This window comes from Pezoporus occidentalis, unplaced genomic scaffold, assembly GCF_034315485.1.
Source record: "Pezoporus occidentalis ecotype Australia unplaced genomic scaffold, CSIRO_AGI_Poc_V1 ctg18, whole genome shotgun sequence".
Classification (NCBI taxonomy): domain Eukaryota; kingdom Metazoa; phylum Chordata; class Aves; order Psittaciformes; family Psittacidae; genus Pezoporus; species Pezoporus occidentalis.
In genome coordinates, this window is record NW_026913640.1 from 10,046,387 (window position 1) to 10,118,103 (window position 71,717).

The 71,717-nt window shown below is 41.5% G+C and overlaps 2 protein-coding genes across 7 annotated transcripts; both read left to right on the plus strand.

Moving 5' to 3' along the window:
* Positions 1-627: 627 nt before the first annotated feature.
* On the plus strand, positions 628-37,730 carry EXPH5 (exophilin 5). Of its 4 annotated transcripts, XM_062615307.1 has the most exons (6): positions 628-945; positions 17,510-17,667; positions 20,631-20,775; positions 26,283-26,331; positions 27,901-28,027; positions 29,902-37,730. In XM_062615307.1, the coding sequence occupies exons 1-6, from the start codon at positions 827-829 to the stop codon at positions 35,211-35,213; spliced, it is 5,910 nt and encodes a 1,969-aa protein (XP_062471291.1). In that variant the 5' UTR covers positions 628-826; the 3' UTR covers positions 35,214-37,730. The 4 variants fall into 4 exon arrangements, 3 of the variants coding, with proteins under 3 accessions (XP_062471291.1, XP_062471292.1, XP_062471293.1); XM_062615308.1 differs by lacking the exons at positions 628-945; positions 17,510-17,667 and adding an exon at positions 19,169-19,838; XM_062615309.1 differs by lacking the exons at positions 628-945; positions 17,510-17,667; positions 20,631-20,775 and adding an exon at positions 23,229-23,655.
* Positions 37,731-43,180: 5,450 nt separating this feature from the next.
* Positions 43,181-54,617, plus strand: POGLUT3 (protein O-glucosyltransferase 3). 3 transcript variants are annotated; one of them, XM_062615313.1, is made up of 9 exons: positions 43,272-43,407; positions 46,336-46,434; positions 46,821-47,014; positions 48,422-48,708; positions 49,116-49,332; positions 50,708-50,904; positions 51,851-52,045; positions 53,059-53,163; positions 53,992-54,617. In XM_062615313.1, exons 3-9 carry the CDS (start codon positions 46,918-46,920, stop codon positions 54,115-54,117), a joined length of 1,224 nt encoding a protein of 407 aa, XP_062471297.1. In that variant the 5' UTR covers positions 43,272-43,407; positions 46,336-46,434; positions 46,821-46,917; the 3' UTR covers positions 54,118-54,617. The 3 variants fall into 3 exon arrangements, with proteins under 3 accessions (XP_062471294.1, XP_062471297.1, XP_062471295.1); XM_062615311.1 differs by having other exon boundaries at positions 43,289-43,407; positions 46,333-46,434; XM_062615310.1 differs by lacking the exon at positions 46,336-46,434 and having other exon boundaries at positions 43,181-43,407; positions 46,817-47,014.
* The last annotated feature ends 17,100 nt before the right edge of the window (positions 54,618-71,717 follow it).

Sequence of the window (71,717 nt, forward strand, 5' to 3'; positions counted from 1 at the left end):
GCCCTTCTTTGGCGGAAAACTCTCAAAGGTGACTTTACTGCCTATACAACCAATACAGCATACTCGACAGACACCTACTTTAGAGAGACACATGTTGGTGCAGCACAGAGCTGAGCTGCCTTAGAGCCGTTAGAATGAAATGAGGATGAAATTACTTCCGAACTGCAGTTATAGCATCCAAGTCAAGGACTTCCATTCTCTACTATTTCTTCTTTAAGGGAAAACCTTGAAGGATAGCAAAGATAACGCACTGCCCCGTTCTTCCAGCGTGGAAAAGTTACCACCTTGCCTCCACTCCGCAGGACTATCGGCATGTCCCCCTGCCGTGGCTGCGGGACTCACGGGGGCGGAGGAGGACGCTCCGGCGGAGCGGCGGGGGCCGCGCTCCTGTGCTATGGACGAGCCGCCGGCGCTGGCGGGCAGAGGCTCGGCGGGCTCCGAGCGGGGTCTGCTGCGTCCCGCAGCGGCCCCCGGGCGGGAGTGTGCTCTGCCTGGTAGCGCCGGGACAGCCCCGCACCATGCCCTTGGAGCGAGCACCTCACGCAAGCCCGGCCGAGGGGGCGGGCACCGGGCAGCGGCTTCTCCCGCCCCTCCCCTCCCCGCCCCGCCGGCAGCGCCCGCGCCTGCTGCCGCTCCGCGGGGTGTTGCCCGACGCGCGCCGGGACGGCCGCGGCTCCGGCTCCCGCCGCCCGGAGTAAAGCGCGTCCCGCCGGTGCCGGCCTGCGCGGTCCTCCCGGGACTCGGCCATGCTCGTGTCGGTCCAGGCTCCCAGGGGGTCGGCGCTGCCCGCCTGCCTCCTCCCGCCCGCCCGGAAATAAGCAAAGCCATGACCGCAGCGCCTCAGGGGCCAGATCTCAGCTTTTTAAACGAGGAGGAAGCCCGCGCGATTTTTGAGGTGCTGCAGAGGGACTCGGAGCTCCGGCGGGCTGAGAAAGAGAGAGTCAGGTACCAGGCTGAACACCCCCGAGGTCGGGGTTGCGGCGGGGAGCGGCGGGCGGACAGCCCCAGCCTGAGGGGGGGGGGACCCGCTGAGAGGAGCGGGAACGGGAGAGAGGGGTCGTCGGGCGGGCGGGCGGGCGTGTGGCCCCCGCGAGGCTGGGCGCGCTGTCGCGGGGGCAGCGCGGGCAGGAGGGCCGGGTTCTCTGCAGGAGGCTGCTGGGTTCTGCCGGGGCATCTGCAGCATCGGGACGTTTGTGAAACGCGTGTTGTGACAGAGACGGCTCTGAGTCACGGCTGCTGCTCCCCGCTGCTCCTCTCCTTCCCCGAGGAGGATGTGGAGGGAAAGGCCACTCCTGCCTTTCCCCGTGTGGCTGGCAGAGGGTTAGGCTGAATGCTGGTACCCGGGAGAGAGACAGCGGTGGCAAGGGAGCTTTGAGGGACGTGGGGGGAACCGTGGCAGCTCTGCAGCCCTCGGACAGAGCCCGGAGCCGATCCTGGCGGCACCTGGAAACCAAGCCAGGCACTCACCTGGCTGAAAGGTTGTTCCCAAGACCCTTTCAAGCGACTTAGCAGAATTCCCTCTCATTCAGGTACGCAAGTCACAGCACCTTATATGACCCATATGGAGAAATACAACATCCTTGACCTTTTTTCTAGCTTGTATCTCCTCTGTGTGCAGTCACTGAAACTCTTTGTGTTGCTAGTGAAAGCAAAGGTCGAGAACATAATAAAAATTACTCTGGGAAACGAGCTGTTTGTTATTAAAGGATATAATTTCTTCCTGTAAATGAGACTTGAGGTACCTTGTGGGCAGTCTGCAAGTAAGAGCTAGTGTCCTCTCAGATTCACAAGTGGGCACTTCTCACAAGCAATGCTTTCGTGTGAGATGTAGAAGGAATGTTAATGAGTAACTTTTCTGTCAAGTGGATTTTTGTATTGTGTATTTTTTATTTCACTCAAGTGGCTTTTATGATGGTCATGGTTAAACATTAGGTGTCAACACTGACTTTCATCCAAAACTTGTCTTAGCTTTCTGCAGCATGTGAACCTGGACTGAGTTAAGTCTGGCAAATTCTTGCATCCATAATTTGGCATCAGCTTTCTTTCTTTGGTTAATTTCCAATTATGACCCCCCCAAAAGAGGAATACTTTGCTGGGTATCAAGAATTACATGGCTGGATAGTTGCAAATTTAAAACCCTGGGAGAGACTAAAGCTGGAGCAAATGCAATGAGGCTTCTAGTGCTGTGGAGAGGCTTGTGAAACAATAGCCTGTTCTTGAACTTGAGGCTTTCACGTCCCCCCAGATTTGTATTCGTTTCTCTGTGTTTCTCTGTCTGTGAACTTGGGACTTTCTAAATAAAAGTGGTCTCTCCTTGTGCAAAAGCAGTCAAAATAAACATAGTATAATAGGACATTTCTGGTGATGCTTTACTGAGATGGAGTCTACTTTAAATCTCAGTTGATGAGGCATTTAGACGTTGAGCAGAAGATAGGTGAAATGTTCATGAATCAAGGCGCCATAGTGAAATCTAGGTTAAACCGTGTTTCTGTCAAAGGCTTTGTATGTGTGTCTTTGGGCAAGTTTCTTAATCTCTCTTGGGTCTAATAAAAATGCTTGCTTTCTCACTCCACTTGTCTACCTAGTCTTATTTAGACTGTAAGCTCTTCAGGTCAGGGGACTCTCATCAGGCGCAGACAGCTTCCAGGCTGTATGCATTTGCCCTGTGCTACTATAATCTGAGTAATAACAACAGTGATCACCCTGAAGGCCCGAATCCTGCAATTCCTATATGACCACAGTGAGCTTCAGAGACTCTAACCCAAATTGCATTTCCTCCTCTTGGTCCCATGTGCCTGCCCCTGGGCTCTATGTCACTTATTACTATTATTTTGATAATTAACTTTGTACACATTTTACTTTCAGTTCAGAAGTTTTAGAATAAAAGCACTGGGGCAGCCTGCTCCTGGGATGCTTTCCAAGGGTGATTTTGAAGCTATTTGATTTATGCTGCCAATCAAATGAGGCATATAGGAAATGCTGTGGAATGGAAGGAGGAGTCTCATCAGTACTAGTCTTTTTTGCATAAGGTCACTGAAGTGAGTTGTCCCGCAAACTGCTCTTGAGCATGGTTTTGAAAGAGCTAGTTGGATCTGGGCAGGGCCAGGGAGCAAGTCAGTAATAACCAGTGGGCTCACTGGTCAAGTTTGTTCAGTGACCATCTTAATTTACAATATATCATGTCCCTGTATAGACCAATCTAGGCTGGACTGACAGGGAATGAAGCATTTGCTGGCAGACCACAAGTCAGGTGCTAATGACTGCACTGATCTTGTGTGTGCTGTTTGATGTCATACGAGCAAGCATGTACCTGTCTGCAAATCTCTCAAAAGATCAATGAAAAATTAAAATCCATTACCGCATACAACTCTAGAATAATGAAAAAAAGCAAGGAGCAGGGTTTTCTCTTTCTACTAGCTTAAATTGTTATATAAAGAAATGTTAACACCAGTTAATTTTGAAAGACACGATCAGAAATAAGATCAAAAGATGAAACCTGACATCCTGCATGGTTTATCATGTTCAACAAATGACAGCCGTGGTTCAGGGGAGTGGATTTTCACATAAACACAAATGTATTGCAACACAGCATGAAATACTGACCTCCTTAAGTGAATTGTAACAGCAATTGTTTCCAGACAAATATATATTTTATTACTTTATTACTGCTTAGCTACACTGGAAACCTGATAGAACCACTGCATCTCTCTTCACTCAGACAGCCTACACCTTCGTGAAATTCAATGCATTTTGGGGGCCTTCTCTGGGAAAAGACCAGTTACTTTATACAACCCTTCTGCATCTCCCTTTCTCTTTCTTTCCATAGCATTTGTGTGGCTTACGTGGTCAATGGTGCACATTTGTGGGCCCCACTTTGTGCTATCTCTCCCTGTTCCTCCTGATGCTCCAGCACATCCTCTGGGTACCATTGGGCCTTTCTCAGTTCCCTTGGCAGGCTGCAGACCTCTAAGACTGGCTGGGAAGACATTTCAGTTTTTCCTTCCCTTTTATGCAGAAATGAACTGTGTGGCCTGTTGGACCTTCCTTTGCTCATGGTACTGACAGGGCTCCGAGCCCCTGATGCGCCCCGGGCTGCTGGTTCCCAGGACTGCGTTCGTCCTCTTGTTTTCTCCTTACCAGTGCCCTCTCGTGGCTCGCCTCAGCGGTAGCTTTGGAGGGCAGCAGCAAACCATTCGTACTGGACTCCTCCTCCCACGAAACAGATTGAGGGGCAGCAACAGTCAGCTTTGGTGTAACTCACATGACTGTTCACTGCCATACACACTGAAAAATAATTTAGAAACTTATTAATCACGTACTTAATAATTTAAAAGAAAAAAATACACATTAGTTTTGGGCTTGGGTAACACCCAGCTTCAGTATTTTTTCTTGTTCATTAAACCCAGCCTCATTCATAATATCAACTTGGAGAAAACTTCATTTATCATAAGCATTAGTGTGAGATTAAAAATGGAATATAGTCTGTAGATCAATATACATGCATTGTTCCCTTATAATAATAGCATATAATAATATAATAATAAGACAAAAATCCAACTCAAGTCACAAAATGCTATTTTAGTAAGCCTGGTTAATGAAAATGATGATTTTGTAGATGCTTGTGGAAGAAGGTTCCTTCTTTCAAATATTTCAATCGCCCAGGAGGAATTCACCTGGAAGTTAGATGCCCAGGAGGAGATAGAAAGGAATCCATGTTCAGAGAGTAGTATCATGTTCAGATGGCTACCGAACAATTCAGTTTCCATAAGGACACAGTGAATATTTGCTGTAGGCACAGTTATTAATACCACAGGTCAACTTCTCATATGTAATGAAATGGGCCTGAAAATAATGATATAAAAACATTTTGGGTCTTAATTGATTTCTGGTTTCAAGGCTTCAGGGTGCACCCGGCTCATGTTCTCAAGCTTTGTTCTGTAGCTGCCAGGGACAGAAGTGAAAAAAAAGAATTGACAGCTGATATTTGCATGCAGAGCCCCAGGTCCCAAAGGCTTAACAAACCTGTAGGTGCTTCCCTTTTCTGTCCTTTCCCCAAGGAGCCAATGGGGAAAGGTGGCAAGGGAGTCTGGCTGCTTCCCATCTCTGCAGAACAGCACTTCAGAGCCTTGCAGGTAGCAGAGGGAATGGCAATCCCTTAGGAAGGTTCAGCAGCAATAGGGCATGAAGTTGTGGGAGAGAGAGGTGGAGCTGCTGCCTTTTATCTCCGAGACAGCTCCTCCTTCTGCAGCGTGGAAAGGCGGACAGTGCCCAAACAGGTGTCTTTCCAGTCAGCTCTGGGGCCCCGGTGCTTCAGCCTGTCAGAGCACTGGGTGCAGAAATGTACGTCCACCACTGAAACAGCACCAGGGCAGAGAAAGCGGCTGAGAGAAGAGGAGCCAGGAGACATGGAGCCAGCCACTTAAAAGAGACAGCAGGTACGGTGTTGTGGTATGGGAACAGGCAGCTGGCAGATTTGCAGGTTGTCCGTAGAATGAACAGCTGGGAGGTACAGCAGAAGAGTTGTGGATAAATAGGGAATCTAAAAGGGCAGAACAGCTCTGAATTCTTTAATTATTAACTTTAATTTAGGAGATTAGACTATTTTATATAATGCTTCTATTATGACTGTATAAAATAGCCTTGTGTCATTTTAGTTTATTAATCCTTGAGAAAAAGGGACATACTGTTTTCTTCACTTTCAAACGAGACACTGAAATACCTGAGAGACTGAGCCACTGAACAGGGAAATGAACCTACCTCCCTGAATAGCCCTTTACCTGCTAGATCATGTTTTGAGAAGTAGCTATGCCTGTATTGTGTAAGGATTTTTTTTCTTTATTCAGGAGGAAGAATGTGAAAAAAAAAATGACCAAATCTAAAACACATCTTAGGCATCAGCCGCTGTCTTTGAATAGGAATTGGAAAAAAGAGGAAAGGAAAATGGAGTTTTTGGGAGAGAAGAGCACTCATTCCCTTTGCTTTAATTTGTTTTGCTTATTTCCAGGTTGATTTATGCTTTTATTATTATTATTATTTGCGTAGTATCTATGATCTATGACAGACTTATGACTGTGAGAACAGATGGCAGCAAAGAACAGGTTTGTTTTAATTTATCCTCAAATTTAAAGATGAAAAGCAAAAGAAATTAATTGGAAGGTACAGTCAGCACCACTCACCACTCCTCTCCTGGTGACCCATTAACAACATACAATTCTTGTGGGAAAGATGAATCCCCTCCTTACTTTCTTTTAGACAGCCTCTACAGCAAATCATTTCAATGCAGTTGTTACAGGAACGTTACTGTTCTCACAGCCTTATGGCAGATCATTTACAGAGTCCATTGTTGCAATTAATTCCTTGTTATATTCTCTTGACTGACATTTACGGTCACGGGTCTGGCAGTAGAAGGTGGGAATTAAACACTGCCTGAGGAATGTATTTTTTTGCCTTTTTCCATACTCATAACCTTGGAAGGCATTTGTTGCAGGGGTGCAGACATATTCAGTGCTCTCTTGATGCTTCAATTATTTTGTCTTGCCTGCAGTTTGGGGGTCTGACATTGCAGCCTTTATTTTGGTTTATTTGCAGAGGTAGTCCTGTTGACCCTCTGGAAGCCTCCTGGAGACTAGGAATAACTTACTGGGTATAGAGATCTAGATTGGGGCCCAACTTCTTATAATGACAAAGACTTCTTAGAATCAACTCCAAAATACCCGTAAGCTGCAGGAGTGAGGAGAGCAAGCAGGATACCAGGACAGCACCGCTTGTGTATATCGTTGTTCCAGTGGAGCTCCCTCCCTGAACAAAGCATTAATAACAAAATTCTTTCATAAGAGATACTCCACCCGGGATGTTTCATGGCACAAGTGCTCTTGTTTGTGGAGGTGATATTATTATTATTTACTGCTGATACTGTGCCAGGGCATGTTTAGTGGCTTGTAAACACTTACGAAAACAGGTCCTTGAAGCCCTGAAGCACTAATATGCTAAAGAAATGTAAATAGAAGCAAAAAAAATGTCAGGGAAGATTGTGACTTTAAAACCTTTAGTTGCTTTGGTAAATGATTACTGTCATAAATGATCCCACTTTGGGATTCCACTTGTTCCAATGGGTGTACTGTAACCAAAGGCAATTGGTTGAGTATCAAGTTTTTTCCTCATCATTAGTTTTTAATAATCCTATTTTGTGGTGGGGGCTGGAGTTAAGAACTGGGGCTTCGCATGCCATTTTTTATATTGGTTTTAGCCCTGTGCATTCAAGTTAACTAAACCAAAGTCTGAGGTGTAACTCCAGTTTTAAGTCTACAGAACAAGGTATGAATTGGCATTGCTGCCAGCTTGTTGGTCTTATCGTTTCATGGCAAACTCATTTCAGTGTTACAAAAGGTCAGTCCTTTCCTCCAAAGCTTTGAGCTTCTTCATGTTTGAGAGCAGGGCTCTTTTACAGTGTGTGTAGTGGCAGGGTCCAGAGTGTGTGGTGGAGAACTGGAAGCACGCTCTAGGTTAGCTCTGCTTGGAAAAGCCTGTCTGCTTGTGCACTACCTGCATTTCTTCTTTCTTTGTGTTACCGGGGCCACAGGCGCTCCCCAGGGGGGTGGCAGGGCAACACAGAGATGGCAGGGCAAAGGCCAGGTGCTGGAGGTGAGCCAGGGCAGGGATCAGGCCTGGTGAGGGTAACCAGGTCCTCCACAGCCCGGTGACTGTGGTGCAGGGCTGTGGTGATGATGCAGGGCCAAGGTCATGCTGTGGAGTCACGTCAGGGTCAGGACTGGTGATGGTGACCGGGGTCAGCTGCAGGCCTGTGATGGGGGTGCGGTGGCCAGGCGGAGGCCAGGCTGGGACATCAGCCCGGGGTTCAAGGGACACATCTGGGGCAAGGCCCAGTGGGACAGCTTCTGCTTAAAAGCAGCTCCCAGAGGCAGAGGGGTGGCCCTTGCTGAGGCCTCTGGCTGTCTTCACGACAGCTTTCTCCAAGGCCACCAGCTCTGCTATCCCAGTGCTGGCCCCAGCGGCAGGAGTGGGAAGGACACACTCGAGGCATTTTCACCCATGCTCGTTCGAGCACAAAGCCTTTCTGCCGGGGTTCAAACTAATGTCTCTATTTTCAAGTGACAAAATACTGTAAAAATTAAAATCACAATGTTTATTATTGTCATTATTATCTAGCCCACTTGCTGATGTCACTGGGGCTGCCAGAAAGAAGGTACTTGTTGAGACTGATATTTAAGCCAAGGCTTACTATTAAGGCCGTGGGTATTTTCTAAGTCCAAGCTCAATGGTGAAAGTAGAATTAATTTAAGCTTTGTCTATGTTGATAAATTGGCCAGGCTTCAAGAATAAATAGGTCAGACACAACAGTACATTATTCTGGAATAGTGAATGCAGAATAGTTCAATTTCGTTAGGTTTTCTATGGAATTGTGACCCAGTGAAGGACTTATGCACTTTGTAGGAAGTCTGTGCACTTCCCAGGTTTGTCCTTTCCAATAGTAATGTCTCTATGCTCTTAACACCCTCTGTCCCCTCTATAATTCAAGTGCAGAAGTTAAAATAATAATTGACATTAATGGGAATTGGAAATGGCCATCAGGTGGAAGAAGATAGCTTCTCATAATAAGTAAGCAAAAAATCATGGAGGTGCATGGAGAACTGCCTGAAATGCTGAAAAAAAGCAAAGTACGTTCACTCTCACTTCAGCTCAGCTTCCTAATATATATCTATTAAAAGGTGTTTGTAATGCCAGTGGCACGTGCAGTAGGGTTGCTGGGGCTCTGGAAGGTAATGGCAGTAAAGTGTAACGCACACTGCCTGGCATTGCTGTAAGGAAAGGAATAACTATCAGTCTGCAGCAAGTAGCCTTGGAAGGACCCCAGAAATGTTTTCAGGTGTTGACAGCTTCTACATAGTGTGACCCAACACCTTCAAGTCCTGAACATATTTCAGATATATGAAATTAGTTGTGCTGGGAAGTCAAAAAGATGCTGCACAGGAACATGTCTGGTTCATACTCAGAGTGGCTGGATATCTCCCCCGGGTACTGGCATAGGCATGCTCCAGTGGTGTGCTCAGGTTGTGTGTGTCTTGTAATTCTTTCAAAGACTGCAGCATGTGCTTTCTGTGGTGTAGTCCAAGGCAGTGGACATTTGCTGGGTTTGGCCCCTGCAGTACTTCAGATTCTTGGGTCCATCCAGTATGCAGCACTTGCACCTCTTTGGAGAGGCCTGTTTAACAGCTGAGAGCAAAGCCTGTTGGGTTGTACGTCAAGACTTCAGCAGATATTCATTGGTTTGTATCAGATACTGTTTTGACAGCATTTGAAAAACGTTGCATGCATCCATCTCCTTTTCTTCTGTAAAGTTTAGGGTTTGCCAGTGGTTTATGTGTACTGAATTTAATCATCCTTTAAAGTCTTTTTGCTCTTTGAATCTACTTTTCAAATCAAGTGGAGTTTGGCCCAACAAAGTTTTCAGCTTTGGGCATAGAGACCCCCTTTTCTTCTGTGTTCCGGAACTTTAACACAGGACTATATAGACTGAGGACTGACCTCAGTTCAGACTTTCCTGTACTTGTGTTAAATTGAAAAATTATTTCATTTCCTGGGCCTGATGGTCCTAAAAGTTCACAGTTTACATATTTCATGTGAGAAATGCATTAAAGCAAATAGGGAGAAATTGGGACTTTTTCCTGAGTATGTGCATCTGAATGTTCACGTGAAATGCATTTCTAATCCTCCTTTGCAGCTGGATTATTTTGTTAACACTGCTAAATGTAACAAGCTGTATTTCAGTGGCTGCATTTTATACTCCTACCAGAAACTATATTCTTTTAATCAGAAACAAATAGGTATATGTACCGGTACCAGACTGTGACCAAACACATCAAAACCACAAGACAAAAGCTAAGAGTAAATGATGAAAAGTGTGGTCTGTTTACATTTTATAAGTACACGTAAATTGCACACAGCTTAATTTGTGGTTGGAATAATTGAGGAACTACAATATTTCTGCTTGCCGTATCTTTTGGATTTCTAGGTATAGGGGCCTGAGTGCAGAGCTGCAACCAAGTAAAGCTGCAACAATGTGGCTGGTGTGCTCTGATGTCTATTTCCTCCTGCATTATAAACTTCTATGTTCTTAAATGTATACACATTTTATGCAAAATTGTATACGTATAAATATTATATTTAACATATTATTTTAGTATAATATTTCTATTGCCAGTGAAAGCATTGTGATAAATTATGAGATACTATGATACTACAGCAGATGATCTGTGTAAGTACATAAGCATTGTATTTCCAAATTAAAAACATCCGCTGTGTGAACTTCTAGAGCTTACATTAATTTAAAGTAATGTAAATGAGGTTTTTGTAGTGTTACAATAATACGTAAGCTGTGTGCAGGTACACTCTGACCTTCTGTCTTCTATTGACCAAAACTATTAACTCAGCTCTGTGTGAGACTCTGCACAATTATCTGAGATTGCAAATTGAGAACCCTAGGCTTCAAGCTTAGCTCTGTACAAATAAATGTCTAAGCCAGTCTGGAGCCTCTCAGCTTTAGAACTCTGTCTAGACTCATGCACTATCACACACAAACCTGCTTACAGGGAGGAGACCTTGGTCTTAATCTGAAACCAATTCCCCTCATTCAGAGTTCTCAACTGGCCTGTGTCTTTTTTCATGTTTTTCTCCTTCTATTGTTACCTAGAAAAGGTTTTGCACATAGAAAGTCATACAAAAACATGAGAAATGGCATCTGTATTTTATGTCTTTGTAAGGCAGTTATATTTTTAACGCTGTGCTGTAAATTACTTGTGTAGATGGCTATCTCTTTGCATGCTATCAATATTTATAAAAGGTCTCACAATCAACTAGCAGCTCTACCCTGGTAGAGTAAATATGTCTGCTGTTAACCATTAGCTTCAGGTTTATTGGGGGACCTAAGAAAACCCAATCCCCAGCCTTCCAACCCATTATGTGGCACACATGGTGTATATCTGTATTTCCGTGTAACATTTACGGGACAGAAATTCAGGAGCCCAAACCTTATTCCTGTTTTTGGATTTAGACTATATCTGTCCCTGCAAACAAATCAGAATATTTACATGAAGAATTATATCCATTGCACCTATTAGCATATATTAATGTTAATAGAAATTCCTACTAATGAAGTCATCTCATTAGAGATATTAATTACTACCATTTAGAAGCTATGTGACACTTGATGATAGGTAGCTTTCTTTTCCATTGCATCTTGGATTTGTTTTGTTATTACCATATAATATTAGTAGGTAGCTTGCTAGTATTGACAGCATAATAAAGTAACACCCTTTGTTTTTCACTTGTTATTTGCAGCCTGTACAGACAGTTTGTAAATCAGCTGTAAAACATTCTCAGAATGAAGCTTCCCCCTATTTTGCACTCACTGTAGAGGAAATAGCAGTGAGTCAGCCCAAACTGGGGAGTCACCAACAGCTGTGATACGACTAGAGGTACTTTACCTCATTCACTCTTGTGGACCAGCTGCCCAAAGGACTATAAGCTTTCATATTCTAAGTATGTAAAACGTAATTAAAAGATACATACTTACAGCCCTTTCTGTTTGCTCCAGCAGGGCTGAAATAATGTTTTCACTGTGAACCCAGGGTAACTGCTACAGAAATAGTTTCACGTTAGAAGTAATGTTTTGAGGCATTGTTACAGCTTGAGGTGGGTTGTTAATGCGCTGATTCCAGTTTTCAATGCTCTGTTCTTTAAAAACTCAGTTTTATGAAGACAGTCATTGAGCTCCTAATTTCTGAGCTTTAATGAGAACCTCTGATTCTTGAGCTTCCAGCGCAGAGAGCAGTTATGTGGTCAGGATGAGAATGAACCTCATCCTTGCCCTTACAACATTCCCTAGGTTTCTGTTTCAAGGAAAATGTCAATCTGTGCTCTTGCCCAGGGGAACAGACAAAAGCTTCAAGGAGAAATGGAGTGTTAGTGAAGGAAAACAGCAGCTAGAGTAACTCGGCTGCAGTGTATTCATTTCATATAGTTTAATATCAGAAGTTAATGCTTTGGAGGAAAAAAAGAGGTTACTTAGCCCCTATACAGAGGGTGGTTAAGTTAAAAATTGTGGACACAGACATTGTGAGTTATAGAGTGGAAAGACGTTTTCAATGCACAGTGGAAGTCTGATGAGAATGTTTCATGTATGCTGACAGTCTCACTCTCTTTGTGGATTGAGTGTAATGAATACCCACATTGTCACCCTATTAGGCTATCCTAAAGCAGGTGATCAGCTTTAATTTAAAAGAATGCGTCTGCTGCTGTAATAATGGCAGATTTTGTGATTTCTTCTACTTTTTACTTAAAAAGAAGAAAGGTGGAAATGGAAGGGTGTTCCCCATGAGCAGATGAGGTGGAACTTCAGCAAGGGCAGAAATGTTCTGCCTTTAACTCACATATTCACTATCTGTATCCCTGACACACATGAAGGGATGTGTTAATCTGATGTATATTGACAGAAAAGTGTTCTGGAAATGACATTTACTGTTTGCAGCTATCTGCTCAAGTAGCACTTGCTTGAAAGGGTGGATATCAAAATCATGTGCAAAGTGGTATCTTTGTGTTTGAAGTACTTCTGCCTATTAAAAGTACATCTGAGAGGAAAAACTAGAGAAAATTAATTCCCTTTTCACTTTCTTCATGCTTCCATTTCCTGATTTTGCATGTTTCCTATATCTAAATGTTTAAGGATAATTGTGAGCTGGCCACTTGATATGCCTGTCAAAGTGGGATTGAAAACACTTCCAATTACTCCTTCCCATCCAGGGGTGTCACCAGTATGTGACTCTCCAGCAGCCTGACCTGATGCCTATTCAGAACAGTGAAAGTCCTTCCACTACATTTATTGGTATTTGGGTCATGGTCAGAAAGAGGCACTGAATCAACACACTCTTTGGTCTTCCTTGTTGTGGCACATCCTCTTTGCCCGTACGCAATTTTAGTTTTATTGGTTACATACTCAGACTATTACATCTTCTGAAAGCAACTTAGTGGGTTAATGAGCATTATAAAATCAATGCATAATAACAAAAATCACAGCAGCAGTAATACTAATGAAAAGGATGAAGACTTAGATAGAAAATTAGTATTTTGGTAGAAGGGAAAACTAAATTGGAGTGGTTGATTAGCAACAGTCTAGCAGATGAGATTCAAGCATTATTGCCAACACAACATTTTGCTCATCAAAATAGAGGAAACCTTGTTTTTTCAGAGAATTACTGGAGAAATGCTTAAGTTCACAAATAAAAAAGCTGAAGAAAAAATAAATGTGTTTTCAGTTAAATCTTTTTACATTGTTTTGTAATGTGTGCAACCAAAACATGGGGGTCAGTTTTCCTCTCTGATTCACCTACTTTTGCATAATGCTTTACATGTAATAATGAAGCTGATTTGGTTTATTAACAGTAGCCAAATGAAAACAGTAAGAAAGAAAAAAATAGAGAAAAGATTGCTTTAATGTGAGTAAAAATATATAAGCCAGTAGGAATAAAGTCTGCCTTAGAAAGTAGATCTATTGTGTGTCTGATGTGCTAGGAAAGAGTATCTTAGCTTCATGTATCATTATTTTTCTTCCTGATAGGATTAACCTGTCACAAGAGCTTCTCTGGCACCTTGGAAACCAGAATGTTGTTGTTATTGCTATTACATGTTTATATGAAATGGCAGATGGTAATTTTCTCTGATTAATTCAGCTGTGGTAGTCTTTGCCATTGTCAGTAATACTTCTATTTTTCAAAGAAGATGATGGTTTGAATGTATTTAAATTATTTTTATAAAATGTAAAGGAACTATAAGAAAATGTTCTTGCATATGCATTTTAGAGCTACCTGTGGCTGTGATAACAGACAGAGTTTTCTAGAAAATTAACTGGCCAGAGAAATGATAGAGATGCACAGTTCACCAGGGTGGCATAACGTATAAAGCAGGGGGAAGGTGATAAACTGAATCAAAAAAATTAGAAACAAACTGCTTCTTCAGGCACTATTATTTGACATCTCTAGCCTTTTCTCACTGAGAAAGTAAAGAATACTAACAAAGTAACATAAGCTTGTTTTAGGTATCTGTTTTTGCAAATTATGTGTCCTGCTGTAGTTTTTATCTATGCTTTTGGCCGTGTTTCTATCCGCAGTCCTTTCAGCCTTGCATTCTCAGACACACAAAGCTTTCATCCAATGAGCAAACACTGGTCTGCTTATCTCTCACCCAGTGCAATTGCTCGTGCTCTGTGGTTGCTGTGTGTATGTTCCCTCCTGAGGGGTGTGCTAAGAGTCCTTTGTTCTCTCAAGAGGGGTGTGTTAAGAGTCCTTTAGGGCCAGATCCTGCTTTGGCTAAAATCAATAGAAATCATCACTTCTGCTTAGGCGTACTGGGATTAAGTCCTTTGTCCCCTGTAAATGGCAGAGATGCCCCCAAACGTCCCATCTGGCAACCCAGTTTATGCTACCTCGCACACGCACACCTGCCTTCTGCTTTATATTCAGGATGAAGATGGTAGAGAAAATACCTTTCCTCTTACAGTAGCAATTAAAGCTCCTTATTATCCTAACAGGAAGTGGCAAAGGGAGGCTACACCTCTTTTCACAACATTTATGATAACCCACATGAAAGTCTAGTACATACAAACATTTAGGTTAGCTTTTCCCTGGAGATGTCTGTGTAAGAAATACTGGGACATCCTTGTGCCAATCAGGATGAGATGTTTTTAAAAACAGTGCAAAGGAATTGCTCCCGAGTGACTCATTAGTGTAGGATTAGTGTAGTATAATAGATGGGAAAAGGTAACGAGGTGTAGCCTGTGAGGTCATTTAGGATTGCTGCCTCCTCCAGTTTGTGGAGTAGTATTCTGTAAGTTATCCTGGGAGTGGAGTTGCCTTTAATGTTAAAGTTGCAACAGTTTACAGGTACTTTTCCCAGTCACAATGATGCTGTCTCCTCTCAGAAGGAAGTTCCTCCAAGTGTCCAAAGTGGTTGTAGAGAAATGCGGAGGAAGGATGGATGGAGCTGGCAGGGAGGCAGGATTAGTACGTTTGGTTTAGAGGGCATTAAGTGTTTTGACACTCCTACAGAGCAGTGTCTCAATACATAATTTACAATCCAAGTAACAATAGCACTGCCTTAAAGGCAAGTTCATTTCGATACTGACTGTAGATACCATCTTCTCCTGTAATTGTTTCTTGAGACAGGCCTTCCTCCAGTTCAAAACTGTCGTTCCTTAGTATCATGAGGGAGCATGCAGATTTGACAGAGCAGGCATACAGGGAAATGATGTGGTTTGGCTGGGAGTCATTGCAAATGAGAAATATGTAATAGTCATGCGATATTGCAATTACATAGGATGTATCGTATTAATATTATTCAGTACTCACATAAGTACATCTGTTGAGCTCAATGTATGGGCTTGCATGTGCGTGTGTAAATATAAATATGCACAAGCAATTTAAAGGCATTGTTTCACGAGTCAGGGATGACAGCACAATTCCAAAGCAGCACATTCAGAGATAATGATTCCAGATAATGCCAAGCACACACCAGTAAAGACTTTACAGGGTTTAAGTATTAATGTCAGTGTTTGTGCAGCATTTTTAATACGTTTTTCGGACAAAGGCATGTTCACGCACCGGCTGATGCGGTCAAAGCTGGAGTAAGCTGGTGGGATTTGGCGTTTCGCTTGGCGTGTAGCGCAGACACGTCCAGCGGAGGTGCTGGCGGTGACCCGCCTCTCCGCACCGCGCCCGTGTCACCCCGGCTGCCGCCGGCAGGTGGCGCCTGGTACCGTCCCGAGAGACCCGTCCTAAGGAGTCCTGGGGAGTGCCGGGTGGGGTTTGAAACACTGCGGGGCTCGGCTGTGCGAGATGGTCTCCATGTGGGCACTCCAGCAAAGCGGCCGAGGGTTTGTTTTCCGGGCAAAGGCTGTGCCTGCAGCAGCTCCCAGAACACCTCATGCCTGGCAGTGTGCTTTTACTCCTCTTGGATCTCCTCTGCTAAGGCCACACGAGTGAGGTCACGAAGTTGGCGCTTGAGAGCACTTTGTTCATCACCTCCTGCTGTTTCCCATTACTGCTAGGCTGTTGTCTATGCTGCAGATGGCGTTTATGGTGTTTAGTCACTCCCATGGTGTGGTAATATCTGTGATGATTAACATTTTTGCCTTTGTAATAAGCTTATTGCAAATGGCTAGGACTTGTGCATGTGTCTGTGTACTCTTCTGCAAGGGAAACATTTACTCATTTACCAAAAATGTCTCTCTCCTGCTCTCGTGTTCTTAAGAGGCTATGAGATGAACAGGAGGTGCGAGTACAGACAACATCCCCTGCATCAGTTCCAGATGGAAATACATCCGTTTCCAGACTGGATGTTTAATTTTAAGTTTGTTTCATGAAGTAGTGCTGTCTCAGAGAATATGTTTTTTTATTTAAGTTGATAACTGAAATAATTTATGTTCTCTGAGAGCATCTGTATGCCTAGACATGGGGTTTACCACTGATTAAGGTGGAAGATTTACATGAAAGCCTTGGTAAAACATTGGCATTACCTCTACAGGCTGTACACAAAGTCTTGTTCTGTTGCCATCACAATCACTTGGGGCGTGGATTTGCTGTGTTTGCATCTGTACTTCAGGCACTTGTGTAATGTAATTTGAAAGCAAGTAACTTTGCATGTCCGTTGCAGTGTTCCAACTCCTTTGCAACTGTGCCTTGTTCTTTTGTGTCCAGATAAACCATTTGTTCCCGTGACCTCTTGGTCTAAAACCCAAACTTGCTATTAAAGAGCTTCTTCAGTTGCAGCCACATGCGTGTAATTTGTTCAGGCTTTGCCTCTGTGTGGCAGAATGTTTATATTCATTATTAGTTGCTTCCATAGCTACTAAACAGAAGCAGAATCACTGTGCAACAAGGCAAGAGGAAAATGTGATAAACTTGTTGAACATGTTGCATGAATACCTCTAAGCTGAGTTCACAATTTAATACTCTCCTTTACATAGAAAATGTGTGGTGGGCACCTCACTGTCAGGGCCTTCAGTGAGTTTCTTCTTGTTACTGCTTCTGGTTAAATGAGTGAATAAATATTTCAAGAATTGCACTGTTATTATTTATTCTAATTCCATTATTGACTGAACTTAATCTTACTTTCAATTGGGTTTATAATGCTTATGAATTATTACCTCATTTTTGCAAGGAAGAAGGATGCACTTCTTCAGGGCAGAGAATGTTGCAAGCATACGAGTTGTCCACTTAACTTGGTCACGTAATCTCATTGTTAAACTGGAGAATTCTGCTGTCACTAAAACTTGTATGTGATCGCTGTGAATGTATCATGTCCCACTGTATCTTTTAAAAAGTCATTACATCTAGAAATACACTGTAAACACTTAAATGAATAACAGGGAGAGTTCCTAATGATGTGCCTGTAATATCAAAAATGGCTTAAAAAATTGCTGTTGTTTTTTTTTCCTTTCTAGCAAACTTCTGAAGAGAAGGAAGTCTGAAACGGGGCTGCAGGGGGTGACCGGAGAATGGTTTCAAGAAATGCAAAGACAAAAATTTCACAATTATGTTGATGTCAATAGGATGCTAAAACCACCACTGGAACATCAGCTAAGGAAGAGCAGAAACACTGGTGAGTTGCATTTTTCCATTTCCTTATCTATATTTATCATAACGGTCACCAAGCTAGTGTCGTGGATTTCAAAGTGTAGTAGCTAAGGAGTTTCCGAAACGGCAGTGAGTTTTCTTTACATGCCAAAATTTTACCAAAGATGTATTTCAGAATTACTGTTTCCTTAAGCCAATTCTGTTAAAAACACAGCTGGGAGTCACAACAGAAAATCCCTGATATTCTTATCCCATAGTTAGAATCATAGATTGGCCCAGGTTGGAAGATCATCTAGTTCAACATTTTATGAGAAAGGAAGCCTAGATGAGATTATCTAGCACCCTGTCCAGTCGCATCTTGTAAACTTTCAGTGATGGAGACTCCAGTATGTACCTGGGAAGGTTGTTCCAGTGATTGACTGTCCTCACTGTAAAAGATTTCTTTCTTAATCAAGATGAAGTTGCTGTAATTTTAGTAAATATAGTGGTGGTTTCCCAATCAAAGCAATAATGATTACTTTGCACAAAAATATCATGGTTTAACCCCAGCTGGCATCTCAGCACCATGGAGGCGCTTGTTCACTCCCTCCCCAGTGGAACAGGGGAAAGCATCAAAAAGGTAAAAGTGTGAAAACTCACGGGTTGAGATAAGGGCAGTTTAACAGGTAAAGCAAAAGGCATGCACAAAAGCAAAGCAAAACAAGGAATTCGTTCATCACTTCCCACAGTCAGGCAGATGTTCAGGCATCTCCAGGAATGCAGGGCTCCATCATGTGTAATGGTTACTTGAGAAGACAAATGCCATTACTCCAAATGTGCCCTCTTCATTCTTCTTCCCTGAGTTTTATGCTGAGCATGATACCATATGGTGTGGAACATTCCTTGGGTCAGCCAGGGTCAGCTGTCCCAGCTGTGTCCCCTCCCAAATCCCTCTGCTTCCCCAGCCTACTGCTGGTGAGGTACTGTAGGCAGCAGAAAAGTTTTTGACCCTTTAGTTACTGCTCAGCAGTAACTAGAACATCCCTGTGTTAACAACACTGTTCTCATCACAAAACACAGCCCTCTACCAGCTGCTAGAGAAAAAAATAACTCTATCCAAGCTAAAACCAACCCAAGAAGACTTTTTTTGTCTAGTTTTCTTAAAGAAACTAGAAACACCTAAATGACATTTGGAATAAGTAGGTGATCTGGGTTTGGGGGAGAGGTTTTACTGTATCAGTGGAAAACTCTTCTTGGTAATGCTGGGCTAAAGGGATGACAGGATGGGTGACAAAGCCTGGAAAGTTGCGCTGACCAATAAGTAACTTCCGGAGACTTTATTCCCTAGGTTCTGCTGCCCATAGAAAATGAATATGCACAAGAAACATGGTATCTCTATACCAAGCAGGGTATTCTGTACTGTCTTTCTAATCTTCCATCCAGATAGTTTTTGTGCCTTATATATGCTTTTATTCCATTCACATTCCTTCGTGTTCTTCATTAAGATCTATTCGTGCTTCGTAGCAACTGGAAGCAGAATTATGCATTGCAAAAGAAAAGTGAAATCCTAAAAATTTTCATGATACCACAGACCTACTCAGAAGAGAACACTGTCTTTCCTCACATCCCCTCTAGTCCACAGCTACCTACTATTTTTGTCTTTCAGAGATGGTCTAATTGATGCATTAGCTATCTAAACTCTGTGTAATTGTTCTCTGGTATTTAATGTTGAAAGATGCTGTTTCTATTTCAGATATGCAAAGGGGTTGTGTGCCTCAGAGGCTTATCTGATATTTCCAACTCTATAAGTTGGCTTAATAAAAGGTACTACTTCTACCCACCAGCCTTCCTCTGTCTACATCCTTAGACCATCTTGTCCATGGCAGAGTGCTGTAAGGACTCTCCTGATGTCACCTTCATTGCCAAGTCAAACAATGCCACCCAGAGGTTAGGCTTTGAAAGAGGGGAAGGATGCAGCATTTTGTAATACTCAGAGATTGTTGCTGAAGAGAAACCTATGTATCACACAGGATTTAAATCACGTGACATGAATCACTGCAGTTTGGACTAGGTCCAAAATGCTGCCCCTTGCTGATGTTATCAGTGACACTTTGCTCTTATTTCTGGCTTTGCTTTCTCCTGCAGTCACTGGATAAGCCATTTTCAGGCTGTTGTATTGTTTCAGATATGTGAAAAGATGGAGAAAAGAAAAAAAAGGTTTAGTGTCTTATTTCTGAGTCTTGTTTTCCTTATGTCCTGCTGTTTCCTGTGGCAGGTATTAATAGCAGACCCTGCAGTTTCTTCCCCTAATCTGTGAGCAATACTCATCCTCTCCTTCACAGAAATTGCTGGCTGCTTTTACAGGCAGACGGATTTGTGTTCCATTTGAAGAAATCAAATTCTAACCTTTCCAAAGAAATCATCCATTATATCTTGCCTTTAAAATCAGTTCTTACATGCAGGTTGCAGCAGAATAAATGTGCTTCAATGGTTATGGGAATCCCATCATAAAGAATTATATGATACAAGAAGACACCTTGGTCTGAATTACTGTTACATAGTTAAATTACGGTCTATTAAACCACAGTATATTCAATTCAGGGTTGCCATACTTGTATTTCTTAGAAAGGTGAAAAGAAAGTGACTAATGATGGTGGGTGCCTCAATTTTCAAATGTCTAATTTGCTTGTATTTTAAAACAGTTCTGCTTTGCAAATGGTTGAGTGCTGATCACTTTCTGAAAGGCAGCCTCATCTATCTCACATGCATTGACTAAAACCAATGATACTTTTTGAATCTTTAGACTTGTTTATCTTTCTCTTAATCTTCTAGTTAGACATTACAAACCAGCATGTCACATAGTCTGTCCAAAATGTCAATAAAACTGGATTTGTCTGGCATAAAAGGTAAGCAAAGGAAAATTTTTTACAAAGCCATAACTTTTAATGTATATTTTAACACTGCATTTGTGAGAACTTGAAATAAATAACATTTTTGTAATATTTTTAGATCATAAGGAACTAAAAATGCCATCCTGCACAAATCCTCAAGCACAAAAGAACACTTCAGCTTCCTTTCTGGGGTTCAGATCACCTTTTGCTTGGCTTTTCTCCTTTAGAAAATCAAGGAAAAACCAGAGTCAGAAGCAACCACGGTGAGCTATGATCAGAACATGCATTATTTCCAGCTTTAAAAAAGTCTAATAATTGTTTTGTATTTTGTTAGAAAACTTTGTTGAAATTATTTTTTCAGTCTCTTGCCTTTCACCTCACTGGAAAGACTGGGATTTTACTTGGTCATGTAATGAGAGATTATTTGTTCTGTGTCAGAAGAATGAGGACTAAGTGGCAAATAATAGCTAAAGTCTTGTGACTCAATCTATTTTACTCACGTTTTGCACAATCATAGCATCATAAAATGGTTTGGTTTGGAAGGGACCTTAAAGATCATCTAGTTCCAGCCCCCCTGCCATGGGCAGGGACACCTTCCACTAGACTAGATTGTTCAAAGCCCCATCCAACCTGGCCTTGAACACTTCTAGCCTCTTCCCTCCAGGGCTTTATCCCATGGTACTCTACCAAGCACATCCCTCAGGAGACCGAAGTCATCTCTCCTGAAGTTCAGGGAGGCAAGCTTGCTGTGCACCCTCCTCACTGTCCTAAGGATATTGAACTCCATCATTTCACGGGCACTGCAGCCAAGGCTGCCCTTGAGCTTCACATTCTCCACCAGCCCCTCCTTGTTGGTGAAAACAAGGTCCAGCACAGCACCTCTCCTCTTTGGGTCTTCTCTCACTTGGAGAAGGAAGTTATCATAGATGCATTCCAGGAACTTCCTGGATTGCTTACATCCTCCTTTGTTGTCCCTCCAGCAGATACCAGGCTGGTTGAAGTCCCCGATGAGGGCCAGGGATTATGAATGTGGGGCTGCTTCTATCTCCTATCTCATGGAGCTCCATGTGCTCCAGCTGATCACTGACATAGCGGGCGACACCCCCTCCTCATCTACTCTTCCTGACCTTCCTGAAGAGCCTGTATCCTTCCATTCCAACACTCTAGTCATAGTAGCCACCCCACCACATCTCCATGATGCCAATAAGATGATAGCCCTGCAGGCATGCACACATTTTAACTCCTCTTACTTATTCCCTATGCTACATGCATTTGCACAGAGGCATTTAAGCTGGGCCCCTGATGAAGCTGACTTACTAGCTGAAGTGGCTGGAATTCCTTTGTGCTGCTCTTCAAGTGCTCTCCTGCTGACCTGTGATCCCTCTCCAGGCTCTGGTCATCTCTTGCTGGTACTGGCATCAAACTGGTAGGAGTGGGATGGATTGAGGTTTCCCTGCACTGGCTTTAAGCATTTGAAAGCCTCAAGACTTAGCAGTGGCTGTATTCTATTTAATTCTCTCTCAAGAGGATAAGTGTACTGTGTATGGAGATCTGGTGCCCTATGGCTGTGATACAACAGAAAAGTGTAGCTTTCCCAGGCCATGGCAGAGAGTAGTGGCCCCAGGCAGCTCTGCTGCATCAGTTCCCACCATTTCCAACCAAAGGCAGCCTAGAGGCAGGCCTGCAGCTTTGGCTGTAGCTGGACAAACAGGGTGTATCTCCAGTGCTTTTGTCTTCCATGCTTCGTCAGGGCTTTGGTTTCAGCTGGGTTTGAACCAAAGATTGTCTCATATGCAGTGCCAGAGCTGCTGTTTGAAAAGCATCCCTCTTCCTTGCCATGACCATTAAAGCTGCTGTTCAGAGGGATGAGACTACACTCAGGCTACTTAGGCTGACTGTTTTCTCCTAACTTGTCCTGTATGGTCCTATATGTCAGCGACACCTGAATGAAATATTTTTATGTTCATCTTAGGGTAATGCTTGGGTCTGGCAATCACAGATAAAGGTGTATTGTGCAGTGCTATGAAATCTAAGTATGAAGCTGCAATATCTTTGGCACAAATAGCTGATTTTCACTCTGTGAGTCTCCAGTCCATGCCTGAGGCTCCTAGGTGCCATTATGCTAAGACAAGGAACAGCTTGTAATAAACAATGACAGGGAATGCAAGCCTCTAAAGATATTATGATGATTTTGATACATAGGTTTTGTAGCCAGCAGCTTGCCACTGTGGAGTGTTTGTATCAAAGCAGCAGGAGATTTAGGGAGAGGTTTGAATAGAGGCCATGAGGTTAGCTTTGTGGATGTTTACTGGTAACGATTCCCCTACATGGCATGGCAAGGCAAGGCAGGATAGGAAAAAGAAATGTGCAAAGTTGTAACACTGGTCCCTGCATGTCATCTGCTCCCTCCTCTTTCCTGTTCGTGGTAATACCCCTTATGCTGGGACATACCAACACTGGACCACAGCCCTCCCTGCAGAATAAAGGGACACTTGTCTAACTGAGAATCAGATTTCAAGGACATTGTATGCTGCTGCAAGGTGAGGTGGCCAGTGCAGAAGGGAAGGTCTTGGCTCTGCTGTGGAAGCTAAGCATCAAAATGATATCTTAAAATAAGAAGGAAGAAAAATTAACCATGCCTACTCATTGCATCAGCTTTTCTGATGTGTTTACCTGGCTTTTCCACAGAGAATTTACTGTATCTCCGCCTCAGATGCCTTTGATTTCTTACCAAGCACGGCTTGAAAAATAAACAAGTCAATCCTGACGTGTAACTGAGCTGATTGCTACATTTTCTAGTCACGCCTCTCTGTCGAAAACTTCCCCCACCCTCTTCTAGGTGTTGCCCCGGCATGTGGTTTGCTTTATGCATAGGCAAAGCACTGAAATAATCTGCCTCTCACCAGGTAGAGTTATTTTGGAGAGCTAGTGAAACACAATAGGAGGCAGCACTGTAAATCCTGTAAGTAAGCCCAACTGGCAGAAGCTTTGAAATAGATAAATACTAGTGGCAGTTTAGAGGGTCCTTTCTGTACCGGAGAGACAGTTTCATCAGCTGCAGTGGTGTTTTGCTGTGAGAATAAGTTATGGAAGCTGCAGAAAAGAGCGTTCTTATGCGGAGACACGGAAGATGCTAATAAAAGGTTTGTAACTGTAGTCTGAAGGTAGTGAAATGTTTGCACACTTTTGGTTTAAATATTTTTGGGGTTCTTGAATTCATCCTTATTCTTTTCTAATACGTAAGCATGATTCATCCTGGAAAACAAATGCTGTTTAATTGTGTTTTCAGCATGTTTAAATCATGTGTTTGTTGCTTAGCTGGCTTCTTATGTAGTACCGGTAAGAACAGTATAGAAGAAAACGGATTGCACTCTAACATAAGACAGCCCCGACATGGTCTGGGGAGGACAGGTGCCTCGGTGAAAATACTAATTCACAGCAGATTTTAATTCTTAGATTTATAGTGTTGTTACCAGTAGTGATACTTGTAAGTAGAATTGTTGTTTACTTTTAACCTTCCATTCGGTTGTCATAAAAAAAGGTACTTATTATATAAGTGAAAAAATATAAACTATAACTTCTTTTTTTCCATAGGGAGTAGTCTTTTTCTGATGGTGAATATTTCTGAACTTGAGCATTAATTTAACTTCTTTTCTGTTCATGAACAATAGATAATGTTTACAGCTATGTGTGTGTGTGCATGTGTGTGTAAAATAATGTAAACATTGCTCAATACCCTTAATCAAAAACGAAACAATTACTTTTCCCTAAAATTATGCAATATTTCTCTCAAAGAAGCAAAACTTTAATTTTGAAATGCTGAAAAAAAACTTGAAATAATTCAGAAAAAATAACGAGGCAGCTTGAGAAATGGAGGGATTGGCACAGGGAAAAGATTAAAATAACCTTGTCTGTGTAAGTTGGCAGGGAGGAAAATAAAGCAGGATGCAGTGACCAGTTATTTCTGAACAGTGACAACAAAGAGGTGGAGGAATTTAGGATAGTGGCAGAGGTGCAAATGAAAATTTAATTTTTGCCGAGACTATCAGAAGACATTTCTAACTAACATGTCTACTTTGTGTAGCTTCATTGCAAGGAGCAATTAACACAGCAAGCACAGCATCAAGTGGGAAGAACTGCAGAGCAGCTTTGCACAGTAAAGCTGGAGTAGAAAGCTTCTAACAAAGCTTTACACATTTTTGTTACACATATAGTTAAAAATAAGGCAACTTGTTAAGCCACAGAATTATCTTGAACTTGGTTTGCAGGAAATCATTGTGAAAACTCTGAAACATGAGTTTCCATCTTAATTTGTTGTAGAAGCATTAAAACATATTCAGCAGTATTTTATTTTAAAGGAAGAGCTATACATATGTCTCTGAGTCCGAGTTCTGTAAACTTAATTCACAGGGAGTGGTAACCCACTGAATATAGCACCATGAACTGTTCATATTCAGTGCTACAAGGTAAAATGAAGGATTTCGGATTTAGATTGTCTGGCCCGATCCTAATCCCACTGAGGTCAACAGGCTTGTTTCCTTTGGTTTCAGTTGGACCCCATGTCAGAGAGGAATCCTGGTTTTACAGTTCACAATTACAGAAGTAAAAACAAATTGCACCTTTCAACTGTTCTTCCCTGCCTGCAAGCACATTGCAAACAAATGACAAAGCACTACAGGAGGAAAGGCTGGGCCACAAAGAACCTGCCAACAAGCTGGTTTATACTTGCTGTTGAAGCACAATAAAGTAGTCTTAACTGAGCACAAGAAAGTTTTAAGAGCCGAAGAACAAGGTTATTCAAACAGACTTTGAGACAAACAGGACTGAGCAGAACTGTCTTTCTCCACTTTCTCTCAAGAACTAACTTCCTGGGAAAAAACAGTTTCTGAGACCAGGAAGAGCAGGCGATAAACACAAGCTGAGCAACATTTCCTTCAGGGCTTTTGAAGGGCTTGGGTTTGCTTAGTTGTAAAATAAGCAGCTGCAGACTGGAATAGACTCAGTTCAGAAGCAAGAAGTCCTGTTCTTGCTTCTTTAGTTTATTTTGTATTTGTATGTCTGCAGGTCACCCTGTAGAACAGAATACCTTTTATGTTCAGTAGTTCTCATCTTGTTCTAACCACGACATTACTCACAGACTCTCTAGCCAGGTCTCTGCCAAACCCGTTGCAGTTCTGGATAGCTTAGAAAAGCTGACCGGTCCTCCACCGTGTGTTACAAATTGGTAAATAAAGGCTGTTTTGGGTGAGTATAAGTTCCAAAGTTCACACTGAAAAGAGCCTGCTGTCTGTCTCTCCTCCTTTGAAGGGGCAGAGCACAGCTCTGCATCTGACCATGGTGAAATGGAAGAGAAAAGCAATAGAATTGCAGATGCACCCCCCCTTACAGATTTAGAAGTAGCCAAAGCTAACTTTGTAGTACCTACTAAATTATTGTTTTTTGGAAAAAGAAGTAATAACATCTTACCGTAAAGCTGCATTGAAACGATTACTTTATGCATGCTGCAGACATTGAGATATCAGTAGGCTGAGTTCACTCTTGGCTGTGCAGCTGCAACATTTGCAAGCTGACAAGGCCAAACTGAATGGTACATTTCCCCTGCATTTTACTGTTAGCAGGATTTTTCTGAGGGGGGAAGGATGGTTTCTTCATAGAGGAGTCTTTTTTTCAGGTGCTTCTCAATAGTTGTTAAACTGCTGGATATTTGCTACCTAGTAAAATTACATTATGCTCCTTTTCAAACCCAACATGTAAATCCTTCTGCCTATAGATGTGACAGTTCTGCTAGCCCATCTTTGAAAGTGGAAGAAATGGCAACGGTAAGTAGCTTATCAACTTTATTGTTAGCAATGTTTAAACCACAGATTTTTCAAAACCTAGTCCCCTTTGTTTCGGCTGTTGATATAACACCTGTTTAAACAGTATTCTTGCAATTCTTGTTTTAAACTGAGTAAAGTGTCTTGTGTTGTGAACCTGTTGAATGGAGTAGAATGACCTTGCTCTGTTAACTGTACAAATGCAAAGCTTTCCTAGGTAAGCCCTAAGTCTAGCTCTGATCACATTTCAGTTCTTTCTTAATGACCGAATAATTGCATGGATAGTTTCCTAGGCCAAAACCCTCACATATTTTGGCAACTGTAACCAACCTGCAAATAGGTCCAAACTCACACTGAATAAATGATCTAGAGTATTTACTCTGTTTCTTTTCATTTGTGCAAGGGTGAAAAAGTAGCTGACTCAGGCAGGCAATAAGATAAGAGCCTCTCCTGCAACATTTCCATGAGCAGAATTACTGTGTAAATATAAATTTTGACAGTAGGAAATTATTTTTGGCTGAATGTTCCATTTTATAATCACAAGCTCAATTTAAGGGTGAAAAAAACAGATTTATTTCTGATGTAATTTAAGTGCATGCTGTTGAAATAAACAGATTTCCTCCAAGGATGATATTTGTTAGTTTAATTACTTTATTACCCTGTATTACTAAGGTGTCTTTCCTCCTCTTCAATTGTATGGTATAACCACAGAGGGGACTAAGAAGGTATACAGTATATAATCAAACGTATGGAGGAGGTAAATTGGCCACCTCCTTTCTCTCATATTTCAAAACCAAAGGGATAATCTATATTAATATATGACTGAACAAAGATCTTATCAGAGAATCATGCCTATTATATAAATAGACTATCATAGCTAGACAAGTAAAATATTATGGATATTGAGAACTGAAAAGTAGTAAGGGGTTTTATTTAAAAAAGGAGGAAGAGTCTCAGCTAAAATATATCAGCAGTTCAGCAATTGTCTGCGCTTTTACCATCTGAGACTGTGAGCTGAGAGAAATATGGATGGCACAGGAACCTCTCCGTTTTAACATATAAACTAGACTCAGATGGGGAATAGGATGACATTTTTCTTGCTACTAAGGTAATTTACCACAGCCCCCTAAAGTGCTGCCTTGCAATGCAAAAATAGACTGTGGTGTTAAATTATTCAATCTCTGTTGGGAGGTGAGTGTGCGAACTTTAAAATGTGCTGGTTAAGAAATGGGTGATTAGGAAAAACTGAATTAAAAGATACAGTGCAGTAAGGATGCACATGGTGAAAATAAGCGAACTATGCCCCTTACTATTTAAGGTCATTATAATTCATGTATTGAAAACATGCTACAGAGGACAAAATGAGCCAATCTCCTAATTACATATGTAAATGTCTCTAAAATGCATGCAACTTTACAATCCTCAGTGCTGTATTATAATAATACTACATTTAATGGACCCACAGAGAATTTACTGACTCTGACTTGTAACACAATTTGTGATGTGACATGTGAAACATGAACTGAACTCACATGTAGAACTAAAATCATGTTGCCTTACAATTTCTAACAGGCTGAAATGTGCAATTCCCCAATGGCAACTGAAATAGATGGTCATACTTTTGATGCAAATCAAAATGAAATGATGGAGAAAAGTACACAGGAATGGAGTGAACAGCTAGAGAAGGAGTTTTTCAATGGTGAGTGTGTGTCCTTACTTTGTTCTGATATTGTTGTTACCAGAAGTGACTGTGATGGTTGGTCTCAGAGCATTCTCTGTAAACTCATAGATTAAAGATATGGCTATTACTTTGTACAATAGTGGCTATTTTGATGGCTTCATATCTACTGTATTGTATTGTGTGTTGTGTACAGTGTATTGTGACACTTCAGAATATGTCACTGGTCACTCTTAGAGTGTATTTCATCTCATACTGATGCAGTTCAGAAGAATCACAACTTAAGAGCATACACTTCTCTGCTGATTCTGACAGGAGCCCATATTGCTTCCTTTACATGCAGACATAGAATTATGTAAGAATGTCATCTGGGTTTGCTCCACGCATAGTTTTGATAATGGTGAATTACAGGGCCTGGTTTTGTGAATTGTAAAGCCTCAAACCACAGAAGCAAAAGGTACTGTGGCATTCAGTTAGCTTTCTGGGAGCCCTTATAGAATCACACAGAAGTTGTTAGTTCTTTTTTGTCTTCTCACTGCTGGGAAGCAAGGCAAGATCAGACTCAGCCTATGGGAGTACTGAGGTGTTCTTCCGTAAACTCTTTCAGATCTGTGCAAACAAATGTTCATTAATACTACTTTCTACCACCCAAAATTACAAGAAATCAGAGGTTGAAAGCATGATTGAGAAGCAGTGGGTGAGTTGGCAATGCTGGAAGTGGAGAGCACTGCAGGGTGAACCACTGCAGTGGTTCTTCTGAAACACACACGTGTCACTGCTTTTGGGTGTCAGTCATGTGCACACTTGTCCACTGACAGACTAAACCTGTACATAGCTTAGCTGATGTCCTCCAAACAGAAGACTCAGAAACAGATCATCTTTTTTTGTTGTTCTAAGCTGACTCTCTCAAGAGTCTTCTCTCTTCTGTGCTAAAGAGAAACTTAGAAGAAAGCTAAATTTTACTACTTTCACATCACCTTTTATTCCAACTATACATACCTGGCAGTGCTTTCTTAATGATTCTGTACTATTAGCACAGATCTGTAATGACTGATCAGTCAGTCTTTTTTATTTATATGAATTAGGAAATGCTGTAGCAAAGCAGCCATGTCCATTTGTGGTTATATTTTACATATGCTATTTTCAAAATACGAAAGAATACAACTAGTGAAGGCATAATAGTTGTTGCCAATAAAATACTTTAAATACATTGCTGTCAGTCTTATGACTGAACATCTTGGTTAATTGAGCGGTATAGTGTTTAATTCCAGTTCATGAGACAAGTTACGGGTTCCTAACTATTTAATTACACTTTTATATCAAAAAAATGCCATTTTTCAGTGCTCATTTTAAAGTAATAATCTACAGTTTAGCGGAGAACTTCTTTTCTGAATGAGACAGTGAACATGCCAGGCAACTGAATATGTTTGTTTGCTGGTTTTCAGGATTCTGTGTTTTCTTACAGTTGCATCATAACTGTGCTTTATGAACACACATAAAGGTCCATGTCTCCCTAGTGAATTCTCTTCAGTGATTTTTTGCTTACAAACAAGATTTGGAAAGTTTACACACACACACGTGTAGTGCATAAGTAAGAATTCAGACTTCAATTTGTTTTGTTTTCTTTTAAATAGCGTAAAGACTAACATTTACATAAAGAGCAGCTTTAAGATCAGTCACAGAGCAGCACATTTTTTTCCTTGCAGTCATAATGGGTGACTGCTGACAGGTCCTGTGGAGGAAGAATGTGTGGTTTGGGGAGGGTTTTCAAAGCTGAGAAGCTGACTCTTTTAAACCTAGTTCTGATTATTAATTGTAGTGTATGAAACTTCTAAACTTAAATAGTCAGAAGATTATTAAACAAAACCAACCACTTTTTTTTTTTCCCTGTACAGTTCTCAATGATCTGGATGACCAGCTGGCCCAGGAACAAGCCCAAGACCCATTGGACAGGACAGTTTCTACTAGCAGTGCATCAAATGTCCAATACAGTAGTGCATTACCTACCCTAAAGAGGCAGACTGCTAGTAGGAGGCAATGCAGAAATGACTGGAGTGACATGCCTAGCACATATTTCCCAGATGGACTGAGAACAGTAAGAGCCAAAGATGAACACAAGATTTTCATCAGACCAAGGAAATTACATAGTGCATACATAAACTGGCACCAGACAGCCTTTCAAGATGACTACAGATACAGTGATCCAGTTGATGGAAATCCTCATCTACTAAGCAGCAGGCTGCCTTCTGTTTCTTTTGGACGTTCTTCAGAAGGTAGCTTATATCCTCCTTCCGTAACTCACAACAGTGGATTTAGGCACAAGAGTTGTATGAACAGGGATACAGCTGGCAGAAGTTACTCTGTATGTTCCCTTCGGAGATGTCTATCATCAGTATCTTCTGACCAGCTGTCAGGATGTAGTTTACATCCATTGGCAAGAGAGACCAAGAATGGCTTTGTACCAAGATTTGGTCGACAGAACCCAAAGAGAATTCCTCTGTCTTCTATTGTATGGAACAACACACCAGACTCCCCTGAACAAACACCAACCCAAGAAAAGATGTTTAGAACCCAGTCACTGATGGAGTTTCATGCTACAGACCCTGGTAGATATTCCAGCACTTTACAAGAAACCAAGAAATACGGATGCTACCACACAAAACACCACTACAGAAGATCTATTTCAAGCAGTAATTGCTTTAGTAGAGTTAGTTGCCCTGACAAAGCTACTTCTCCATTGCCCTTTGATAACTGGGAAAATTATCCATTATACAAATCAGAAAACAATCTCTCTAGATCCTACTATAGAGACACTTCTTCTCACGGCATGTTGTATGCAAACCAAAAAAATTCTCCTTATGGAAAAAGAGACTGCTATCCTTCTTGGACTGATATTCCTCAGTACTACAGTGATGAAGCATTTCTTTCCCCTGATGTCAGCTTCGAAGCGATGATGGCCAACTTAAATGAGCAGCAGTGGGCACATACAAAGAATGCCAAGTTTGGTTCACAGCGCCTGCAGAATGATTTTCACATGTATTCTCCAGAAAATCTGAATATCAGAAGGATAACAAGAAGTGCAAGTAGAACTTTTTCAGAATTTACTGAGGGCTGTCAGCCTTGCCTAAGTTGTAACTCTTCAGTTTCTTCATGTAGTACCACAACTGATGAGTCAGTCTTTCCCGATTTGAAGGATCAAACAAAACCTATTGGACTGAACAGGAATTCAGTTGACATTACACTAAGAAGCACTAAAGCAGACTTTACACAACTAGAAAAGGTTGAAGGTATGGAACTGCCAGATGAAAACATGCCACTACAGTCAGTTTCTCAACAAGTACATACAAACTACATCAACAACCAGAGTTTTCCCTCTAACAGCCCTGCTTCTGCCACGTTACAGAGTGATACATCTCTCTTTAACACAGTGAGATCAAAGAGACAAACCCAAGTCACTGCCAGAGGAGATATTGCAAAAATATGTATGTCAAACTGTGACAAAAGAAATGTACAAATGAAGGGAAAGGATTGCCCATCCAGCAGTGTGTTCAGACAACCTGCCTGTATTTTAATGGCTCATGAGAGCAGAAAGGAACCTTTTCTTCCAAGTCAGAAAGACTGGGAACATAATCTGCACTATGCAGCAAAAAGAGAGAGCATCAAACAGGATAATCGGAGTACAGAAGACATTAACCGAGCTACTCCAAAGAGACGCTCCTCACTGCTGAATGTTGCTTCTGCTCCATCCACTGAAAAATTAGCAAACTGTCAAGGCATGTTGTCCTGTCCTCCTGAATGTTCATCTAGCTCCTCACAAAGCTCTCCACATACACTTTCTCATAAAGACAATTCTAAACGTTTGGGAACACTAACTAGCTCTTCAGTAAATGGCACAGTTACTGAACCTCAAGCAGAAGGTGGAAAACCAGCCCAAGTGAGCAGAATATGCGTTACTGAAAAGATTGCACAGAAAACGCTGCAAAATACAGGCACTTTAGTTACTAAGGACTGTAATGGACAATTCACTACCAGTTCTTTACAAAATGGTAATTCTGGAAATACTTATATGCACAGTTTTGATGGAGACACCAAGACCTCTGATCATAGTTTAAGTTATTTTTGCCTTGAAAAAGAAAGTGGAAAACTAAGGAGTAATTCACCTTGTACTGAAAGGTTTCACAAGAAAGACAGCTTGCTGAGACACACAAGTAGCTGCAGCATTACTGGCTCCCCTAGAAGAAACAGCCTCAAATCTCCTGACCCACTTGTTATTTATTACACTTTACCCAGAAAATCAGCTAGCATTGCTGGTAGTATTATGTCAGATACACCCATCTCTTTACCTAGAGAAAGCAGAATAACATACAATTTAAGGTCTGAAATTCCACGTAGAGCTGATGCCTTTCATTTTAATCAAAGAGATGTATCTTGTTTAGACTCAAAACATTCCTTTTTAACATCAGCATCATTAAATGCTGTTACAAATAACAAAGAAAAAGGTTACCCCAGTCCTTTAACCAAAAGTCCTAATGATTCAGTAAGTAGTAACACATCAGTTGAACTGACAGATAGATGTAAACATCTCAGCAGAAGAGAATCCTCTGTGTTTTCAGATTGTAGTGACAGGGGAAATTTTTTGCAGAAATACAAAACTACAAGCACATTTACAGTTTGTGTGGATGAAGATCATGTCAAGTATCATGAACTGGTTTCGATTTATTACACGTTACCACGGAGGCATTCAAGAACATTTTGTAACCTCTTTAGAGATAATCCAGAAGATGCAGATTTACCTTGTCCCAAAGAAAATGCTCATTCACCAAGAATGCAAAACAAGAAAAATGAAGGTCATGTGAGTTTAGCAAATATTTTTTCCTTCAGTGCTGTGGGAAAAGAGGTGCCTTCATATTCTTCTGACCAAGTATCTTCAGCTCTGGTCACACCTCAGAATTTAGGAGCTGTTGTTGATAGTGAGGAAGAGAATTCCCACTTATCTCCTAGCTCTGAGAAGATACGTACTTTGATGAGTACAGGACATAACAGGAAAGATAGTTCAGCAGATACTTCATTGGCAGAAAATGACATGGTGACACAATCCACTGCAATAGTGGTTAAGTCAGGTAAGGCCATTTCTGATGCTTCAAGCAGCCAAAATGCAGAAACATGTCTAAAAGAAAAGAAGGAAATTTTACAGACAGCCCCACCACTAACGTCCACTTTATCAACCCCTCCCAAGCCGGGCAGGCATTTAGAGAATCCTTTGTATTCTACTTCAAAAAATAGAAATATAATACAGAAGGGAAACTCTGAAAACTGCTCTCAGGCCCCTAAAGTGAACACCAATAAAACTCTGAACAGTTTACTCCTCCATTCAGGAGAGAAAAGTTCCCCTGGAAGGAGCAGTAACACAGAGCGTGCTGATGTGCCACTTCCTCCTGCAGAAGACAAGTACAGGGATAGCACTGAAGTCAAACACAGAGTAAATTTCCGACACCAAGCCAGCCCTCTGTATAATAATAAACATAGTGGACTACAATTAAGGGCTGACAGTTCAAGAAAAAATGCAAATGATTTAAAGTCTTGTAGCAAAGTGCTTTCAGGGTCTCAGGGCAAAGCATCTGAGGTAAGCACAGCTCCCAGTGCTGATCCATCACTTCAGCTTGACAAAGTGGTTAGTACAGACACAGATGAAGTAAAGAATTCAAAGATTAAAAAAGAGCAAAGCTCACAGGGTGTTCGGATGGGTAAAGATTATAGTGGTTTGCAAGAATCAGAAAGGCACAGTGAAGGCAGCCTGAACATGACCTGTAAAGATAAAGTCCTCAGGATAACACAAGATGAGAAGATAACACAGAGTGCAGAAGATGAGAACAAGCTTCTCTCTGACTGCACAAGAGGCAAAGTCAAAGATATAGAAAAAAGGAAAAACAGACCTTCAATTAAAAATAAATTGGCCGCTGTTTACAAAACAAGTCGAAAATTTTCAAGTAAAAACTTACCCCCCAAACCGCACATAAGTAACATCTTTTCACAGAATGATGGAAGTGCCTCTTCTTTAGAGGCCGACATGTCCCTTAACTCATTGATTCCAGCGGATTCCCATCAGCCATTCCTGCAGTCGAACAACAAAAATCAGAATCACAGTCTGGACTCTGATAAGAATATGCCAAAGCCAAGAATAGCTGAGAATAAGAAGACTGAAGTTCAGAATGATCCTTCTTTGCATGTTAGTAACGCCAAATGGAGGTCTTTTACAAGCTCATACACCCAGAAGGAAGCCATCAGTCCCAAAAAAACTACAGTGAAAGTAGAAAATAGGCCAAGTCTTACAACCCTCTTTCCAGATAAAGCAGTAACCACAAGAAATAAGAATTCCCAAACACTTGATCTCAGGTTAGAAAGCAAAAGCCAGCCCGTTTCTCCCAGTGCTACTACATCAGATGCTCTGGATGATGAGAAGAGAAGAGCTAGCAGTCATGCCTGCAGTCCTCCCTTGCTGCTTTTAACCGACAAAAATTCAAACACCTATGTAAATAGTTGCTTGCAGGCAGACACATATCCAGAGCAAAACTTGACTTCCCAGACAGTGCTTGGTCAGTGCCAAAACACCTCTCAGCCTGCTAGCTTAAAAAATGCTAACTTGCACAGTTCTCAGCTGCACAAGAGTCACGCCAAAAGTCAGCGTGAGCGTCACCTCTCTGAGAGTATTTGTGCTCCCGATTCCCATGCGACCTTTGCCTCAGGAAGCAATATTCTACCAAAAGAGGGCATACATGGGAAGAGATTTAAATCTTACTCAGAGTTGTTGTCTTGTGACGAAAATGAAAACTGGGCATCAGATGATGAGAAAAGTTACAGCACTAGAAATCTGATGTATCCTTCTGTTGAATTTGGTATATTTGGCAAAGAACAACAGTTGGCTTTCCTGGAAAATATCAAGAGGTCACTCACAGAAGGGCGATTATGGAGACCTTGTCTTCTTAATAACCCTGGTGCTCTCAGAGATGGAGAGACCCCTTCTATAAACAGGGCTGAGCTTCTGAGCTCAAGTTCTGCTGGGAGCAAAATGTCATCAACTGCTTCTTCCCCCCGAGAACCGACTGATATCTATCAGGAAGACCCAGCAGCTTATTCAGACTCAGACAGTGATACCACTACTGATGATGAATACTACCTAGATGAGGTAGATAAGGAATCTGAGCTATGAAGGGCCCATGGTACTAAGATGGCACAATAGCTCAGTGGTTTCTGGGCAGGCAAAAACATGTAAAATACTTCGAGCCAGTTCTTGTGCTGCTATAAATTGGTACAACTTCATTAGTTTTGAAGAAGTTAGTATGTTATGTTAGCTGAGCATCTGACTTTTGTATTAAATATGTGGCTTCACCATTGTTGTTTCTCTAGCAGGGAAAAAGAATGTTAAAAAATCCCTTCCCAAAATAATAGAAGGTAAACAACTGTGGAGCTTTGAGCAGTGTAACTCCAGAGATGGCTTTCCTCTGAGTCAGCAAGCAGTGGTGTAGGCTCCTGCCAGCAAAGCAGTGCTGGAATGGATAAATTCTAGCTTGAGCTACTTTTTCTTACAGGACTTAACAGAAAACCAAGAGTCTACTTTGGTGGAATTACTGTTGCCCTGTTTTTCCTCATTTACCAGATCAAGAATGATAATGCCAATCCATCCCACCCAACAAATTCCCCTGCAGAACAAAACCTGTTCCATTTTCACAGCATATTCTCTATGCATGTTCTTTTTCTGCATTCCTGGGAAGCACAGCAGCAATGTCCCTGGTGGCGTTGTTCTGACGTGCAGATGAGGCAGATTCCACACCAAAATTTTTCTCCACAGCATTGCCAGAGCAGTGAGCCATATGAGTTACAGAACTGCTGCTAGTGCATGGGAAGCAGCTCAGTAAAGGGCACAGCACTGCAAAACCCACCAGAATTCCTAAGGATGTTAAGAAACACAGCTGAGCATGGAAATCTGCTTTTCAGACATGAGAGATTCCTAATGGCACAGCTTTGGTTACGGCTGAAATGAACAGCCAAGATTCCTGCCTTTGATTTAGGAACAGATGCGTTTGGGTTAATAATCCAACACTTTAAACCATGCAAAATGTAAAAAGGTTTGCCCTATTTATTTCCTATATAAGCTTCATGGGTTGAATCCTAAGCTGGCCTAGTAGTGGGGAGACAACCATAACCAACACATCTTGCAATATCCCCAAGTTCTCTTCTGCTCAGCTGGGCTCCTTCAGGGCAGCACCACCTGAACTGGGTCACGACAGGCTGCCAGGTTTTTACGCATGAATGAATAAGAGTAGCAAGAAATGCTCTTTGCCTTTTGCTAAAGTACCATCCCTTTTCAGTATTTTTCAACCACTCCTGCCGTCACCACAGTACTTCTACCCTTCAAACTGAACATCTGTAAGCATTTTCCAGTGGCTATTCTTTGGCCACACTAATAATGTAGCTCAGTAGCCAAAACTCATCTCTGACCATTAAATTTCTAACTAAGCTTTGATCTTTTTGTTATGCAAAATCAGAGTGGCTCTCTGAGCCAGAAGATAGTATTTTTAAGTAATTACGCATTCACTTCTACTTTATTTCTAATTTCACATGTGGTCTAAAATGATGACCCATATTTTTTTATATGCTTTTTAATTCAATAAAATTTCTGTAGAACATAATTGTATTTTTGTAAATTGAAGGACAGAATGCTGGTATTCTAAAATAATATATTTTACACAAAACAAGCAATGCTTGTATCACTGACTGCTCCACAAGAAACTAAATGATGAAAATATTATAGTGGGTAACTGGTATCCTTATTTTTTTTATACTGTAAACTTCGTTAAAGAAGTGGGTCTATAGTTCATATCTGTACCAATATGTAAGTATCTTTATACTGGGGTAATTTGTCTGTTGTTGCACATAAAAGGACTAATATAAACTATGTATTTATAGTCAGAATTGATCTCTATGACGTGCCTGTTCTGTAAGGATATAAGCTGGAAGGAAATTTCAGTTTGTAAAACGTGGTATGCTAAGGAGAAATGTCTTTCTGTAAGCAGCTCTATTCTATACATACAGGATTCTGTAGAGTAAAACAATAAAACCAGCTGAATATCAGTGATGAATATGTGCTGCTGTACGTTTCTGCAAAATACATTAGTCCAAACCCTGGGAACAGCAGCCTACATAAGGTAAAGAATAATAAAATAAATGTTTACGGGGCAATAAATGGTCAGACACCTTTTCCTGACTACAAGGGGACAGTTTAGAACATTTTTACTTGGAAATATTTTCTACCTGTTCAACAGAAGTTGGATTAAGTTCTCACCTTGTTGGCATACTTTTTTTTTTTCATTTGCTATGCAATCTATGCTATGTAAGTACAGCGAATCAGGTGCCTTGATTTAATGGAAGCAAGTAAAAATTGCTTTTGGGCCTGTATCAGTTGTGAAGGCTGCAGCCCTTTGAAGATCTGTAAAGTAATATTTACACTGAATAATGGTATTCTGTAAAACAGTCATTTGTGTGAAAACACAGAGGAAAATACCCTTTGAATAGCAACCAGCTCCATTCCGTTCATCAGAGCTGGGTTTTGACGCGTTCACTCTTCCAAGCTTTTTCCTTGGCAAAAGTATATTCTATAAATGTTCATAATTTATAGGAGTTTCATATTTAAAAGTCTTTAAAATAAATTCCGCATTCAAATGAAAAATGTATCGGTACTGTGTGTATTTTTCACTTGCTGGACATGCCACAGACTTCAAGGGGGGCACCAGCCTGGCTCCATTGTGCACCTGCATGGCACAGGCCTGCCTCATGCAGGGGGAGGATGTGCTGCCTTAGCCAGGTGCATACTGCTGCCTTCTGCTGTCCTGCCAGCTGAGGAGTCCCCAGAACACCAGTACTATCAGTGGCTGTATCTTTACAATAGACATATAAACCAGCCATATGCCTACAACTTGCCTCGAGGAGCTGATACTCCAGGTAGGGGCCAAAGGTAGTAGTTGATGAGCAGGTTTACAAGGTGGTGAGCTCCATGTGAAGATCACTTTAGCTGGAATTAGGCCTGAGTGGAGCCTGGCTGCCACGTGCAGCATGGTGACAGGGTGTGAGACTCACCACTGCCTTTCAACCTTAATTACTACAGCCAGTGAATGTGGCACCCGAGTTCAGTGACGCAGTCCCTCAGCCTGGTTTCAGAAGGAAACATGGTTTGTGAGCTGAGGCAGTGTTTCTGTCTGGATCTCTGTTCATCTATTAGGTGTCCCCAGGTGACACGAGTCACCTCTAACATTTCTAACATCTAACATCTCAGTGACATTTGAAAGAAGGGACAGAAATCTCGTGGTCTCATCACAGGGCAGCTCAGGCTGGGGAGGACCTCAGGAGGCCTCTGCTCCAACAGCAGCTTGGCTCTGCGGTCAGATCAGGCCACTTCATCCAGCTGGGGCTTGAAAATGTCTGAGGATGGAGACTAGACAACTTCTTGGGGCAGCCTGTGCTCTGCCTGACTGTCCCTATGGGGGACATGTGTTACAGGCTGAGCCTCTCTTCTCTCAACTTATGCCAGTTGTCTCTTGTCCTTTTCCTCTGTGTCACCTCCTCACTGATCACCCCAAGGGCAGCTGGGGGCTTCTGCAAGGTCCATCCCCTCTCCAAAACCATCTCCGCTCCAGGCTGAGCAAGCCCAGCTGGCCCAGCCTCTCCTCACACAGCCAGTGCTCCAGACACTCCCTCTCAGTGGCCTCCCCAAATTTGATCCACTTTATCGATCTGTCACACTAGGGAGCCCAAGGCTGGATGCAGTATCTACATGTGGTCTAGCAAGCACTGAGTGGAGGGGGATAATGACTCCTCTTGACCTCTGGCTCTGCCCTGTTCATACAGCCTAGGATGACATTGGCTTTCATTGCTGCCAGGATTCTCTGGTGGCCCATGTACCCCTCACTGCCCACCAGGGAGTTCAGATCTGAGGCCCCCAGCACAAGAAGACAATGGACCTGTTGGAGCAAGTCCAGAGGAAGTGACAAAGATGATCAGAAGTTGGAGCACCTCTGCTGTGAAGACAGGCTGAGAGAGCTGGGCCTGTCAGCATGGAGAAGAGATGGCTGCAGGGAGACCTTAGAGCAGCTTCCAGTACCTAAAGGGGACTACAGCAAATCTGGAGAGGGACTTTTTACAAGGGCATGCAGTGACAGGACAAGGGAGAATGGCTTTAAACTGACAGAGGGGGGGATTTAGATCAGATATTAGTAAGAAATTCTTCCCTGTGAGGGTGGTGAGGCACTGGCACAAGTTGCACAGAGAAGCTGTGGCTGCCCCATCCCTAGCAGTGTTCAAGGCCAGGATGGACGGGGCTTTGAGAACTCTGTTCTAGTGGAAGGTGTCCCTACCCATGGCAGGGGGTTTGGAACTAAATGAGCTTTAACATTTCTTGCAAACCACTCCATGATTCTATGATCTCCCTACAGCCTTGTCTGACCAGCCTTGGCCCCTGCCAAGCCCAGTCCCATGTGCAGGCTTATGTCCCCAGGGCCCTGCAGCCACCCCAGAGCTGGGTCTGACCGCAGTTCCCCTCACAGGCCTGATCCTGATCTGCAGATTGATGTCACTGCCTGACCTCAGCCCTGTCCTGTCCCCACAAGCCTGCTGGGTGATGTGGCCTCTCAGCTGCCCCACAGGCTGTCTGCCACATGTAGGGAGGGCCCTGGTGAAGCCCTGCTGCCAGCCGGTTCTATGCTCCTCACCCCATTCCCCAAGGAGCAGCCTGATCAAAGACTTCAGTCTCATGCTCTGCCAGTGACGAGGGGCACAAGAAGCCAGGAGAGAGCAGAAACAGGACATCTGACCCAAACTACCCAAAGGGGTATTCCATACCAGAGCACGTCAAGCCCAGTATATAAACTAGGGGGAGTTACCCAGAAGGCCCAGATCACTGCTTGGGTCAGGCTGGGTATCGGTTGGCAGGTGATGAGCAACTGTATTGTGCATCACATGTGTTTATTGGGTTTTATTCCTTTCCCTGTTAATTAATACTCTAAATAAAGAATAAATCATAATAATAATGCAAGGTTCTACACCTGGGTTGGAGCAATCCCAGGCACAGCTACAGGTTGGGCAGAGAAGAGATTCAGAGCAGCCCTGCGGAGAAGGACTTGGGGTGTTGGTCAATGGGAAAATGAACATGAGCCGGCTTCAGTGTGCACTCCCAGCCCAGAAAGCCAACTGTATCCTGGGCTGCATCAAAAGGAGCGTGACCAGCAGGTCGAAGGAGGTGATCCTGCCCCTCTACTCTGCTCTTGTGAGACCTCACCTGGAGTATTGTGTGCAGTTCTGGTGTCCTCAACATAAAAAGGACATGGAACTGTTGGAACAAGTCCGGAGAAGGGCCATGAGGATGATGAGGGGACTGGAGCACCTCCCGTATGAAGACAGGCTGAGAAAGTTGGGGCTGTTCAGGCTGGAGAAGAGAAGGCTGCGTGGAGACCTCATAGCAGCCTTCCAGTATCTGAAGGGGGCCTATAGGGATGCTGGGGAGGGACTCTTCATTAGGGACTGTAGTGATAGGACAAGGGGTAAGGAGTTAAAACTTAAACAGGGGAAGTTTAGACTGAATATAAGGAGGAAATTCTTTCCTGTAAGGGTGGTGAGGCACTGGAATGGGTTGCCCAGGGAGGTTGTGAACGCTCCATCCCTGGCAGTGTTCAAGGGCAGGTTGGATGAAGCCTTGGGTGACATGGTTTAGGTGAGGTGTCCCTGCCCATGGCAGGGGGGTTGGAACTTGATGATCTTAAGGTCCTTTCCATCCCAAACCATTCAGTGATTCTACGATTCTATAATATTTTTTGCTTTATTCCAATTATTAAATTATTAACTCAACCTGTTTTTTTTTCCCAATTCTCACCTCCCATCCCACCAGGAGGTGGGGAGTGAGTGAGCAGCTGCATAATACTTAGTTCCAGAATGGGCATAAACTATGACACATCCATAACTCCATATGTGTTTTCTCTTGCCTGTTGGGAGTATCACACATGGTATGTCAGTGGAGATCTGTGGTTATTTGAAGTGAGGGAGTTTAGGAGACTAAAGACAAAAGCAATGAGGAAACCAGACTTGATAATTCCACTTTCAAGGAACCTGTTTTTCACGGTCTGTATGTACAGAGACTTGAAGTTCATGTTATTCAAAACCATGCAGCATTCATTTGTGCTATCATTGTTTTGCATGTGAAAATCCAGCCTTACACGGAAGCTTGATTTAATTCTCCTACAGCCTTGGAATCCCCCATCTACTAACACCCTGGAATACTTCCTAGTAGAGCAAACACTTCTGGAAAAATGATACAACAACCTTAGGAGATGACTCATGGGAGGTTTCCCCCATTCACTTGTATTCCATCACTTTAAATCCATTGCTTCGGTACTTTAAATCCATTACATTTTCTAGAGAATAATATTATGATGCCTCTTTCCTTGTCACCTGGCATTACCACCTGGTGAGAGCCACTGGCAGCTTCTCACCCTGAGAGCTCTGAGCTTGGCCTCCTCCCCACAACAGCAGCTGAGCCCAGCAGCAGGGAATGTGCCTGTACATCCCAACAGGGTCTGCTCTGTCCTTCTTTACTATGAGAGTGCTGAGACACTGGCACAGGTTGCTCAAAGAAGTAGTAAATGCTCCATCATGAACAATGCAGTGTTCAAGACCAGGTTGGACATGGCTTTGGGCAACCTGGTCTAGTGGAAGGTGTCCCTGCCCATGGCAGGGGGTTTGGAACTTCGTGAACTTTCAGGTCCCTTCCAAAACATTCTATGATTCCATGATTGTATGTTTTTTTCTTCTTCAAATTCCAGAGCAGCAGTTCAGCTGCCGGCTATATTGTGTCTTACACCACAGGTAATGTGCTGTTTAAGAGGAGAACACACACAGATCAGCTGCTCCTCATGCTGGCCTACACAGCACCCACAGGCCAGGGAAGGCAGAGCTCCTTTGACGTGAATGCACTGGGCTCAGTGAAGCCTTCCCACAGACCTGTGCTCAGGGACTCACTCCCCGCTCTCACACCAGCAGTACTGGGCTTTCTCTCCATCCCCAAGTGCAGTCTGAGGACCTGAAGCCTGCCAGCCTTGGGGAAGAGTGGCTGGAAAGCTGCCCAGAGAAGGACCTGTGATTGACAGCCACTGCACATGAGCCAGCTTGTGCCCAGGTGAAAGCCAACAGCATCCTGGCCTGTACCAGAAATAGTGTGGCCAACGGGGCCAGGGCAGCGATCATCCCCATGTACTCAGCACTGATGAGGCCGCACCTCAAATCCTGTGTTCAGTTCCGGGCCCCTCATGACGAGAAAGACATTGAGGTGCTGGAGTGAGTCCAGAGAAGGGCAATGGAGCTGGTGGAGGGTCTGGAGCACAAGTCTGATGGTGGATGGCTGAGGGCACTGGTGTTGTTTAGTCTGGGGAAGAGAAGGCTCAGGGGGGACCTTATCGCTCTCGACAGCTACCTGAAAGGAGGATGGAGTGAGGAGGTGTCTGGTCTCTTCTCCCAAGTTAACAAGTGATAGGAGAGGAGGGAATGGCCTCAAACTGCACCGGCGGAGGTTTAGACTGGGTATTAGTAAAAATTCCTTCCCCAAAGGGTGCTCAGGCATTGGAACAGGCTGCCCAGGGCAGTGGTAGAATCACTGTCCCTGGAAGTGTTCACAAACCGTTTAGATGAGGCCCTCAGTGACATGAGTTAGTGGTGGCCTTGGCACTCCTTGGGTAACGGCTGGACTCGATGATCTTAAGAGGTCTTTACCAACCTGGTTGATGCTGTGACTGTGACCCAGCCCGGGGAAAGGCCGCCGGCCGAGGCGCTCGTTGTTCCGCCGCACGAAGCCCCGCTGCCCCCTCACACACTCCGCAGCGGGGCACAGCCCCTGCAGCTGGCGCACACGGGCTCTGCAGGGGGAGGCCCTCGCTGCCCGAACTCCCCCCCCGGGCAGGCGGAAGAGGAGAAGGAGAGGGGAGGCAGCGCCGCTTGAGCTGCTCGGGGCCAACCCGGCCTTTCCCGCGCCTCCCTCCGGCACACCCGGCCTCGGCGGGCCCGCGGGGCGGGGAGCGGGCGGCGACTGCCTGCGGGGAGCTGGGACGCGCACGTCCGGAGGAGGCCCGGGCCGCCCGCTCTGTGTGCGTGGCCCGGAGTGGCGATGGGGAGGCGCGGGCTGCTGCTGCCTCTGCTGCTGGGCGCCGCGATGCCGCTCCTGCGGCCGGCGGAGGCACCGGACCCTGTTAGCGCCGAGCGGAGCCTGGCGTGGGGCCCAGGGCTGGCGGCGGGGCTCGCCCTGCCCGTGCGGTACTTCTACATCCAGGCGGTCAGCGCGGCCGGACGCAACTTCTCCCGCTCCCCGCCAGGTACCGTGAGTGGGCTGCGGGCGGGCGGGATAGACACCCCGGCCCGGGTGCCCCCGGTGTCCTCGGAGGAGCCGGTGGGAGCAGCACACCCCTTCCCTTTTTCTCTTTTCTCTTTCCCTCTTCCTCTTCCTTCCCTCCCTGGTCCCGAGCGCTGGCTGCCCCACTCTCCTCCAGCCCCTCTCAGCATCCGCCCGGTTCCGCATCCCCGGTACACGCTGGTCCGGTGGCGGACGGATGAGCGGAGCACATGGTCGAATCCCTCCTTTCTCTTGGTGCAGCTCAGTGCCTCCTTCCGTAGAGCTCCGCGTCTTGCTTATAGGCTCGAAAGTGCGTGATTTACAGCAGCAAGCTTGAATAAACCAGTGCTCTTGGTAAAGAAATCGCAGAACCCTGCTCAGAAGTTCTGATGTAATTATCTGCTGTAGTGGTGAACGCACACCGGTTGCTTACAGTGTCGTGTCTCAGCACGGCACTCTGAGCTCCGTTATCCTGCTGCTGCTTCGTTAACAAGGGGCAATTTTCCTCTTGTTTACTCAGCACAAGCACAAATCGTCCCGACACTTCTCCCGAAGGTGGGAATTGGGGTTTGTTCTCACAGTCCGGCAGCATGCTGCCAGTCAGCTGTTCTCTGCTGCAAGTTAATTCCACACACTGGAAGTAATTGTAATTTAGTAGTTGTAATTTAGAATAAAACCCACTTTTGCATTGAGGATTTCATTATGAGATAGACTTGCAGTGGCAATCCTGTGTTCCTAATGTATGTAATAAGGTAGAGCTCATTATTTTGCTCTGTGTTTAATACTGGTATAGATGACACTGCGAGGATACCTACTGAGTTTGCATGGGCTCTTCCTGTCTTACAGCTAGCAGGCTCCTGCTGCTTGTGCAATTAAACAGTAGGCATCTGTCATAGAGCTTACGTGTTCAGTCAGACAAAACCCCACTTATTTCAGGCCTGGACTTTCTCCAGCTGCTGTGCTGGATTGCAGCACCAAGTCAGTACTAATGACATGTACTGAAGAATGCAACTGCACCCTGCCAGTGAAGTGTGGGCTGATTTCAGCCACATGGGGAGAGCCTTGGGTTCAAACAAAAGGCTGCTAAAGGTAAAAAGCTGTGAAGCTCAGCTGGATTCTTGTACTAGTTTAAATCCTCCAAGGTGAGCTTGATAGGAGGCGGGTACTGAGAACCTACCTTTGACCTCAGTATGTTCATGTTAGTATAAGTTCAGTGTCTTCGGAATGTTTCCGGCTCCTGATGCCATCTGGCAAGGAGTGGTCTCCATTCACACCATGACATTCTTTAGGCTCCACTCCGAAGCAGTGCATGCATGCTGCCAAGACAGAAGAGCTGCTGGCTTGGCCCATGCTAACTGCTGAGACATGCCAGGAATTATTTAGGAGCCAAGGATCCTTTAACAATATAATGGTACAGTTGATCATATTCCATCACATGTGCACTATTTAATGTACTCATACAGACATGGGCTGTAAATTTCAGTTCTCAAATGATTTGAAATGTTTAAAATTCTATTTGTAAACTGTCAGTAGGAACTGCAGTTAGTAATATTTGTTAGGGCACTTCTTTCCGTTATAAACTAAATACATCTCAGAATATTCTTGCTGGGATAGTTAAATAAATCTGCCTTCTTTGCCTTAGTCTTTACTGGTAAGACCAGCCTTCAGGAATCCTAGGCCCCTGAAACCAGAGGGAAAGTCTAGCACAAAGAAGATTACCCTTGGTGGAGAAGGAACTGGTTGAGGAACCCTTAAATATCTGGGCATGCCCAAGTTGTGTGGTGCCTGATGGCACGCACCCAGGAGTGCCCAGGGAGGTGGCTGACATCATTGTGAGGCCACTTGTGATCATCTCTGTAAGATCACAGCAAACAGGAGAGATTCCTGAAGACAGGAAGAAGTCACTTGAAATTCATTTTGAACACAAGAATTGTTTTACTGTGAAGGCAGTCAGACACTGGAGCAGATTACCCAGATTATGGGGTGTCCGTTTGTGGAGGTATGCTAAATTTAACAGGACACAGTCCTGGGCAGGCTGTCCTGAGCAAGAGGTTTGCACTAGATGATCTTGAGGTCACTTCAAGGTGCAACAATTCTGTGATTCTTGTTATTCTTTGTTTCTCCATTATGTTTCTATTACCAGGTTGCATGGTACAACACAATCTTGCACAGATTGAAGAAGAGCTAGAAGATATATTTAGAAAGAACTTGACTACTCTCTGAATAGTTCTGGGTATCTGACTCATAAAGTTTTGAAACTGGGTGCAGAATTCACACTAATTCAAGGAAGAGAAAGCAAATGTGGAACTAGAATTAATTGATTCCCAGAAATTACTTTGATGCCTATAATTCTTATGTTATCAGACTGAAGTTTTAAAACATCTTCTCTGTACTATAGAATCACATTTTGGAAAAAGAACCGTTTTAGAATGCAGATGAACCAATCTGAGTCAGTTCTACTGACACAGATCCAAGCTGTAGAGATCCCAAGCTGTGACAGTCTTGAATTAACTGTAACATCTCAGTCATTTAGTGCTGTTGGGACACACTGGAATTTTAATATCTTGATTTTTTCTGGATTTTTTCAGTTTCATTTCTTTGTGTGTACTGCTTTGTTGTAACATGCATTCATTTGTTTGGTTTGCAAGGCTTAGACTATAATATTTGGTGAATAACTTTTCCCCTCTTTTTTTGAAGAATAAAGCTCATGCTGACCATTTGTGACAAAAATAAGGGAGTGTAACAGATTTATATTTATGCATATTCATGTTGTCTGCAAGGTGTTCCATGCCCCATTAAAATGTCACACTGCATTAATGATCAAATGTTGGTGATCTTTAAGCACAGGTCAGACAGATGTCCAGGGAACATCTTTATCTACTATCATTCTCTTATCCCTGCTTTTCAGTAGCTGGGACTTTAAATTTGCAAGAGAGTCAGCTGCAGCCCAAAGGTGAACAATTTGTATCTGACTCCCGCATGCTGCAACTGCCTTTCCACAAGCTGGCAAGTATTCTTTTCTCCTGTTATTTTAACTTGGTTTCCTAACTTTCTTACTCCAGAGAGCACTAACTTGAAAACTTAGTATTAAACCTAATCTGCTTCAAAATACTATTAGCATTTCCTTCTATCTTGTAATCATTATTTAACTTTTTATCTCCATCTACAGGTTTTCCATTTATTAGGTATATGATGATCAAGAAAATTTGGTAGGATGATCTTCCATTGCTGGAAATTTATTTTACCAACTTGGTATAATCAAAAAATTTCTAGTGCAAAATTAAACAAAATTCCATGGACTTAATCCAGTAGAGTTTGCTCTCACCTTTATTTTGTACATGTGATTCCATCAGCTTAAAGGGCTTTTGTCTGGTTTATTTTACTCTTTTCAGGAAGAACAGAGTTTAAAGTGGTAATTGAAGCACTTTCTCCAAAAGAAGTCACCAGAATTTACACTCCTCGGCCTTTGGACAGAAACGATGGCACATTTCTTATGCGGTATCGGATGTATGGGAGTGTCAGAAAAGGGTTAAAAATTGAGATACTTTATGGTGATCAGCATGTAGCACAATCTCCTTATATTTTAAAAGGTAAGGGTATATTTTTTATTTACTATATAGCGGCAGCCACAGAAATGCTATGGATTAATTTACTGCTAAAGGAAGAGGTGGAAAATTAGAGGTTTATTTGACCTTGTTCATGTGGTCTCTTCAGAAATGTTCTTATACAGAGATGTAAGCAGTGACAATCTCTGTATATTGCCAGCTTGCAGGACCTAGATGCATAAGTATGTAGATCATGGCCCCTGACATTAAGGTGAAGTGTCTGGACATCTCCTCTTCGCTCTTGCATAAGGGACTGGATCTCTTCAGATTTGGTAGGGAATAAGAGAGCGATGCTTGTATTTTTACAGTTTCAGAGCAAGTATTCACTTAAACGTTGTGTTATTTTTATCTAAGGCAGAAAATACTACCTGCAAAAGCAAGGAGTTTGTGTTGTCCCCAGCAGTTTATATTTCAAATGTCTGTGATTTCTAAAAAGTGTGATCCTTCATAACAGCAAAGACAGTATTTCTTTAACCAGACAATCTTTAACTTCCTTTTCATTAGCCCAGTGTAATTCAATGGAATGAAAAAAATATTTAAAAGGAGGGAAACCAGAGCAAATTATTCTCTCATTCCAGATCTGCTTCTTTACCTGCCTTCTCTTGCTCTCAAATGGACAGCTGTTTAGCAAAGAAAAAAATAGCATAAAGTTACTTCTCTGGAAAGACTTGTGTCAGTTCACCACTCTAAAGAGAATCTGGGCATGGTTTTGTTTTTCCTTTTTAATAACATTTCCTAAATATAAACTTAGAAACCTCTTCAAACTGAAATGAAACTGTCCTGAGTCCTCAAGGTAGTAGGATGTTTTCTTTTTGCTGATGCACCTTTGCCAGCAGCCATGAAACTATGACACAGGACAGAACCTGTTTTGATTAGAAGTCTATGAAATAAGGGCTTTTTCTCATGCTCTATGGGGCTCTTGCTCACACCTCTGCTTAAAAAGGACAGAAAGAATAGCTGATTATACATAAAAGAAAACATGTTATGCCACAAGTAAAGACTGTTGTATCACAGTTCTGAACTAGGCTAACAATGAAACTCTTTAATACCTGAGCTTTGGTAGTTATATACAGTTAGAACAATTCTGTATTACAATATCCTACATGCTTGGCAGGTAGCACAGTAGTAGAGCTTCATTTTGCAGATTAATTTTACCCTGAGAACAAAAAATCTAGCATTTTGATTTCTGAAAAGAGAAGAATGTTGCTGTTTTTTCAGTTACACTGCAAAACCCCAGAAATGTTACAGGATGATTTCCCTGGAAAACTATAGGAATTTGGAATAAAAAATGTCAAACCACTATAGTGTCTACATTCATATGACTGTGTGTTTGGGGAATTATGATTGATATAGAATCACAAATACAGACTCTCAGTGCTTTCTTTTCTGCAGGACCAGTTTATCATGAATATTGTGACTGTCCTGAAGAGGACCCTGAGATCTGGCAGAATGTTATGTCTTGCCCATCCCAAGAACCTCAGATTACAAAGGACTTCACTTCTTTCCCCACCATTGACCTTCAGCGAATGCTTAAGGAAATCCCAACAAAGTTCAGTCAAACAAGAGGTGCTATTGTTCATTACACTATTCTCAATAATCGCATCTACCGTCGCTCCTTAGGGAAGTATACAGACTTCAAAATGTTCTCCGATGAAATGCTCCTGTCACTGTCAAGAAAGGTATCAGTTTTGATCATGTAGGGCTATTGAGTCATGTTCTAATACGGCAATACTGGATTGGTTGTTGTATATTCAGATCTATAATCCCTGAAGTAAGATTTGACTTCAGTTTTTTTCATCAAGATGACAGTGTATCTCAGGGATATAACATTAGGGAATTGAACTGGACAGTAATGAAATTGCTAGGAAAGCTGCAGGGGCTAAGGCCCAACTCTGCAAGGCTTTTGGTGGTCTCTGTGAGTGTTTGTTTCATACTTGCAGGGAGAAACTTGAAATTCATCCCTTAAACTCAGCTAAATCTGTTAACTAACTAGGAGGTTTATTGACTCTGCATGACATAAGAGATCCAAGGAAAGTATATGACAGACAACTTCTTTGTTATTATCCTTTCTTGGGTATACATTTAGGTTCACCTTCCTGATGTGGAGTTCTATCTTAATGTTGGAGATTGGCCAGTTGAGTATCGGAAAGCTAATGATACACCTGGTCCTATACCTGTCATTTCATGGTGTGGCTCTTTGGATTCAAGAGATATAGTCCTTCCAACATACGATGTAACCCACTCGACTCTTGAAACCCTACGTGGAGTCACAAATGATCTCCTTTCTATTCAAGGAAATACAGGTAAATGAGAGATCATGGAGTTAAAGAAAGGATTTGTAAACTATCAAAGCAGCAAGTTGCATTCAAATAATGTTTTAAAGTCTTTAGTTCACAAGTGCCTTAGGAGGTCTCTTACTACAAGTAGGTCAGTCTTTACAGAGTGTAAACACTTTTAACACTACTACTAAGCAGGTGTTTAATATGGATTTAGAGCCACAATTTAAGTCCAGTGTACAATAATTGTGAATTTTAACTTAAAGGTATCCAGAAGATAGCTACTGTGACCTGTCAGAAGAAAAGTAAATACAATTAAAAGGCCTTTCTCCTCAGTGAAGGTCTTGAATATGTTCCTTCTAATCAAATAGTAATCCTTTTCCTGAAATGATGTGGCCCAGTGTCCTGTTTACATAAAAATGAATTTGAATCCCAAAAGAAGTAAACCAGTACTATGCTGCAGCCTCTTTCAAATAAGAAAATACTCTCTGTATATAAAATAAACCCACCTCAGAGTGGGATCTTCTAAATTTTTTTTCTTTGAAGGAAGAGTCAGTTTTACTGACAGGTGTCTTCCTCCCAATCAGGAAATTAACGAATACTTAGGGCTCAGATAAATGGCATGAACAATACTTAAGGAGTAAAACTTGAGTGAGGAGATACTTCTTTTTATTTCATTAGTTCACAGTTTCTCTTTTCTTTATTAGCTTTTAAAGTCATTTAGTTCAATTACCTGTTTGAAGCACTGTGTTTACTGATTTAATACAGCTGCTTTTCCAGTTACAAGATGGTAAGAGCATACTCCACTTTAGTAGGTCCTTTAAGGAAATTTCCAGCAGAAGATGAGGAAGGACATATTTCATATTTTTAAAAGCAGGCAGTAAGCAGAGATGAAGTCTTCCAGGCTCTTGCTAAGTATTTTGAGGACACCATATAGCCTTTTTTTCCTTTTTAAGTCATCATTAAGTGATTCCTCAAAGACCTAACTAAATTGCTAAGTGGCAGAAGTAAATTTTACTAAAGAAATTTTGGTTATTGTGGCAGGCTTTGTGGATGGACAATTACTTTAATTATTAGTATTGTACTTACATAATTTTATTATAATCCCTTTTGTAGCTTGCAAGATATTTCAAGTTATTTAAATATAAAATTGTTGAGTGGAAAAGCAATTCTCTGATTTTTCTAAGTAAGTGGTTCAGTTTCTCATCCCAAAATTCAAGCCAGAACTGGGAGTGTAAGCCCATGATTAATAAGGGATTATGGATTCACTGCAAGAAATCATGCCTGTTTTACCATGTGTCTGAGCATAATGCCACCTTCATAGCATGTTCCTTGTTTGCACTAAACGTACAATGAACATCTCATTACTGTTTGCTTTTAACTTACCACTCATTGCTCATAGGCCCATCCTGGGAAAACAAAACAGAGCAAGCTTTATTCAGAGGTCGAGACAGCCGAGAAGAACGTCTCAATCTTGTCAAGTTATCCAAGGAAAATCCAGAACTACTAGATGCTGGAATAACAGGATATTTCTTCTTCAGAAAAAAAGAAAAAGAGCTGGGGAAGGTGCCGCTGATGGGCTTCTTTGATTTCTTTAAGGTAACAAACAGATTAGTCTTGGATTAAGTTTGCTTCAGGTTCTTACCAGATGAGAAGACAAGGCTTACTTCTGTGAATTCCATTAAGTAAACAAAACAATTATGCTACACTGGGAGCACTGGTTCACCTGCAGTAAATAGACCACCTGTAATCAAAGTCATGGTGTGACACACTTCTAGAAAAAGCCACTATACTTTTTTCCTGGAGTTCCCTAAAGAGGATTCCTGGGATATTTATTCAATAGATTGAGAAATTTGATTTCTCACCATCAGGGTTTCTTTTCTTTGGGGTATATAGGAGAGCAATAAACAATTTGTGTTCATTGCAAGTATGTTATGAATGTCAGAGTCCTTGTAGTAGCAAGTCAGAAAAACAGATGGGTGTTTTTGTTGCACTGTAACACACAAATTCCACTGCAGCTGTGGTAAAAAAAGTAAAAGGGACACAAAAAGCCATTATAATATATGACAACTGAAGTTCTGTTCAAGAGATTAATATATCAGAAATGCTGTAACAGCCAAGAACATTTACTGCCAGAGCAGTACATTTATGGTTATTTTTACTGTAATGTTTCAGATTATTTTATATATGTTTCAGATTATTCTACCTAAGTGCATAATTTTAAATCAGAATAAATTTAATCTTTTTTAATTTAAGTATAGATTAGTTTTATTTCATTCCCAGCTTTAATAGAATACCCATGAGGCAGTTCATGTGACACAAACATTCTTGACTGTCAGTCTTGGGTTGAAAACAAATCTTTTTTTTTCAACTATGTTATCCAGAACACCTTGAAACTACACCTGCTTAACATTAAAACAGGTTTGAAGATGAGAATTAATAAACCCAATTAAGCCTTGCCTCTGAAAATGAGCTTTTATACAGTCAATGTTCCTGTTCTGATTCACATCCTTTCATCTTTTTTTCTTCTATCTTCATATTGTAGTACAAATACCAAGTGAATGTAGATGGGACTGTAGCAGCTTACAGGTTTCCATACCTCTTGCTGGGTGACTGCCTAGTATTGAAGCAAGATTCCCAGTACTATGAACACTTTTATATTGGATTGAAACCTTGGAAACATTACGTTCCTATCAAGAGAAACTTAGAGGACTTGCTGGAGAAAATAAAATGGGCTAAGGTAAGTTCCATTACTAATTCAAGTTCAAAGTGATAAACAAATATGTAAACTATTTATCTTAATATTCTCTTTTTCATATGCATGAACTTGATATTGAGATCCTGGGATAAAGGAAGTACATTTTGCTGTTAATATAATCTGGGAAGGCGTTATTCAAGTAACCACCTCTATTGAGGGAAATGCTTAAGAATTCATTTTAGGTATATGCAGAAATGTTTAGTGAGTCAGAGTCTTGGTATACTGACTAATGCAGCTAATCTTCAAAGAAACACCCAGAATCCTAGATACCATATAAATAATTCTATTATCTTTTTTAGGTCTTGACTAGAACAGAAGTCACTGCATGTTTGGTTTGAATGTACCAAAAATTGCTGCTCTGTAACATGCTCAGAATGAGACCATTGTGTAACCAAACGAACCAATATCATTGTGAGATTGAAAACACCATTTGTGCTTTAAGTTTCGCTATCGAGTTAAAAAGCATAGGAAAAGTTTATATTCTGAGAGTACTGTTGTTCTTCATAAAGAATCAGATGAGAATACCAAAAGCTTTCATACAGAGACCTAAAAAACTTGGGAGTAATTACATGAATACAAGTGGAGTTATTTTTTTAAAGGAAGGCATCAAATTGGATTGTGTATGAGAGGACAAGTGCTGTGGCTTTGTCTTCTGTAAAACTAAGTATGTCTGGGAGATGTTGGACCTGATTTTGAAGAGGCTTGTGGCTTGGACAGAGCAGTACAGCAGTAATCAACTTAGTTTTCCAAATGGTACAATTACCTGTTGTATGAAAGCTGTTACTGATAGCCCCAAGGGAGCGGTTGTGACCATAAAAGCAATCTGGTATTTTTTAAAAATCTGCAGTTTGAAATGTGCCTTTACAGTCTACCAGTAATTGCACATAAAGTTGCAGATTTGAGTAGCTTCTTTAATAAAACTTCTAATGCCAGCCAGGCTCTGAGTAACTCGCTGATTGCTCTATTATTCATTCACTTCATCCCAATTTTTGCAGGAAAATGATGAAGAAGCGAGAGGAATTGCTAAAGAAGGACAATTAATGGCAAGAGAATTACTTCAGCCTCACAGGCTTTACTGCTACTATTACAAAGTGCTCGAGGTTAGTACAGTAGATCATTTTTATTATTTTCCCCAACTGCTACTGGTGCTACAAACTTCATATTCAATCAACAGCAGGCATGGTTCATATTATTCACAGTTCAGTTTGAAGAACTTTCATAAAACTTACTTCATTAACTGACATAATAGTTGATTTCCAGAATCAGATGCTATGTTCTTTTGCCCCATCCCCACAGTCCAGACCTGGTTTCAGTGTCACTTGATATGTGGTTTCTAATAGGCATAGGGGATAATCTGTACAGAGCTTTCTTCCTTTTTCCCTTCATGCGTAACTCATGAGTTACTGTGCTGTATTACAAAACAGTGAATATATGAAAAAGAAGTTCCAGAAGTACAACTAGTAGGGTGGTAAGGGGTGAAGCAGGCCGAACAGTCATTGCTTCCCAGGGAGATGCAAATCTCTGGTGAAAGAAATTTCTGTTCTCTGAAAGTACTAATTTATTTTTCCTGTTTTCCTGTGCTGGGTTAGATCTCAGCCTCAGCAGCCACAGGTTGGCACAAAGTTTGGAACTGTTTAGTGTACAAAAATGATAGCATTATCTGCGTAAAGTGGCTAGAGGCACAAATAATGGCAATATTGAAATTACCATTAATAATAGGACAGGAGAAGACATTAAAGGAGGGTTTCAGAGGTAATGTAGCCTATTAGTAGGTGTGTTATAAAGACACCTTGTACACAGGTTGTAAACAATGACATAAGGAGCCTGGATAAAGGCAAGCTTGTGAGTGGAAGGGAGGAGGAAAATTCTGTTTCATGAATTATATGTTGGAGCTTATAGCATCCTTAAATGTTGTTTACATATTTCAGAAATATGCCAAACGCCAAGCCAGCAAACCTGAAATACGGGATGGAATGGAACTTGTACCTCAGCCTGATGACAGAGACTCAGTATGCAGCTGCCACAGAAAAAAGCCTTTAAGGGAAGATCTGTAACTGTACCAGATGAAGAAAATCACCCACTTACAATGCAAGAATTCAAATAGGAATTAAGCTGTGAAATCTAAGACAATTATGCACTAGCAAACATTCTTACTTATGTATTCTTCTTGTCTTAACATACTCTTTTTCACACTGACTCTGCTCTACAAGGTTGGTTCCCACAATTTTGTAACCTTGACCACCACCAGACAGATACTGAACCTGTAATGGGGAGCATCTAGGGGTTTTGTTTGATGTACTGCAGCATCAGGAGGAAGAGCAGAGTGCTGCTTTTGTTCCAGCTGGGACCTAGTTACCAAAGTTTTATGAAAAACCAGTCATCCACAAAAGATCTTCCATGAGTCAGTGAAGGTTATTCTAAAGGAGCATTTGCAACATACTAAAACAGTGTTATGATTTCTTCATACAGTTTACCTCAGTGTTAGATTGTTTCTTGTATACAAAACAATTTTCTAACTAGACAAAGAAAGTATTTGAGATTTACAGATATCAAATCTGTTGTTGTTTTGAGATTATTTTGTGGTCTATGACAGATGACAGAATAAAGAACATGATAGACTATTTATCAATTTCAGAGGGAAAGGAAGAGGAGGGGGAGAGATCGGACAGCACCATGGCTGTGAATTACCGAAGTTAAATGCTGATTTAAAGCAAACTGTGTAGCTATAAAAATCAAAGGGCTTTGAGTGCCAGGACACTACTGTGAAAACCTGTTCTTGCCAGTAACCATGTCTGTGAATATAGGCACAGATCCACAAAAGGACTTAAGAACTTCAGGTGAGACCAGCTGAAATACTGGTGCCTTAGTTTAACAATACAGTCTACAGTATTCTAGGCTACTTGAATATTCCCACACTGGAATTTGTTAGCAGAATTGTAGACTGTAGGTTTAACTTCTGTGTAGAGCTAACCATCTTTTCACTTGGATTCATGAGCTACTCTCTCCTGTGCCTGAGTCCCTAGAGGGATATTGGCCATTTTCTGAATTTAGTTCATACCTAACCTTATACTGAAATCAGACAGTAGATCAGACTTCATTGTTTTGGTTCAAACATGACAGAAAAAAAACTGTGCTGCCTTTTCTAAGTAAGAGTCTGAGTGTTAGAGACCATACTAAGCAATTGGGAAGTCAACTGTCATTATTGGTTTGATTCAAAGCCTTTTTTCCAGAGTGCCTTAGCTTCAGTCTGGAGGTCTTCAGGTCTTCCACTGAAGTTGTGCAGCCGTGAAGCTAAGGATACAAAATTCACAGGACCAGAAGGAGCTGGTCATGCCACTGCAATAAAGTATGCCTTTGGGTGTGGGGAAGAGGAAAAATGCTAGTCCTGGGTGCAGCTCTCAGTACCTCTGCTGATTTTTACCCAAGGTTCTACACTTCAGAATGCATAAACAGTCCTATAAGGAGACACCAATGACTGTACCAAGACCAATGCCCACAAGCACCCATTTTTGTCCTCTGCATTTTTGGCTTGGCTAATGTAGCCTGCCTGAGCAGCCTCACACTCAGGTACACTCAGATAATGGCTTAGGAATAGGATTGTCTTAAGTCTGTGGAGAATTGTCTTAAGTCTGTGGACTTGTCTAATTGGTGCACAAAGTCTAGTGCTCTGCACTTCATGCAGGCTTCAGTCTCGGTTCTACACTGCAAGTTACTCTTACAAAATACATGAAACAACATTTCTGCACTACAACAGGAAGAAAGACTAGATTTTTCAGTATGCTAAATACAGAAAGAACTTCAGGTTTCTGAAGAGGTTCATGCAGCTGTCCATCATTCATTTATTACATTATGCCAGTTAAGAAAAAACCTGGAACATGTTGCCCTGCCCATCATTCTCTTTGTTCTGATTCTGACAGTATATATAGTGGTTGTTTTTTTATTTAGCATGACAATCAGTCCTAGAATTTCAGGCTATAAATACATGTTCAGCTCATCTGCCATAATATTTTCCATACCAAAATTCAGGAACAGGGTTCCATTGCTGAAGATGATACTAAAAACTGAGTATGTGCTCCTCTTCCCATCTCTGTATACAGTAATTTTTACTGTATGATATAATCGTGTTTTGTGATATTGTCTATTTTACCATGTGCCTTTGTATTTGTGGAACTGGTGTGCTCAGCAAAGGCAATTAAGCAGACCAGATGGTTGACGGCCCGAGGTTTTTTTCCACCTCTCACACATGTATTTCAAACCAAAAGTCCAAAAATGATCTGTTTATATTTTTAAAATGGGAGCGAACAAGGGGAGTCATGACTCATACTTTAGAGTTCTTTGGAAATATCTGTGTAGGAAAGACTGTCTTGAAACAGAAGTCTTTCAAACTGGAAGAAGAATCAGTTAAAATTTAAATGGTCATGAATTCAAATAAATGTAAAGATTTTATCCCTCCTTTCTTCCCTCCTAAGAAGAAAGAAACAACACCTATTTTAAATTCTCCTCTGCCAAAAAACCCTCCTTTTTTTAGTAAACATCACTTCAAAGGAAAGACTAGTTTGTCACAGAATGTCTTACAGATGCTTTTATAGCTTAGAGGCAAGAAATATCCTGAAAAATACTAATATATGCATCTTCCTTCCAAAATTAAAAAACAGTAGAGACACAGTAGAACTTTCATTAAAAGTGCTTAGTCATTTGAGAAAACCTGCTTCAATTTATAACTACAGATCTTCCGAAGATAAAAGGTAAGGCAAAGAAGCCTCTCCTCTTTCCACTGGTGGTACTATATGCAATTTAAATTATAATGAACAGCAATTGCAACAATTGCCCCTCCAGGCCAGAAAAATGTCAGATCTATTTTAGTTTGATGACAGGATGATACACTTTAGGCTCGTGTGTTACAGGAATTGCTAAATATTCAGTAAAACCTGTCTGTACAAGTAAAGTGTAATACATGCATTGTGTGGTATTTTTAAGGAACATACATACACTAGAGTTTCTATTATTCTGTAGTAGTTCTTAAACAGCAACTGAGTAAATTTCTTGTACACCTAGCAGTTCACGCCAATTTTAAAAATAGTTACCATACCACAGTACAGTAACTTCAGATTTTAATGCAAAACATAGGATTTAAGTCAGAGTAAAACCTGTCCTGTTTTCATCAATGGCAGTCATTTTTAACACACTCTAGAATTTATCACTGATGATGGAGACACATTTATTTGTTTGAAATAGTATGTCCTGACGTCCAGGGCCAATATTTTCAAACACACGAATTCACATAGAAATGGTCTGAATTAAAAAAATGTTGGTCATGCAGAGCTTTTACTGCAGGTTCCTTACTTTCAAATCTCTTTAACCTAAACAGTAGTTTCATACACTAAACACTCCAGAAAATTAGTCCTTTTGTGTTATGTCATATACATGTCCTAATATATTTAGCACCCACATTTGGAAATACTCACCCAACCTCAGTTTCATCTTGAAATGAGAACTAGTAAATCCTGGTCTGTTGAACATAAAGGAAATATAAATTCAGTACATTTTTAGACTGTCTTTTTTGAGATATACCTTAAGATAACTAATACACTAGTTTCATGAAAGTATTGTGCCAGGTCTGCCTTGTAGATCCATAATTAAAAAACCCCTATAATCAAAGCTTGCCTGATGGAATGTTAGATTCAAGCATCCATCCTGGGAAGCATACGCCCGGCATTTATTACATTAGAAAGTAAATTATTTAGTTAGGGAGGAGAGCTGACAGGGAAAATATACATCACCTGTTTGAGCATGTTTGAGAAGCTTGCAAAGAAATGATAATAAAAGAAGCATTGCATAAACCTAGGATATTATCAGCTCCTTTACTGCTTCAGCTTTTCAAAAGCATTCTCTGCAAGTGCAGTGATGAACTGCAAGATTTTATATGAACATGTTATTGTTTAAGTTCACAGGATTCAACCACTAGAATCTCCTTGTCTGGATACTTTTATAGCATTTTAGTGAGGCTATATGAATACTAATGCTTGGCTTTTGTTTGAGTTGTTAATAATGTAAGAAAATCTGTACTATAGAGTGTTATGGCACTAATTTTGTATTTTGCTGTAAGAATAAGGGAAAAATGATTATTTTGCATGTCTGTTTGAAGACATTTGAGACATCTGTAGCATATACATTGAGTCCCATCATGGAGTTGTGATAAGCGAGAGGTGTATTAGCAAGAGTGTTGCCAGCACATCAAGGGAGATGTTTCTTCCTTTCTGTTTTGCAGTTGTGAGTCTGCAACTAGAGAACTGTATTCAATTCGGACTCCCCCATACAAAAAGTACATTGATATAGGGAGCAGATCCAGCCAAGGACCACCAAGGTGATAAAGGGGTTGGGGCACATAAAGTAATAGGAGGAGCTGAGTGCACTGGGTTAGGTCAGCCTTAAAAAGAGAAGCCAGAGGAAAAATTACCGTGCTGAACTGTAAAGGGAGGGTGTAGGAAAGATGAAGCCAGACTTCTCAGAGGTACACAGCAGAAGGCCTGCAAATAACAGACACAATATGCAACATGGGAAATTCCAATTAGGTAAAGGGAAAAAATCTTCACAGTTAAAAATCCCAAGGAGATGAAGCTTGGCCTACATGACATCCAGATGTTCATTGTCCTATGAGCTACATTTCAGTCACAGACCAAGCTTTTATCTAGTCACATAGTAGGAGAATCCAGCTCCTGAGTGTCTCCAAGAGATAATTTAGTCGTTCTGTGCCGACACTTCTGACACTGCAGTTATGTCTCCCTTAATAATATTGAATTTGCAGATATTTTAATGTTGGCTTACAAGGCTGTAAATTATATATTAATATATGTACTACAGCTGAACCCAGGATATACATATTACCACAATATACCATAGTTATGCAGTACACAGAGAATTCAACAGAAATAGGATACATTGATTTGGCACTACATGCTTGGACTGATTGAAAGTGCAAGACCTGATCTTTGAAGATGCTGAATATACACTTAATATGTATGAGACAATTACGAAAGATTCTGGGTACAGTTATGAACCATCAAAGTAATTTTAAGGAGTCAATGGGAATATTCATATACTTTATAAGTTACACATACACTTAAATGCCAGCGTACTCTGTAGGTCACTGATGAGTGAGCATGACATATTCCCACCCTACTCCCAGCACTAAAAGAAATTAGTCAGGATCCATCTGTACCACAGATATGTAGCAGAGAGATAGTCAAGACAAATAAGCAGAATACCAGAAAGGCCCACGTGAAATGGGACAGAGCTCTGCATGGTTACCTTCCTGCTGAAAACCCATGAAAATACATTATTCTGGCTAAAAGCTGAGCAATTGAAGCTGTATTTGTGAGACTAATTTCCACTACAGCTTATGTAACTCGAACGGGTTGTTCAGCATTAGCAGATGTTGTTGTTTACCTTTGGGTCAACAGTAACCACACTTCCAGCTACTCTTTCTCTCCCAAAATGTCCAGCCAAGTTGTTACACCACTCTGACTGTAGAGATACGCCAGCTCACAACTGATAGCCAGGAAAATACAAAATGTTTGCTACCAAGTTAGCATCCTGTACATGCGACACCTGGTTTCATCTTGCATGTTACTCCCACCACATTTTTTCACTGTTGCAACAGAAAGAGGTTTGAGTATTTTATTAATTCTGCTGACAGAGTGAAAATGGTTTAGAGTGAAAATTGGCTTTGCTTCCAAATGATGATGGTTTTGCTCTTATGTTCAAAACCATCAGCTGTTACCTCAAGAAGAAGGTAATTTTGTCAGTACACTTAATTTTATATAATGAATTTTAAAAGAATTACAAAAAATAATATCCAAAATCACTCTGGTGGTAAAAGTTGTTAGTCTTTAAAAAAAGATGGCTGTTACAGATACTTTGGTCTTTTCTCTCTACTGAAAGCAAAGCATGAAATGAACTTTATAAACAAAGTTTAAAGGGATACTTCAGAAATAGTCTATACTGCGTTACTGTACACTAATAGTTAACTCCAAGACAAGGTAATTCACAACAGTGAAATTGAGTCAGGTTTATACAATAAGATTTTATCTGCTAAAATAAAAGATAAAGAAGAGTCAAAAAACATCACATTTCTGACATAACCACACAAGCAAAATCCTATACACAGATTAAACTCATTCTGGCAGATGTCCTTAAGATCATGAACTTATGCTGTTTGGTAAGGTGAGTTCTTTAAAACACATCAGGAATATATGTTGCTGATAGAAGATGCATCTCTGCCACTAAAGTCTGCTTTCTTCTGCCCTATGAACAAAGCTACTTGGATGTGGACTAACTCCTGTTGACCAACTCCAGCATGCCTTTTCACACTACAACCACTCCACCTTTTTTATAGACTCCATTCCCTGAAAGGTTCACTTGTGTCTGCAAAGTAATCAACAGCCACACTGATCAAAAACTTCCTGTAACTGAACCTGAAGGGTAGGTGTAAATTTGAAATACCTCATTTCCACTTGCTTATCTTTTCACTCTTAAAAAAAACCCAAACAACAGGCATTTAAAGTTGGTAGAGATCACACAGATATGATTTCAGAGCATATCATTAATGTTTGGCAATATTTAAATGCAAGTAGTACATATGTAAGATGCACAATAATTCCCAGCATTTCTTATGAAAGAGTTTCTAAGACTGCAGGAAAATGAATTTTCTTGTGATAAAATGTATCAAATAAGAAATATTTCCAGGGTCCAGAAAAACTGCAACTTTTTCCTGACTATTAATAATACTCTATGTATAGTTAATCATTCACTGGAATTAAGACCATAGTTATCCCTATTTACTCTTCTACAGGATAACAACTTTCATCCATCACACTTCCATTCCAGTCATAGAAACATACAATAGCAATTGGATCTTTTATTTACACAGGAAAATTGTGTAAAACTTGACCTGATCAACAGGCAACACGTGCACTGGAAGATGCCAACTTGAATGAGGTCTCCTTTAGTGATACCTACTATCATACTCCTGTTTATGAACCAAATGAAATGAAATCTTGGGGAAGTCCTTCATGAAAACACTGCTCTAAGTATCACTAGCAGATTCAAGCATGAATCTGTTTGCTAACCAGATCTGTTCAATCTAGTGATCGAACTACCGTCATAAGCAGTAGGTGTTTTCTCATTCTAGTCATAGACAATATTACTCCGAAGCCAATTCTTCTGCTCCTAAGTTATCACCTATCATATTCTCAAGCAACTGTGGTCCACTATCAAATGTGTTTGCTACATTAATTTAATATTACGTTACACCCTGCTTTGATGACATGCACTAATGTGTAATAGTCGTCAAACTGGATCTGTTAAGTATGTTACTAGATGCAGTTGTCATCAGTTCCTTGATGGGTTGTCTTGTTAAGGAAGTCATTATAAAATCACTTCTAATGAGGAATACAAATGATCGTCCCATAGAAAGGCAAAATTATGGTCTCATTACAGTAAATGGCATAGGATTTTTGCTGAGTGCATTCATATTTGTAATAAAAAGTAAGATCTAGAAGGTTACTTATTCCAATGAAAAAACTACGTGATGGAAATGCACCTACTGTTCTTTGGCAAAATAAAAGCTAGCTTTAACATCTTTGGGTTCGAGACACAGGCTATCTTCTAAGCAGTTTCCTATTTCTAGGGACTTAATACTTTGACAAGTTGTCCCTCAAGGGAACTGATTTAGTTCCCTTGAATCACTCCATCATGTGTCAAGACTAGCCAAAACCCTAAAGAAAGTAGGAAAATCATATGCAAAATTGGCAAAGTTACAGAGAAAAAACTTTAACTGCTTTCCAGTTAGGGTTACTGTTACACCATCGGTACGATTTTAACAATCTATAACCAGATGTGAAAAGCCTAATGAATGTGGCTGCTAAAACTATGTAATTTCCAGGGCAACAGAAGCAACGTCAACGTTCACTGAACTCAGAAGACTGGCCCTTGAAAATTACATCATATCAGACTGTAGTCTGCTACATGTTTCTGAGAATAAAATGATCTGTTCCTAAGGAATTCTCAGTTCCACAGAAAAATGAGAAAATATGTAATGATGCTGGTCACTTCAATAACCTTATTTAATAAGTGAATAAATTCAGACATTTTTGGAGGCTCCTCACTTAAAATGCTTTGGCTTTTACTTTTATCTGGCAAAAATCCTCCTTCTCTTACTGAAAAATTATCTATTAATGAAGAATCAATTGTTCATTGGCTGCTGACACAGACTTTTCTTTGGAAGAGGAAACAAGTAAAGCAAACAAATCCTAAGTGGCAAAATTAGCTCTCGGGCTTCACAGGAACACTTGTTGCTGGCATGGAGCTGGCAGATACTCCCTTGGTTAGCTCCTCTTGATCCGAGAACCACAACACCTCTCCTTGCATTTCCCTGTTGCCAAGCAGAATTCACTTATAGTAGTGAAACTAGTCCCTATATTTTCAGTTAAGTTGGCACCTATTATATTACAGGGTCCTCTTCATCCCTCCATGAACAATGCCATGTATTTATCTTTACAGCTACCTGTTCATGTAATAATGTACATACATTTGTATTCTTCCTGTGTTGTCAAACTAATACTTGTCTGGATTTAGTTTTGCATTTTAATTTAATATGAAATTACATGTAATTACTTTCTTTAATAGATTTTAATTTGGAGCACTGATGAGGACGAAGGCCTCTGGCAAAATCCAGCTCTTAAAATTGGCCTGAGCACCTTTCAAAAGCTATCTGTGGGTTACATAGTTGGGCCTACTTTCAAACAGAATTTAGATTACTTACAGCTTTTTGATCACTGTTTCAAAGTCTTTGTCTTTGAAACCAAGTTGCAATGTCAACTGATGTCACTGATGTAAATCAAGGGTTGGTTTCTGCATGTGCTTTATGTCTTCTTTATTCAAGGATTCTGAATCTCGTTCAGAGTACTGGCAAAAGCTTTCGTGAAACAGTATCTCCTGGCTTATTCAGTACAGGCATTCTTTCTTCTATCTATCTGATTTTATCTATGTAGCTGATCTAACAGCATTAATTATGCTTTAAAGATACATTTTAAAAGTTATTTTTTTGCTCTTGATAAAATAAATAATACAGGATAATATGCTACATGATAAGAAGGATTAATAAATAAAAATGAAATAAAGTCTTTTCTTTCTCTGATTAAAACTGCCATTACCTGGGACTGCATCTACAGTGTGAATATGAAAGTCATCTATCACTTTACTGACAAAGTCAGTGTAGTATACTTATCTACAATATCTAACTGATCATGGAACAATTTAGTCTATTGAGAAATAAAGGGACTGATCAGGTTATCAAGCAGTCTCATTTAAGAAACAAGAGATTCTACTTATCAAAGTGATCGGCATTGTATGAAAATAAAAATGGAAGTACACATTCTTTTAAAAAGGGATCAATTGAGAAATTCTACTGAGTATCTTCAGCTGTCATTGAAATCAGTGACAAAACTTACCTTGTTGGCAGGGAGTGTTATTTCCTTCTTCTAGTTCTGTAAGAAGTGTCTTTACTGGCAAATGCTCTGACCACACCACCCAAGTCTTGGAAGGCAGACGCAGGGACTGTGAGAATGAAGACCTTGGGCCCACTGTAAGAGAGGATCTGGTTCGAGACCATCTTAAGAACCTGAACGTACACAAGTCTGTGGGACCTGATGAAATCCATTCACGGATCCTGAAGGAGCTGGCAAATGAAGTTGCTAAGCCACTGTCCATCATATTTGAAAAATCATGGCAGTCAGGTGAAGTTCCTGGAAAAAGGGAAATATAACCCCCATTTTCAAGAAGGGGAAAATGGATGACCCAAGGAACTAGAGACCCCTAGTCTCCCCTCTGTGCCTGGCAAAATCTTGGAGCAGATTCTCCTGGAAGGCACATTAAAAACAACAAGGTGGTTGGTGACAGCCAGCATGGCTTCACTAAGTGGACATCCCACCTGACCAATTTGGTGGCCTCCTATGATGGGGCTATGGAACTGATGGACAGGGGTAGAGCAGTTGACATCATCTACCTGGGCTTGTGCAAAGCATTTGACACTGTCCTGCATGACATCCTTGTCTCTAAACTGGAGAGACATCAATTTGATAGGTGGACCACTCGGTGGATAAAGAACTGGCTGGATGGCTGCACACAAAGAGTTGTGGTCAATGGCTCAATGTCCAGATGGAGACCAGTAACGAGTGGTGTCCCTCAGGGATCGGTGTTGGGACCGGTCTTGTTCAACATCTTTGTTGCTGACATGGACAGTGGGATTGAGTGCGCCCTCAGCAAGTTTGCCGATGACACCAAGCTGTGTGGTTCGGTTGATACGCTGGAGGGAAGGAATGCCATCCAGAGGGACCTTGACATGCTTGTGATGTGGGCTGGTGCCAACCTTATGAAGTTTAACCATGACAAGTGCAAGGTCCTACACCTGGGTCGGAGCAATCCCAGGCACAGCTACAGGTTGGGCAGAGAAGAGATTCAGAGCAGCCCTGCAGAGAAGGACTTGGGGGTGCTGGTCGATGAGAAAATGAACATGAGCTGGCTTCAGTGTGTGCCCGCAGCCCAGGAAGCCAACCGTATCCTGGTCTGCATCAAAAGGAGCATGACCAGCAGGTCAAAGGAGGTGATCCTGCCCCTCTACTCTGCTCTCGTGAGACCTCACTTGGAGTACTGTGTACAGTTCTGGTGTGCAGTTCTGGTGTCCTCAGGACATGGAACTGTTGGAACAAGTCCAGAGAAGGGCCACGAGGATGATCAGGGGACTGGAGCACCTCCTGCATGAAGACAGGCTGAGGAAGTTGGGGCTGTTCAGCCTGGAGAAGAGAAGGCTGCGTAGAGAGCTCACAGCTTATAGCCCCCTTCTGAAGGGGGCCTATAGGGATGCTGGGGAGGGACTATTCATTAGGGACTGTAGTGATGGGACAAGGGGTAAGGAGTTAAAACTTAAACAGGGGAAGTTTAGACTGGATATAAGGAGGAAATTCTTTCCTGTAAGGGTGGTGAGGCACTGGAATGGGTTGCCCAGGGAGGTTGTGAATGCTCCATCCCTGGCAATGTTCAAGGGCAGGTTGGATGAAGCCTTGGGTGACATGGTTTAGGTGAGGTGTCCCTGCCCATGGCAGGGGGGTTGGAACTAGATGATCTTAAGGTCCTTTCCAACCCTAACTGTTCTATGATTCTATGATTGTGACAGGGAGGGCATTCACCAATGTTTCCCTTCCTGAATGTTCAGGATTCAGTGATAAACTCTTGAACTATTTAGTAATAGAAGTATTATACTAAACAAATATCAAATTAAAACAAAAAAAACAACAAAAACACCACTTTTTTTTTGCTTCTCCTGTTGACAGAATTCAACAGAGTAATCAAAAGCCCTAAATCACACATGCTCAGTTTGGTCATCAAACTTTGGTACATGCTTAAAAACTAACAAGGGAGAGGGAATTGTGTGGTTTGCTCCCTGTGGCACCCAGCAGTGTTCAGAAGAACACTGATTTCTTTGTAGTCTGTCTTTTCAAGTGCTGAAAACACAAAGCAGTCGCATTTCACTGGATTCGTTTTCTGAAACAATTGTCTTTAAGCCCTTGTAGCTTACCAGCTGTTTCTGGTAAAGAAATGAGAGTTCAACAAAGTGCCATGAAGATGATGAAAGAGCTGGAGCACCTTACAGATGAGGAAAGGCTGAGAAAGCTGGGACTACATATAATGTATAGAAGTATCTGAAGGGAGGGTGTAAAGAGGACAGGCTCTTTTCAGCGATGCCCAGTGACAGGACAAAAGGCAACTCTGAAAGCACTTTTTTTTAAATTTTTTTTTCCTTAATGTAACTTGTTCTATTAAGTCTTGGGAAGATAAAAATCTCACAATCCATACAGGTGTAGCTAGGGCACCATTCACTGGCTGCAGCATGAGTGCTGCTTTTCTCATGCTGACTTTTATATAAGTTTGGAGTCTGGAAGTGAGATCAACCTCACTATCTCTACATGTTTATAGATTTCAAGTGGGATGCACTAGTCAAACGAAATTAAGTGGTCTTATAGAAACCTTTGGCAACTCTTGGCGAAAGCAATTTTTACTACAAGTTTGCTAAGGTGTGTCACCTCTAAAGAACACAAAAAAAGCTGGTAAAGCAGTGTTGCAGAGGCTGAGGTATTGAGACCACTGATATGCTTAAACAAAATCTATTTTACAAAACTGGTTAGAACTCTGTCAACATCTGGTGGAGAACAGATTCTGTGATTCTATTTCCCTGCTCTGGAGGAGCCTTCTGTGGCCCTGATCTCAGCTGGCTGCAGCCTTTGGCGGGAGGGCCGAGGTCTCTCCCGGACCTATGGCACACCGTGCCCGGGAGTGCTTTGCTGCCGGACGCTGTGGCGGCACCCACCTCCCCACCAGCTCCCTGTAAGTCACCCTATCCTCCTCCGGCTCCTTAAGGAAAAAGGGAGATTCCTCCTCGCATCCCCTGCATCCTGCTCCGTGAAACGCCGGTCTTACCGGTGCTTCCTCGGCCCAAGGCCCGCCTTAACTTTGGAGCATACTAACAAAGCTCTTACCTCCTCTGCTGGAAACCGCTGTTCCTACAGGCTGCCCTTCAGGGACCGGAGAGCGGGGCTGGAGACACGGACACGGAGTGCTTACTGTGGGTTCGAACACTTATGAAACCACCCTTTTTCCAGAGGGGCTGCCAGCGTACCTCTGGCCAGCGGAGGACGCCGCGGCTCCCGAGAGCGCTGGCCCGGGGACGAAAGACCCTCAGGAAGCATTCCCCACGGGAGGGGGAGAAGGTCTGGCCCGGCCCGGCCCGGCGGACCTGCAGGGGAGCCCTCATCCCGCTCCCGCTGCCACCGTGGCCTGCCCTGCCCGTCGGTTCCCTGTGAGGGAGCGCGGCAGCCCGGCCGCCGGCCGCGCTGAGGTGGGCCCAGGCCTCCGCAATCCCCCCGGAGGCCCGGAGGGCGGGAAGCACGTTTGTTATGGGGGAACACGGGTATCAGCTTGTGAAAATCGTAGAACCATAGAACGGTTCTGGTTCTGCAGTGTTTCTGAACGTCCCTGCTCTTCTACTAGTAGACACAGATTAACCCATGGATCAGTGGGGACTATGTCTTTTTCTGATGTAGTCCAGTGTTCAATTTCTCTTACACAAATACAACTTATCAGACCACTTCAAAGACTCTGATAATTAAATTCTGTAAGGTTGGACATGGGAAAATCTGTTTTCGCCTTTTTCCCATAATTGTAAAATACACAGACTGGTTTTTTGGGTGTATTTGCACATCTCTACAGGACATGCATATATACAACAAAAAACATACAAGTTTCAGAAGAGCAGATCCTCCTTTTCTGATGAAGAGCATTTACCCTCAGGAGATAAAGGCTGAAGTTCCACAGTACACTGCAAAGTCAGTTACTTACATACTACTAGTGACTTGTTGCGTTCTACTAGTGGCCTGTATCATTGTTTTCTGTTTGTGGCATAGTATTGTAAACCAAGGCTCATTACAGTAATGTAAATCAAACAGTACTTTTGCTTGCCCCTAGTCTTTTCTGGGTCCCACAGTTACAGATACTGTGAGGTTGAAAACTGAAACTATGATCTAAGGGAAAACAAAGGTGAACATCAAAGTAAAGACAAGTGAAATAAAGTGAAGAAAGAAAGGAAGAAACTAAGGACACAAAAGGCAGCTGTCTTTCAGAGTTAATTATAATGGACTGGAACTCGTTTCTTACAAGCCTCTTGAAAGCAGTTTGATAATTATAAAAATATTTATAGGCCAAGTTGACTTCCTTTGCTTATTCCTGGGAGACTGTAGATGGTGTATTCTTTAACTAGCTTTGTCTTCTTGCTAGAAACCTCATTATGTTTTGCATGTTTTCTAGTTTCTCTAGTAAAAGATCTAAACCTGATCAAGAGCTTGTTTTTGCAAGTGCTACCAAGTAATTGAAACAGAGTATTCACAGTAACATATTGTTTCGAACTTAATTTCTCAGTGGGATGGAAGCATTATAGATGGCTATTTTTCTACTTGCAGGCAGAGTTGCTAGGTGTTGCAGCAGATGCTTTCATCACGTTCAGACTAGGTGCTGTAAGTATTTTATGGTATGTCATATTCACTGTGGTATTCAATCTGGATGCACAAAATCCCCACTCTATGAAAGCATTAAGCAGATTTGCATACAATAAATGTATTCAACTAGAGCAAGTTAAGGTGGATTAAACTAGATTCCTAAATCCACAGTCTCTGCAATCCTAAATGCTTGTCAGGCTAATTGACTCAGAGACTTGTGGGCTGTCTGCTCCTACTAAGAGCACAGCATTTTTACATCTCAATCAGGTTTTTTGTTGATTTCAGTTGAACCTATTTTTTTACGACAGACTTTTAGCAGCCAGATTTATTTTCCCTGTCTTTGGTCACTTAGCAAAGATACATCAGCGAGGAGCATAGCTGATCAAGGTCCCTGTGTAGTCAACAAGAAGAAATCATTATCTTTTTATGGCAATTAATACATTAGCTGTTATAAAGTTGCTCTGGGGAAGTACCTTTCTAGTTCTGGTAGCTACAGAGTGAACCTGTGATTCATAGGTTCCTGACTTCAGTGCTACAGTGAGATTTGAAAATGGTATGAAATGCTTACATATTCTTTTACTTGTAATGTCATGGTACATGCATCTGCTTCGATTTAGGCATAAAATACTTGCTTCTTGATTTCTGATATTTAAATTACTTGAGATACTGTAGCCCTACTTCATGCTTCAAGTTTTTAAGGTATTTAATGAAGAACTAAGAATTATGGCTACAACACCTGAAATTGCTGGAAGGAAGCTAATTTATTGCTAAAGTTATTGCCCCCAGCTGTCTGGCATTTTTACTAAATTTCTGCTTTTCTTCCATAATTATTTGGCTTCTGTTTTAAACCTTCACATCCTTATTTAAGTTTGCCTTATGAACAAAACATCATTAGCATACATTAGCCTCAATTATACATGAGGCTAATAAAGCAGTAAGCATTACTTGGACTTCTGTTCAAGCTGTAGTATAGAGGCCAAGGCAAAAGTTAATTTATTTTTACAAGGTGATACCCTTCAGCAAGAGTTAGCATGGAGTAAGGAAGAAGTATGCAGGTAGGAACTACAGAACCACTTCATAACTTTCTAGAGAAATAAATTAATGTATGATCTGTGCAATGAGTTAGAACTCCAGGTGAGAGTACTCTTGAAAGGCAGGTATTTTGTGGTGGACTCGTCATTGCTGTTTAAGGTTCAGCATTTATTTCTGAAGTTCAGTGATCATTGCTCCAGACACAGATAGTTTTCATCTTTGATAAAATAAGCCAATACTAGGCCAGGTATGTTGACACTATCTAAGAAAATTGTCTTTCCATAGTGAAGTATCATATGTAGTTGTTGCCATGAGCCCTCCTCTGTAGCAATATGCAGCAAGGTAATCAGTCAGATCAACCCCAAAGCTTTAGCAGTCCATTAAAGTGTGGTTTAAAATACACAACTCTTGCAGTCACCAAGATTTCTGTATACTTTATTTATCCTTTTGAATTACTCTAAGGATTAACTAGTGTTACCATCTTTTATTGTTGGCATGCATAACAAAAGTTAATCAAGGCTGTAATACGACTGTATGAGCACTGAATGTATTTTAGGATTGCATTTGTTTTATTCTTGACTGCACTTTTTGAAGAAAAAAAGACAATCTTATGAAGGCAAATGCAGTTCTTTGCAGCGCTTTCCTTCTGTTTATATTTAGCACTTCCAGTATTAGGAAATGGGTGTCTTTTTGCACATAACAAAAAACATTACAAAGGCCAGACATCAATACATGGGAGTGATCTCATGACTCCTTCAGGAAAAACAGCTGATTCATATTATTCCACAAGGATAAATCACTCTGACTGTAAAAACAAAATTGAGCCTGCTACAAGGAGGCCCTAATTTTCTTCTTAGAGGATGATAAAGCATTTTAAAGTAAATTCTAATTAGTTCATAGAAATACTTGGAAGACCAATGTCAAAAATAAGGAGTTATTCATAGATTGGATATGTTGAGTGCATTGTGACAGCCAGCATTTAAAGTAAATGACCTATTTTATATATGGTACATGTTGTAACAGCCTCCTCCTCCAGCTAAGCAATCCATTAAACTCTTCAGTGTATAGTCAGTTGGATCACTTGCATACTGAGACAGTCATATTTCTAATAAAAAGTAATTGGACAATACAATAGGATAGAAATGTAGATTTTTTTTTTATACCATCAGATTAATTTATTAAAATGATTTTACAGACATATGATTTCTTAAAGCATTATTTAACTTCAGAAGCTTCAAGTATGCCTATAATTAAATGACGAAAAGTTCTTTCACAGTAGCAAAATATAAAAAGCCCCTCAGCTACATCTGTTACACAGATGCTGTAATGAAAACAGGAAACGAGTGAAGTAGCGGAGAGACAGGCTGAAAGCTGCATCCAGTAAGGCCTTCTGAAATCAAAAAAAAGAAAAAAAGGATACTTTGAAACTATTAGAATCAAGACTCAAAGTTGAGATGGAAAGCGGCTGAGGCCAGTGGGAACAGTGCAAACACGGAGGCCACAAGCTTACTTCTGTGTTTTACATAAGGTAAAGCTGGTAATTTGGAACTGAATGATGACAGAACACTTCTGCTTTAAGTAATCATTATATATCCTGAGGAGAACCACACTTTCAAAGGTCTGTTTATCTTTCTCTATATAATGTCTGCATTAAAACAATACCTCATGTATAGTCATCATTTTAGGTGACCTTGTGTGTAAATGATAGAATTAGGATAAGCAGATAAGACATAAATAGCTGTGTGTCACATGGAGGTTTGCACCCACAGTGGTTTTCACAGACCTAAATAAATTGATTTAAAACTGGTTTTAATTACACTGGTAGGACTGCTGTGTGCTGATAGGGCATCAGTTAGGCCTCAGTTTCTGTGTTTTGACATAGCCAGAGGGCTTTTAGTGTGCATCATCTACTTACGTATTGTGCAATGTATAAGTGTGTTAACAAACATTACTGACTGATTAAGGTAGTGAGGCAAGTCAAGAAACCAAAACAAAATTATATAAAGAGCCAGATTCTCATTTGCACTTACATAATTGAAAAAGCTTGATGAAATTAAGGACTTACAGCACTGTCTGGAAGAAAATTGGCCAACAAACTGATTTTGTGAAAAACAGTATTTTTTTTTCACAAAAGCAGAGAAAATTGAGCTTATGGACTGGAAATGTTGTGTTCTGGAAACACAAATGGCATAGCAGGAATGAAGCAATTTCCCCAAATGTAGTTCTGTTTCTGCAGCACACCTAGAACTGGTTTTATAGAGTTGGACAGCTATTACGCATATAAAGTTCTTCAGCCTGTAATGCCTTGATCAGCATTATGGAATAGATTTTTCTGGATGGAAGGATTAATTTCTTAGTATTTGGAAAAACTCTTTTATGCTGTGTGAGATGTCAGCACCTGGAATGCCAAAATGGCGGTTCCTTAAGCTTGAGCAAAGTCCATACAGTTGCAATTTTGTTGCATCATTTAACAAGGGCCTGTAATTTTTACACATCCATTATATAAGCATATATATATT

What these genes read in the sequence shown, in the direction of transcription:
- EXPH5 (XM_062615307.1), top strand. Translation starts at nt 827, where the DNA reads ATGACCGCAGCGCCTCAGGGGCCAGATCTCAGCTTTTTAAACGAGGAG. An exon ending in GCTGAGAAAGAGAGAGTCAG is followed by an intron (nt 946 to 17,509) that starts GTACCAGGCTGA and finishes TTTCCTTTCTAG; the next exon opens with CAAACTTCTGAAGAGAAGGA. An exon ending in AAGGAAGAGCAGAAACACTG is followed by an intron (nt 17,668 to 20,630) that starts GTGAGTTGCATT and finishes TAATATTTTTAG; the next exon opens with ATCATAAGGAACTAAAAATG.
- POGLUT3 (XM_062615310.1), top strand. Translation starts at nt 43,203, where the DNA reads ATGGGGAGGCGCGGGCTGCTGCTGCCTCTGCTGCTGGGCGCCGCGATG. An exon ending in ATCTCCTTATATTTTAAAAG is followed by an intron (nt 47,015 to 48,421) that starts GTAAGGGTATAT and finishes TCTTTTCTGCAG; the next exon opens with GACCAGTTTATCATGAATAT. An exon ending in TTCTATTCAAGGAAATACAG is followed by an intron (nt 49,333 to 50,707) that starts GTAAATGAGAGA and finishes CATTGCTCATAG; the next exon opens with GCCCATCCTGGGAAAACAAA.